Genomic DNA, 71,732 nt, shown 5'->3' on the forward strand with positions numbered 1-71,732 from the left:
TATGCACTTAAAAAAATCTAATAAAAAATAACCAAATTCAACAAAAATAATTCAATTATTCTTAATTAAAAAAAGTAAAAAAAAAATTAATATTATCATGCCCCATGATCTTATGTTCATATCAACTCTTATAAAATAAATCAGTAATGCTTTTACTAATCTAAGCATCTATATTTAATTTAAATTTGAAATGCTTTAATCTTTTAAAAATAATAAAAAATATATAGATATCATAGATTCAACAATAATAATTATATTAGAATCAATTGGAGAATAGCATTACCAAAATGATCATCTAATATTCCAACTTGACCGAGTCATGATCTTTTGACTTATCGATCCAACTAAATCATAAAAGACTTAGCAAGTTTCAACTGAATTTTGATATTTTTTTAATAGATTTTCTTTGAATATATAGCCTTCTAAATATGAGAAAATGCATAAATATCTTTATAAAATTGCTACTTGCATATATACCTTTATAATTTTTTTTTGTATATCTATTTTATTAGAATATTTCAGTCATTTTAATTTTATGTTGTTTATTTTTTAATGACGTTAGATGATATAGGTACATATGCAAATAAAAAAAAGCATATACATGCAAATAATAATTTTACAAAAATATTTATATAGTTTTATATATTTAGAAGAGTATACATGCAAATATATATTTTATTAGTCAGCTCCCAAAAAAAAAAAAGCTTTTCACCCTTCCAAAATCAATCCCAAACAAGACCTAAAAGGCCCTTCCCAAATGATTACTCCAGCAACCACACCGAAATGCTTTTACCCCAACGGCCCGCTGCAAGGATCCTCCAAAGTTTCTCCCAAGGAATGATAGTAACCAAATACTAAATATTAGGCACTTACCATCCTTAATCCAGGTTAGGGCCCCAGGAGACAAAAGGAAATTAATAAATCAAAGGGTACAATAATCACCAAATGGTTAAACCAAAGCCCAAAGCTGTCGGGGAAACCACAAGAGCAGCCACTTCAAACTCATAAACGTAGTGGGGTATGCTTTTCACTTACAGACTAGTTGAAACAACAGTTAAGAGAAAAACCTAATATAATACAATGGGATATGAAATTTCTCACATTGTATTTGCAACTTAAGATTGTAATGCCTAATGTGAGAATTTTGCAATACCAAAACGGTTTCCTTGTCAAAATGTATGTGCCTGGTTCTCTTTGGATGTGTTAAAAGTCACAAAGAGCTAGGGCATCACCACTTCACTAATGCAAGCATAACTTTTCTATTTTTGCTCATGGTTGGGGATTCAGAGTGCCAACAGCCATCCAACAACAGATTAAAATGACTAGGCATAACTTAAAAACTCAACACGAACAAATAGATACCACATGGTCGTACAACTAATAATGCAGTAACAGAAATGAAGTCTCCCTAACTCATTGAAGGCAGCAATCAGCATTGGCATCTTCATACCTGTCACCTTAAGCCGTAGAGATGTAGAGAAGCACTGGGACAACCACCCCGCTGGAAAAGAACAGAGGTCTTATATACAGAGAAAGTTTGATACAGCACTGGAACATGCTCGGACCAGCTACTACTGTAAATTTGTAATCAACTGAACATGACTTTTCATGTCTGCACCTCAACTCTCTGAGCTGGATCTGTAGGATTCAAACGGTGTTTTATTTCAGACTTTGGTGTATCTCTGATGGCTTTCTTAGAAGTGGCCGGCTGGTAAGCTGCAATTTTGGTGGCAGGGTGCTTTCCTGCTGACACACCTGCTTGTTGTTGATAATATGGCCGTCAGCAACTTTCGCAGCAGTGGAAAAATGTTTTTGTATATGCAAGTTTCAACCAGGTATCGAAATGTTCAAAGCAAATGGAATGGGCGAGGATGACCAAGTGATGATGAACAATGACGAATTAGGCAGTCTATAAGCATGCAAGCATGAACATGAGTTTCATGCTTGCAGGTTGCCACCCTACTCACGCCATATTTATGTGTTTGAGGAAAAACACTACTAATACAAAAATATCTCACATATACACAAGAAAACCAAGACTATAGCTATCTAAATATCTAGACTTACATGTATGCATGGTCAAAAGATGGTGTAATTATGTCTGCTACATTATCAATTCCATACAAATTTATGTTATGCAATATAACTTGCAGTAGCGAAAGAAGAGGAAAGCAGATCCTTAAGCATATGGAACAAGCCAAAATGCATTTGTTACAAGATGGTACACTATTAGCATTAGATTATATCCTGCGAGTCAAGGAATGATGTACCATCATGAACTGCCCAGTTCGAGATGTACCGAACTGTACCAAGGGCGGACCGGTATGATTCTGCCATTTGGTTTGAAAAATCCAGCAAAACAAGAGGGAGGAGGAGAGAGAGGGAGGGAGGGAGAGGGAGGAGGAGAGAGAGAGAGAGGAGAGAGAGGGCTTTCGTGCAGCCGGAGGAGAGGGGGCTTCCCTCCCTCTCTCTCTCTCCCTCTCTTTCTCCCTCGCGGGCACTGGGTGTGTCGGTATAGGCCCGAAATGGAACGGCATAGTACCATACCACCAGGCAACTAGTATGGGTCCTAATACCGGCATAGTATACCTTGCTGCAAATAATTTTGCAACAAAAAATGCCATAGCTTTAAGAAGATAAAAAGCCATATTCTGAGAGTATAAAGAGGACTCACCACTGCTTGGAAGAGAGAGCCGCTTCTTAGCTTGAGAATCCAGTTGTGATGGCCTCTCCTTTGGATTGCTATATGACCGAGTACCAAGTCCAGAAGGCTGGGAGATGGCTTCTCCAGAAACCTCCTCAGATGATGGCTTTGATTTTCCCTTAACTGATGGCACAGCAGAAGAGGTTAGCTGGCTCACAGATCGGTTTGATGAAGAGCCACTTCCCTCAGAATGTGATGGGCCTGTTTTCTGGTTTAGGACATTGGAATGAAGATTTGAAATAGGCTTCTTCCCAGGAGGTTTGTTTTGAGCTCTAGTTCCATACTTTCCGTCAGGTGGTCCATTTTCATCAACCATCACCCCATTCTTGAGATTAATGTCAAGGAACCGGTTCTCCCATGGGCGAACAGCCATCCATCGCTCTAACCAGTTCCACCCCCAGTTGTTTTTATCTGGCTCAAATCCTGAAGGAGCTACAGTCTGCCTGGAACCTGCCTGCCACTACAATATAACCAAATTTGAAAGATATGCTTTGGTTAATAGACTGAATGAGAAATAAAGTGTTATACAATCAATTATACAGAACCAAATAACATCTGCTCAAAAATGATTACTTGCTTGAATTAACAAATGCTTCCGAAAGACCTGCTACTGCACAAAAAGAAAAGGAAAAGGAAAAAAAAGTAGGCCTTAAAACCCAAAAAACTAATTAGCCTTAAGGGTTGATATAATTACGCAGCTCTAGATGCTGCTTTTCATCTACTAATTGATCGCACTCTTATATCATACATCAAATAAATTAGAAGAGAAGAGAGAGTAAAGAAGTTTAAGCTAAAAAATAAAGTGCATACTAAATACCTGCCTGGTCATGCCCGATTTCCCTTTGTTGAGGACAATGAGAAGGGAATAAATGGTTAAGATATATTAGAGAAGATAGTGCGGGTTGAAAGGATAGTAAAAAGCAACTCCTATTTCTAATGCCAAATATGTAGTTGATTGCTAATGACTACTCAGCACTTTCGAATAACGTGTCAGAGTGCCTCCTCAAACGTGCCTGTTTTCAGGTAGATATGGACAAAACTGACAGAATTATACAATTTTTGGCAAATATTACACATTGATAAAATCTAACAGAAAAAGTCATATCCCCCATTTGCTAACCCATAAGATAGAATAAACACTGTACTTTTGTTTTCGGAGAATTAGTAGAAGTAAAAGAATTTTTCATTTCTACTGTAACGATACTAAAATATCCGAAAAATATAAAGATATACATATTAAATTTCAGTTGCTACTTCCTCTGAAAGGTAGAAAATAATGCATAAAGGCTATACCACAACAAAAGATAAAATTAAAAATGTTTTAACCAATCTACAAGACAAAGGCTTAGTGGGTAAGCGGTGCATTTCTTCTTTTTCTTTTACCTGCGGGGTGCGGGCAGAGGTGTGGGTGGATGGGGGGGTTCGGGGGGAGTGGGGTTGATGCAGATTATTAGACATCTTGAAAGGTCAGGCAACTCAAAGGTAATACAAAACCCAAACTCCTACTGAGTATGTGAATTTAGCAGTGAAGACACCTACTTCGAGAACACTCAGTATTTCAATGAGAGAAAGGCCCAAACTTTTTTTTTTTTTGAGAGAAAGGGTAGGAGACCCACTCGCATTATAATTATACAAGTCCAAATTTTTGGAGATGCACCCCCTAAGAAACAAACCCAGAACCTCTAGTTGCTAAACAGAGGGGTGGGTCACCACTGAGGCAAGCCATACTTAAGAAAAAGGCCAGACTTTAAATGCTATACTTCACAAATACATGACAGTGTATATTTACAGAAAGGAGTTAGGGTTAAATCCTCGCAGCAGCCTCGAACTGGGGTATTTGAAAGCAAGGATTTAAGTCCCTGTGGGATGGTGGGGCATCCCACCATCCCAAGTGTCTGGACAAGACTGGGATAGGACAGGACATCCACCACCCGAGTGTCAGGATGCAGTGTCATGGAAAAATCAGGACACCGCTGAATTTAAATCCTTATTTGAAAGATAACCACACATCCTTTGACCCATATGTTTCACTCTGCTCCAAATGAATTTTCAAAACCAGATATATTCTCTGGCAACAGATCTGCAGCTGGAAACTACCTCGTCCAAGAAACTAACCTCCACTAATAGGAAAATGCTCAAAAAGATAGGAAAAAGCAGTATACAGTATTATTCATATCGAGAGACAAGTCTACCTAAAGGAAATCATATATAACATGCATCCACCTCTGTCCCAAGCCCGGATAGAAAAAGAACATAGATGATAACGAGGTGGCCATGAACACGAAACTGATGGATGAGGGTTTTGACTATGAATGTAGAAGAAAAACTGGAGCGCTGTTTCTTAGGTCACTTTGTTCAATTGGCATAGACTATATTTGCCTCAATATTCTTTTTCCTTTTAACAGGAAGAGAGTTGCAATTCAGCATTATCAAATAATCTAAGCATATAACACAAGAAGAAACCATCACACTATGAAGTTCCATGTCAGCCAAACTCTCAACAGCTATTTTGTCATGAGGATTCTCATGCTCCACTGCAACATGGCTCTGCATCATGTCGAGCATTTGAAATTCATCATACTACAAATTAGATGCATTACATGGTGTTGTGTTTTTATTAAGGGTCACCTGATGAGTGAGAGCATATGCCATGGCCCTCTCACGCTTGGCTGCTGCTTCTTGCCTCTTTAACAACTTGGCTTGAATTTCTTCCACAGAACCAACACTGTCACACCAGCCTTCCTGCAGTCAAATCATATGACTGAGTTTCTTTTTATCAATTTTAGTCCGTGATATAACAAAAAAGATCAATGGGATTTAACTACGTTAAGTAATACATCTGATCTACTGAAAACTGATACAAAAGGTAGTGTCAATTTATGCTTTACGCGCATTCAAGTAGTCTACTAAATGGTGGGAGAACAAGTGGTAGAAAACAAGGGATCGACAACACCAAGGAGCAAGCATTGGAAAAAGCCTATAGACAAACAGAAGAAAAAGAGTGAAATAAAGAACAACCATTTTGTTTCAACAATGATATTTCACAACTCAGCTGCTAGTAATAATTTATTTGTTAAAAGGTCAATATTTTGTTGATGCATATCTAGAAAGAACCATAGTGTGATCTGTTGATAGAAATAGGAGATAAAAATAAATGAGGAATGTGAAACAAAAAATCTTTGCCCTGTCATGTACTATTTAGAAAGAAAATAATCCATTCTTTTAAAGCTCAGGCTCATATGCTCAAATTCAAGGCCGTCACCAATTAATTGTTAATTTCAAAGAGAGCATAAAAGATATTCCCACAATTGCATTTGAAATGACTCTCCACAATTATAATTCCTCCATTGGAGCAAGAGCCATCACGAAGACAGCTATATCCCAGCATACTATATTTCAAAAAGTCAGATTCAAATCATTTCTCCAATTTTAAAAAAGGAAACTTCGCCTCTTTTGACCAGTCAAATACACTCAAGACGAGAATTATACTCAAATCACATTCTCACAACTCCAGTTCTCCAGCATTCACTTCCCAAACAAACCAAATGTCTGAAGTCTCACTTCAGAGAATATGACTTTTCAGAACTCACTCCTCTCGAAGTGGCCACTTCCCACTTTGGCTACTTCGGGGCAACCAGGCCCTAAACACTTGCATGCTTATTGTATATACACTATATTAGGCAAGAAAATTATTGTTTAATATTTTGCCAATAGTACCAAACACAATTCCTTATCCACATGAGAATCATAGAGGTTTGACACGGGCAATCGTTTGTTGAAAGGGATGAGTTAAATAGCTAACAAAAGCAAGATTTAAGCTCTACCAACATCTGTATCTTTAACATGTAAGTTGGGATTTTTTGTGGCCATTAAAGAGCTTAAACCAGGTACTTGAGTGACTTTATGGGAAACGATTTTACCCGATTTTTTATCAGTATAATATATGGCTGATAATAAAAGGACATCAAGTATAAGTCGAGCAATAAAAAATAAAGCTCTAATCAGGTTTCTCCTATTTGTTTGCATTAACCGTGTAGGAGAAAAACTGAAACAAAAAAAAAAAAGCTTTCTAATGTCATGGTATTTTAGAAGATAAAAAGGTAGTCAATATCCGACAAAAGGTGATATGTAAGTCAATAGAAAATACGTTGTGATGGTAGCAAATCAGTCAGCAGGTATTAGGTAGCTTTACCTCTGTTTCTCGAACACGAGCCTCATGTACTTGTTGTTGCTGAACCTTTTGCTGCCCCAACTGATTCTCTAATGCTATGCGAACACGCCTGGCTCTGACACGAGCCTGAACTCTTACCAAAGCTTGCATGCAGCGAAGAGTTATTGCAGCTTGCTTTCTGACAGCATGACCCCTAACCAGGGCCTGAAGTCTAACCAGTCCTTTTAGAGCTCGTAATGCTCGTCTAGCCTGAAACGATGAAATAAAGCATCCAATCATCAGAAATAACTCAAAATACAGCAACCACATACATATTATATTCCAAACAAAGTGCATGAGGTTAAAGTTCTTAAGTGGTGGTTTTGTTAGTCTGATCAGAATGTTTTTGACTGGGAGCACCAACTCCAAATGCTGACATGAAAGGGGCACCAATGATGTTTGTTCTTCTCAGTGCTGATACAACATTTTCAAAATCATAATAAAGATAGGTGTTTCTCTAAAGTATAGCTCACATCCTGGAACAACTTGTGAGGAGCTCATGCTAGTTACTTTTCTTAGAAGTACTTGTGACAGAACTTTACTACAAAAATCTCATATTCTATAGCATGAATGACTATATATTCACCGCCCATGTTAGGTCAGGTAAAATTTGGGTGGCATCCAGTCAAAATGTACACAAATATTTTCACAATCTAATTGCTAGAACTAACTTTAATTGAACAGAAATAATTTAATAGGACTTCCTAGAATAGATTAAAGTGCTGATCAGCATGCATAATACACCAAGGTACACATGATACCAATGCCGTAACTGGCATCTCATACCTCAATCCATGCCTCATAGTAAACAACCTTCCACGGTTAACGATTTCATAAGCATAATGTTGTAGCTATGCTAATAAAATGTACAAAGTATCATAAATAAAGGATCGGTTTTACCCGCACACAGAAACTCTCTGATTTTCTACTGTATCCATACCCAGACATGACACGACCATGAGGATATGAAACTGAAAGATGGCCTTGCATTCATTTGTAGAATCCCACAACTAAAATTTTCTGATAACAATGCGTCTATAATAAATAAATGCAGGTGCAAAAAATAAAAACATAAAGAGTAAGAGAGTATTCATGGTAGTATGATTAGAGATGCTGTGGTACCCATTGAGAATTGAGAGATCAAATGTCTGGAAACTCATGACTTCATGCCCTCACCACTGATATTCATCAGGGAAAACAAAAATGATGGAGACAGGAGGCAAATTGGGGTTGTACATATCAAGTCCATGCGTACTCTCCTAAATAATTAAACCTCAGTTATGGGGGATAAGAAATAAATGAAAACAGGAAGTTCTAAGGCCTCACACAACCTAAGGTTGCTCCATTGTGGCATGGATGTCATCGGTTCAAAACATGGAAACAACCTCTCCACTTGCAGGGGCAAGACTGCACATATCTTACCCATCCTAGACCCCCTAGTGTCGGGAGCCTCGTGCACCCGGGCCGCCTTTTTTAGGAAGTTTTAAGGCTTCATATAAATGGTTCATGCGGAAATCTCCTACCTGCCACAATCTATGAAGTATTGATGGATACATGAGTATAACTATGTCCTACGGAATGGTACGTACTCCTTTATCAACTGATTAATGCAGGAACTAAGGTCCTCATGGGTGCCCTCTATAACACCTTCACTCTTACCTAGCAAGCTTTAAAAAAGGCAACAAAAACTGAATTCTACAATGAAGACAGTTAAAATATTGTTTGCAGTTCATAGTCTTGTTCATGTTTATCATAAAATTATTTCTAGTAGTGTAGTTATATGTTATAATATTGTTTCAGCAGATTACTTAATACAAATACAAAACTCCCACCTGGTATTTTCTAATTTGTTAATAATGTGATGTTTTATCAGCAACACAAAATATAGGCACCAACATGCACATAATGAAAGAGACAGGATCCAGTACCAGGAAAGCTCGAAAAGCAGTTTGAATAACTGTGGCAGCCCAGTCCTCTCTTGCATTCAGTTCTGGTTGACAAGATGCCTGTACTTGAAGTGAGGTGTTGGCTGAAGAAGATGTGGAATGTGGGCTTGATTGGATATTAACATCTGCTGTCAATGGAGCAGTTCCAACAGGAAATTCATTATCCATAATAGCACCATCAGGATCAATAAAATGTTTCCGCCGGTGCCAAAACCTATTAGCAGCGACCCTTTTCTGCAATGCTCATGAGTTATAAAGCATGTAAGAATGAGAAAAAATTCACCCCAATCTATGGAATGAAGCTTACTCTATATACTTATATATCTCATATTACAAGTGGAGCACATGGATTTTGTAAGTATCCAGAAAAGAATGTAGAAACATGCTGTTGTTATAATAGAATTTGAATAGGAACATATATAATGTTAGCTCAAAAATCACTTACATATTATTAAAATTGGGATACCCTAAAATTATAGTTCATTTTCCGTCTTCTTCCCATTGTTCAGATTTCTAGTTATAATTGCCATTCCAAATAAGTAGTATTTCATTTAAGTTGTTATCTACTAGGAAAACAGCTTTTAGGATTTGGTGAAATCAAGGTTCGTTGTTTCAGTACCGGACCCCATACCAGTACCATCCAATTATAATGTCGGTATACGGTACGGTATGCGATGACGAGACATACCGAGTGTCGGTATGGTACGAGACTGCATACTTGTACGTCCAGTATGGTATAGTACTGACCGATACGGCAAACCTTAGGTGAAATCTTCATACATGCTACTAGGTCAGCTTCAAAACTTCACTAGGTGTTCAATCAGATTGCATAAGGCCTAGAAGATTGATGATTTAAGGAAACTTATATAAAGTCTTGGACCTCATAAGCTGATAAAGAGTCCTATAAGGATTATGACTTTATTTTCATTTTGTGTTGGTGTCTCATGATAATGGGCCACTATATAATGAAAGAGATAGATGGACTTAAGAATTCATATACTGCTATTCCATAACTGGCTATTGCTGGAGTTCTAACAGCAACCAAATATCAGATGAAAAAAAGGACCACCAAACAGAAAAATGGATGTACGTTTACAATCTTAAGAAACTTAGTTTGAGGAGCCCAGGCTCTTCTTTCAATAGAATTTGAAGTAGAGGATTCCACTTTAGAAGTTGGCCTTTAATTGGACTTCTTGTCCATGAAGAAACCTAAGTAAGAGAATGGAGCTTTAAGAATTAACCTCCTTTTTTATACTTCAATATTTTGTCAGAGTTGCAAATGAAATGGTGGAGTTATGTAAACATGTGATAGATGATTGTAATTCTAAAAGATATTTTTAGAGATAAAGACAAATGGTAATTTTCCCAAGATTGTGGTAGATCCTTTTGTTGTTGGTAACCTCAACTGATTTTATATGAGTAATCAGCTTGCTGCTTAAAAGTATGTTACATATTAAGAATTAGTCAAGTCAATGGCAAGCTTCATATTTTTGTGGGTAAAAAACAATTGGCATTTCCTTTTTTTTTAAAGCTTTGATAAGTTCTGAAACAACTCCAAAAGGACCAGAGTTCTGCAAATTAAACAAATTGACTGAATTGGTTTCCCAGTGCCAACGCTGATGCAGAGTATTGATTAAGCAGAATCACATTGCAATATCACAATGCCAATCAAGACGTGCATATAAAATCCGTTTAGATTCAATATCAAAACAAGCCATGAAAAGACAGTCTAACATTTTCGTCCTTATCTGAATGTTGTGACTTCTCTGGATTTCTTAGCCCGACCCATGATTTAAGCCACTTTGCAGAAATACCCATTATTCTGACACTTCAGTTCTCAGATAACTAGGACCTGTTAATGCAAATACAGCAATGATCAGTATTAACTTTCAGTAATCATTTCCTCCCTTCTAGGGCAGACAACATATAGAAACAAGGATGACTAAATATAGTCATATATATGTAAGAATAACATTGACATCAGTAAGAATATGGCTGGAATCTGAGTTACTTGAGGATACATGAAAATGTCTGGACAAAATTGAAAAGCAAGGGCGGCATTACAATCCAAGGTAAAATAGATATATTAAAAAAAAACAAAGATGATTAAACTTGTACGAAAATTGTCACAGTTGATTGCAGACTATCCACAGGAATGATTTGAAACTTTTTAAGCAAACTGTCATCTAATCTTGTATTATGCTTGATAAATAAGAAATCAATCTTTTAATGAATGGGTTGCCACATGCTGCCTCAAGACAAATTTCAAAGTTCACCAATAAATTCTACAATGATAACCTAAAAGCATTTCCAAGCCAAAAAACTTGCTACTCAATATATAGCATTGATGTATCAATAAATCATTAAGTTTTGCCAAACAGATTTAGGCAAAATGTAATTAGTTTCTCCACTATCATGTGCACTCTTCAGCCATACTAGTATGAACATTCACACAAGCACACTGAAATGCATGCACATATAGACACGCACACACAAAAAAAAGCTACATTATGAGGACCAATAATATCATATGCTGCCAATAGAGAGAAGCATAGAAGTGCCATAAATTATGGTGATGAAATTCAAGATTTTGATTTAGAACTATATAATTTGTCAAATTTCTCTCATGCTGACACTGAATATTCATGCCATGCACAGAAGGGTAAGTAGAAAAGAGGGTAAGGGAAAACTAACAAAAAACTATATCTGCTTGACTAATTTATCAAAGTTCACCAAAAATATTACAGCATATGGGCTTATTTATAAATTGTTGGCCTTTCCTTGAGGAAATAGGGTTTTACAAATCTCCTAGAAATCCCTCTATTGGCTAATAACAATGAGGTGGGGCACATTACTTATTGTTTAAAGAAAAATAATCTGAAATGGGTGCCAAGTTGCCAGTTGACCAACTACTTAATGTTTTCCTGGTTCTTCTCTTTCTCCCTCCCAATTTTCCCTCCCATTTCAGCATTTCCTCATATCTTCCTTCCTTTATCCTCCTTTCTTTTATTTTCCTTTATTTTTTCCCCTGTTTTTCTCCTCTCTTTTTTTTCCTCTCAACCTCCTTGTCATCTCCTATCTTACCCCTAATTCTAGTTCTAGCCCCTAAAATGGGTGCTGCATCTTTTCCTCAATACAACTTGCTGCACCCCCCACTTTTCTCACTTCTTATATTTCTTCTTGGGTGAGAGAGCCCACAAATATAAACAGCCAATCACTCACATGGTTCGACATATTATAGTAAGCTGCCTAACCTCTGCAGAATTTTAAATTAACAAAAGTTAAAAAGAAACAAAATCCTCTAATCACAACAGTACATTATTCTAAGACCAATCGAATTGTATTTCAGATCATACCAGCAAAGAGAAGCTTTTAGACATAGTCCTTTTTCTAGGATTGATATAGAACCATGCACCAGTGGAAAACTTCAAGGTTGCAATGCAAATGATATGGTCGCTAAACCAAGGTCCGCCGTACCGGTACCGGTCGGCGTACCGGTGGCCGGCCGGACCGGTACGGTACCGGTCCGGTCCGGTCCGTACCGGCCGGTACCGGTGGTTTCAAAAACCACAGCGCGCGGCGCTGTGGTTCTAAAAAAAAAAAAAAATCATAGTTCGCACCGGTACGGGCGCCGGTACCGGCCGGTACGGGCGCCGGTACCGGCCGGTACGGGCGCCGGTACCGGCCGGTACGGGCGCCGGTACCGGCCGGTACGGGCGCCGAACCGGCCGGTACGGGCGCCGAACCGGCCGGTACGGGCGCCGAACCGGCCGGTACGCCCCCGTACCGGCCGGTTCGGATAAAAAACCGGGAAATACCGGTTTTTTATCCGTTCCGGTACCGGTCCACGGCCGGACCGGTACGTACCGGCCCGTACCGGCCGGTATGGACCGGTACGGCATTCCATGCGCTAAACACTATCAGACTAGATGTTGAAATCTCTTGTTTGTCCATGCTTCCACTAGGAAATCTTTCACTGAAGCTTCGTCTAAAGGTCAGGACCATAGCAATGATGGAAATAATTTATGAAAGATCTTAGGAGCAGGCATGGTGTAGGCTTATATTCACCCTTGACCTGTGTAGCACACTCATCCTCCCGCCCAACCCCCAACCTAGAAAGTCAAATTCAGTTCCAAGATTATATTTTGTGTGAGAAGAGGGGCTGTCATGTACCTCTTCTAGGTTAAGTAGACTCCAAGGATGACGACACCCTTACTCAGATGCCAGAATCAGGGAGCAAGTGTAGATTAAGGTGCAGGGAAGTGGATGTTTTGGTATAAAAAAATGCCTAAGAAGCGGGTGTGGGTTCAAGATTCCAAGGACATTTTGAAGCACGTACATCACCCTAGTTTAGAAAACACCAACTATCAAGGGCTCAAAGGCTTTCTCATGACTCTCCTCTTCAATGAAGAGGCCTCCTGTGGAAACCTGGTCTAGATATTGGGAAAGTGCTGCTCATATAGGATGGTCTCCATCTTCATGCTTAGATCATTCAAATTAGAATAAAAGCAAGAACCCTCAACAACAAACGAACCAAAATTATGAGGGAGACTCAGTTTAAGTTTTGTTTTTTTTTTCTTCTTTCATATTTTCCTCAACTTTCCTCAATTCCTAGCTATTGCATCTGTTGTATTGTCTTTCTACTTGATGTCTTGCCTCTTATATTATTGTTAGTAAATATGCATTTGCTACCCAGACTTTTTGGACTCATGCAACTGCATACTTTTAGTACTTATGGACATGTTCTCGATGGAAAATCTAGCATAAGTAGGTGTAAGGAACCTTTTGTAAGCTATCTTTATATAATAAGTAGTTTGCATATTTTATTGCATGAGTGACTATAGCCCATTGAAATTGTAAATATAGCAATAATAGCCTAGTCAATGGCACTCATTGCATTTCTTTTTCCATCCACCATGTTCCTCAAATTTCAAGTTGCATTGCACCTTTTTTAAATAGGATAAAGTTAAGATTGTTTAAATCTGTAACCAATTTTTGTACTCATGATACTTGCATACTATGACCAAACTTATGTACTGCATGAGAGGGATATACCCATTAAAAATGATATTAAGGTGTTTTTGCCTAAAATTCGTTTGTAATTCTTGCCATGTTTCTAAGGTTCTTAATTCATGATAATTTTGTAGTATATAATATTCATGAAAATGGTTTAAAGCCATCTCAATTCATCAATTGTAGTCAATTTATTGCATTTATGGTACTTGATCATGTTAATAAGTACTCATATTATGTCAGTAGATAACACAGTCATATTTGTAAATAATCTTATAGGTACATGCAGTGTCTCATATATTTATCTACATGTGCAAATTTCTGACCAACATAACTGTTCATAAGGCTTTGCTCTTATTAATTGTAATTCTAGGATAGTTGCAGATCTGACGTTATTTCCAAACTTATAATATGCATGACCTCAATAAGAAATAGACTGAAAAATTGATGCAGTCCTTATTTTTTCTACATTGCACCTATCAAACCTGTAGATCATTTCTAGATGATAATACATAATGAGCTTTGTACCAAAAATGTCTAATCTTTACATGCTTCATCTTTTAAGATTTTGGCCAAAATGACGAGTCTAACAGGGATTCATACATGTAACAAGCTGAAAAAAATCCCCTCTCTCCTGCATGTTTTTGCACATCCATCACTTGGAGAAGCAAAAGTTACTAATTCTATCACACCTGAGCTAACATCGGCGCATGGAAAAGATTATACCATGAGACTGCTTTTAAATTGTCAAAGGGTTTCTCTCATCAAAAGAGATGCAAATTTATTGTAGTTAAGCTAGAAAACGATAATGCAAGTTGGGAGAAAACTTGCACTAACAAATCTATTCCTTTTCTTTTATTATCTCCAGGACTTTGTTTATAAAGTAGTTCTTTAACATGTTTTATCAGAAGCATTATGAATCTATTGTCCTTTCATGTGACTGATTTATTATTGTTATGAAGCATTTCCAACAACCAAAGTAGGTGTTATTCAGAGTAGGATGCTCAAGCACACCAAATAATAAAGCAATAGCTAAGAACAAGACCTACTAATTCATATATATGATATTAAAGTTTGTTTAAGAAAGCCAGAGATGAAATAACTACACAGGTTGCTCGGAAGCAACCTGAAATTACAAATTGACACCACAATGTTTCAGAAAGCTCCATTTCGCATGGGTCCTGCAAAGACTTCTCAGCAACCGAGAGCAAAACAACCAGGAGGTGATTAGACGGGAATAGGTGAGGCAGTTAGTCCATGGTCAAAACTGCCAAGTAATTATTTGATTCAAGTATTACGACATGAGCAGATCATACTGATAAAGCATCAAGCAAATGGACAACAAATGCATCCAACTGCATTCTTAACACATACTATACATCATGTCCCCCTAAATAAACACCAAAATAAAAATTTATCCAAATCAGATTGGTGCATATCTAGATTCTAGAGCCACATGCTAAAGTTCCCGTACAAAACTCTACAGAGGCATAGAACAATTTGCAACTTGGCAAGCATAAAACAGATACAAGAGTTCCGAAGAGGCTTCTTACTCTAGATGAAAGTGAGAAGAATGGCGCATGTCCCATGACCAATTTTCGGCCCTAAACTCAAAAGATTCAATTTTGAGCCCTAAACAGCACTCAGACCTCACCAAACTTGCATCTAAATGTTGAGAACGATGAATCGACGACGAATCTAAGGATTCCGCAGGAAATGCATCGAGAAATCACAACTCCAAACCTTATTACCCGAAACACCCAGACCCAAATCCCAGGTAGACCTCATAGAAGACCAGATAAACAAAGAAGAAAAGCTCACATTACCAAAAGATCCCACACGATCCAAACAAACTCCACTGGCTAGAAGAATTCAACGAAACGGAGAAACGGAGCAAGGAAGGTGAAGAGAAAGCACGGATCTGCGCAAAATGGAGGTCAAATTACATCAGGCAAGAGAGGGAGAATGCGGGAAAACAAATCTGAATCCGGATTTACCTGAGAGAGCAAGTGATGTTACATTGCTCCCTTTTCCTTTGACTTTTTTTTATCTTTTCCCGTGACTTTTTTCTCTTTTCCCCTTTTAATTGGCTGGCAATCAGCTTCTCACTCTCTCTCAACAGTTTCTCTCGCTGTCGGATTCTGAGAAAAAGAAATCCTCACTCGATCCTCTCTTTCTCCTGCTGTCGGGGAGTGGGATTGTGGGAAGGATCCCCGAAAGGAGCCCAACTTTCTTTCCTGCGGCTCTGCTGCCCCTCCTAATCCTCGACTCATTAATCCTCTCGCTTAAACTCCAGTTGTTGGAGGCGTGGCGACATTTCATTGGTTCGAGTTGAAGTCTGTCGACGGCTTTGGGGTGTGGGGTCGGTGATCGCCTGCCACGCGTCCCCTTTGGAGGTAGTTTAGTTTGCTTCCGATCCGGAGGAGGCGACCTTATCTCCGGCTGTTAGTTGAGTTATTGAGTAGCATACGTGGTTTGGTTAATAAAGCTCGGAATGTCCACAGAGCGGCGGTCTGGTCGTGGCTATAATGCGCCGAGAGTTTATGGGAAAGGTTGCGCACATACAACCACGATAGCCTCCATTGAAGGATGTACAGCGATCAAATAAAGTGCATCATGTGTGACATAGGATGTAGATTATTTTATTTAATGATCATCCATAATTGTACAATACTCTACGGCCCAAAGTTTCATGCTTGCGTATGCGAGCTTTGAAATAATGGCTACTTGTGGTGGGTATACTATTCGATGTTTATAATTTCTTTTTTTTAAGGAAAACGATATTTTAATCCAAATTTGAGACAGAATTTTAGGGAAAATGTATGACAAGATGAGTTGGCGGCCATCTAAAATAAATTAAAAATATAATATTAAAAGCTTTGAATAATTAAAAATATCTTAAAAAAATTTGTCGTTGTTCTATCGGTTGATCAGGTCAATTAGAGCAATACCAGAGGAAGACATTAATTGTTGTCAAAAAAAGGCGGTAATTAATTACTGATCCTATTGACCAAAACTTTTATTTCCGATCAATAGTATATGCGTCTTATAATTTTTGGTCCCTAATAATCATTTTATTATTTAAAAATCTCAAAGATACCTTCACGACCCCCACCAGTTTGGTTACAGTACGTTGATGATTCTTGATTTTATGAGGTTCCCCACGTGAATGCATTCTGTTAAGAAAATTTTTCAAACATGTCCACCCAAAATTTCTTCTTTCTTCACGTACGCATTGCCCTCAATCTCTTGTTCCCCATTTAGCTACTTCCTTGCTTCAAACAATCAACTCTAAAAAATCCCTCTTCTTATTCTATTAATGCATAAAAGATGTTCGTAAAGAAGAATCATCTCCACACGCACGTCCACCCCAAACCTCATCTTTCTTCACACACACCTGTCCCAAATCTTTTATTCCCCGTTTGCCAAGTCTCTTCTTCTCCTTTTGGTTACATCCTTTCTTCAAACGTTCAACTGAAAGCAATCCTTCTTTTTAGTCCACTGATGCATACAAGAGGTCCCTAAAGAAGAATCATCCCCACATGCCCGTCGACCCCAAATCTCATCTTTCTTCACGTATGCCTGCCCCAAATTTTTTCTTCCCCATTTGCAAAAGTCTCTCCTTTCCAAATTTTTTCTTCCCCACATTATATAGGTCAATTGATATAGTAAAATATACACATTGAGAATATGGCGTGGAATTGATGTATCATCAAGCTTGGCATGGGAAGGAGGTGGCTATAAAGGAGCTTTATGGTCAGGTCACTATCTTATGACCAGATATGTTGGTGTTACGATGCCATTTTTTAGGCCAACCCCGACAGTATAGCAGAGTATGAAACAAATGTAGGTCGATTCACACTCCTTTTCATTTTATTTCATACTTTTTATCACGGGTTTCATCAAAGGACGTAGACCTTTGATTTTCATGGATAGAATATTTATAAAACATAAAGATAGAGGTGTACTACGTGGCGCCACTTGCAAAGATACAAATGATGATATATTCTTGTAGCTTATGGTGTGGTGGATACAGAGATTGATGATGATTGGGAGTAGTTTTGTTTGTTTTTGGCTAAATCATTATGCATTAATCATTGATCTTCATAACTCTAATAGACAATATTAACTAGCAGTGTATAAGAACAATCAAACAAAAAGGGTTATGAATTATAATGAGAAGAATATAAAACCATTTCATGACTTGTAGATAATAACATAGATTCAATCATGACAAAGAGTTTTGTTATGCATGGACAAGAAGTTTGGAAGAGATTTCATGCTGTAATTTGATATATTTTTGGCTCTTGTAAGTACCATCAACATATTATGTAAAAGAGACTATACTTCACTATTGATAAATAATTTTGGTATTTCCGCATGCTAGCTAATTCCAAATTGACATCCCATCCAGTTGTTTTAATTTTTTGAAATCCTTGAACCCGGTAGGCAAAACCTTGGGAACGTATTTATTGTCCTACATCAAAGTAAGGACAAATACCAAAATATAGGAGACATCCCAAAATTATTTTGTGAGCTCCACCAACTTTACTGGCAAGGTGATGATAAGCTTCACTCATCCAAAAGTGTCCATTATTATTAGAGACATAAAATCCTCCACAGCTTCCCGTAAAATCATACTCTAAGACTTGAAACATGTAAGGAACACTACTCGTTGTTATAAAGAAGGCCTTTACAAATCAATGATTTCATGACTTGTAGATATGCACATATTTGTTCTATTCTAAGTACTATAAGCATTCAAATCAAGACCCTCTCTACTGGATAGATTCAATTATTCTAAACAAACATTTGTAAGCTAGTAGATAATAACAATAATGTGAGTAAAAATTGGGTTTGAAAAATATGCAACTAACATAGAATCAAAGATGAGGCTGGAATGATTGATTCACCAAGCTGGAGAGATGAGAGAGTCAAGGAAGGCAAGAGAGACGACAAACGTCCTTGCACATCGGAGATACAATAGGGTACATTCACGCACACTAAAGAGAGGGTGAGAGGGTGAACGGAGGGGAGAGGTGAGGGAGTTGTCGCAGGATGGAATTTAGCACATCAAGGCTAGAGAGATTGGGTATTCATGGATTTTGAGCAGTCGGGAGAGTGGAGAAGTCAGGAGGGTTAGGCAAGAAGGGTTAGAAAAATATGGAGGGCATTTTTGTCTTCGAGTGATCAAAAATTAAAAAGAATTTAACCTATGTACTGGGTGCTATAAAAATAGTCCACAGGGGTTAAATATTAAGGCGCGGTCCACTAATGGATTGGCTATTAATTTCTTCAAAAAAAAATGACAGTTCTGGTGAAGTCTTCCAACCTCTGTGAAGAAAGAAAAATGTGGTGACTTGAGAGAGGGAAAAGGGTGGGAGGAGATACTAAGTGTGAGAATCGGGCCGAACTGGAACTGGTTTGGATCAAAGTCGGCAGGGCAAGCCATTTGATTCATAAATTCAAAAAAAAAAGAGATAAAGCTTTGGAAACAGAGGATGTGATCATGATCCACTGCTAAAGAGATGGTGGTTGTATGGATGACCACGAACACACCACGATGACTCGAGAGGACTCTTTGGAGTTGGCACAAATGACGGCCGACTGTTAGGTCCGCCACCAATGAATGAATGGCTGAGTTTATCTTTCATTGAACCAACCTTATCTCTTTCCGAAAATTTTCTTTAAATCTCCCTTCAATCGTTGTGTTTGAACACCACTGAGTCTTTCTTCCTTTCTTCTTCACTTCCGGTGACCGTCATGTCGCCATAATCGAGCTTTGCTATCCCCAAAACTCCTTCTCTCTCTCTCTAAATCTGATTACCCTGTTTCGAGATCCATCACCTCTCTTTTCGTCGGAAAACGTCAGCACCGCAAGATCCATTGCCACCGCAGCTCGCTAGTGAGTGCTCACTCTCCCATTGCCCATTTTGGTTGAGTAGATATCACACGAGGTAGCTAAGGGGCACTGCCCCATTCATCTTTTTCTCAACTTTTTCTGATCACCCAGCCGTCGCCGCCATCCAACCTTAAACCAAAAATATCATCATGTTTTGTTGGTAAATTTTTATTGCTTATTATTAGGTTAAATTACAACCTTCTTATATATTCAAGGCTTCTTCTAGTAGTTGCAGGCTAATGAGACACATCTAAAGTAATGTGAAGGGAGAAAAAGTTAGATACTTTATGAGTAGCTTTTCTTCATGGTAAAATTGAAAATAAAATTATGAAGCCTTATTAGTTTGTTTCATTTAAGCTTCACAATAAGGTCACATATTTTGTGTATGCTTGCAATTTATGTCCTCCGTATCTTATCATCAAAATCTTCCAACATTAATATCAAATTCTTCTAATATTCCCCCTATAGATATAGAAAAATAAACTATTTTAAATAAACTAGCAATAGTTTTATTATAATATTTCCAATATGTGTGAGAACCCCTATTATTTCTTTGTAGCTGAAGTTTGCTAATTTTATGATATTTGTTCTTGCAGATTTAGGAGTTTTTCATAAAAACATTTCAGCACATACATCATGATATGAATATTCCTTTGAGTGAAGATAATTAATCTTTCTTATTATGAAAGTTAAAAAAATGATAATAATAAGATAAGCATCTATCATTTAATTATCTCACAAAGCAATAAGGTGAAACAATGTAATCAAAGGCAAAGTTTACCTAATGATGTCTCTAAAGCACATTAAAAATTCCCCATATTGACCTTCTACTTACGAAAGAAATCCTGATCATATCTGAGTATAATATTAAATATCATGTAAACATTGGGAGTTCTATTTGGTCCTCAAATGTGCGGATATTCTAATCAGATCTAGAAGCATATATTAATTTTTGATGTGTCATTCTCCTTATGGCAATGGATAAATCTTTTTCAATAATAGCTTTTTCATATTAACATATGGTTGACCCAAGTCAAGTCAGATTTCTTTTAATTAGTCAAAATTTCTTTTAATTAATAAATTCGATCTAACTCAGAAGCCTTAATTTGATCAGGTGGAAATCCAGGTCCAGATAGCGTGGAGGCATGATCGAGACTGGATCTGTTGCATTCAAGTAACCGCGAACCTCACCTCCGGATGAAATTCATATTTTGATCCAAGGGATGATTGAGATCTCTAAATGTTAGATTAGTTTTGGTATTTAATAAGGTATTTAATTCTTTTAGAATTTTGGACGATTTTCCAAATTGGTGGATTTTGAGAGAGTTAGTGCAAAATTAGTAGGTTACCTTTACTCTTGGTATATTTAATCACAACATGATATGATATATATTATTTGAAAATTAATCTATTTCAATTATGTTTAAATTAAGTCTTGTATATATGCTGCATGAAATTTAATATTGGATTAAGTATGATATAAAATACTTGGGCATAATTTATTACATGGATAAATGTGTTGATACCGTATATAGATAAATGGGAACATGCACATGGATAAATACTTATGCTATTATTGGAAGAACTAGATATAAAAAAAGTGTCGTATGTTGCTTTAGCTTTACTTTCCACTAAACACTCAACTGAAGCATGCTAATATGCTAATGGAAGCAGCTTGAGAGCTACAGTCCCTTGCACCCCTGCAAGTTATGGAGGATTTGATAGACCCATCTATCTCATATTCAAATTGTAAACCTTGTGGGAGATATTGTAAAGTTTGCTGCGCTGAAACGAATTCGGGGACAACCTCCAAATATATTAATGTCAATATGACAGAAACCTTATTTCCTAAGAAGGAAAATTAGCACATTCTTCTATAATAAATTACTGTGAAGATAATTAGTTGGAACAATCATAGTCTTAGGAGACCACATACTATAATATATTCTTAGCATCTCATTAACTTCCAAAGGGTTTCAGACTGTTTTAGAATTCAAACCACGAGAGAAGTCCACCTAGGAGACGTGTCCCACTCCGATTCAGATTAGGATTCACTATCAGGCTAGGATTTGCTAAAATAAGAACCCCGAAACCTCTACTTATAATCCCGACCGCACTCCTCTCCTCTCCCACAGGAAGCTTCATTGCTTGGCTACATTACGGAAAGAGATGACGAGAATTTTACAGAAAGCAACAGCGATCGGCTCTCCCAAATGACGTCATGAACAGAGCTTTCAATTTCGGCGACACTACCATGTATGTCAGTGCTTTGCTCAAGGGGAGAGGTTTGGAAGCATCGGCAAGGTTTGTGGCTCCCATTAGTGTCCACCTTCACGTCTACGAGTTCTGTGATGGAGGTCTAAGCTTGGCTCGCCCCCCAGAGTCCACCAATTTTTCCGCATATCTCCGCAACCTGGTGTATCCGCAATATCTCAATAATATGGTTCCTAAAATCCTTTCCAATACGCGCTACAACGATCTTGATGCCCAGCACTTCTAGCAGGAGAGCTCAACGTATACGTTTTCGGTGTTAGCCTGGATGCCTTACTTGCTGGAGTTGAAGAGCTGGAGATAAACGTCGAGATATGTATCCACGAGGCTTTCGTCAAGGCGCTGGAGGTAGTGAAGTACAATGGTGTTGGAACTAAGTTTCAAGAGAACGGGTTCTCGATATGCTTGGAGGAGTTTGAGTTTGAGATGGAAGTGACTCAAATGCCTTGCAAGCACGTCTTCCATGGTGGCCGCCTCACTCAGTGGCTGGAGAGAAGTCATCTTTGCCAACTCTGCCATTATGAGATGGCCATCTAATGCGAGGGGAATGGGAAGGAGCTGGCCTAAATTTTTTGGCATCTATTGCTGTATGTTCGTTTTGAGAGGCTATAAATTCTTTTCCACTTATTGACTTGCCAGGATGGCCTAAGTTCACATTTATGATGGCTGTTGCATTAGACTATTTCTGATATGCGGTTTGGTTATTTTAAAATTTATTTATTATTTTTTTCTTTTTTTGAGTAAAAACTGGCTTATAGTTTATTTCTTTGCATGCCATCTAAATTCAATATTAAAAAAAATCTTTTTTTCAAACCCTTTTTTTTTTGGTGTACTGACGTCTCACTACATCAGCCATGAGTAAATTCAGAATAATCACAAAGCAAAACATGCTCTAGTGCCACCAACACTCGCTCCATACCTTTCCATAGGACGACCCTAGAGTGGTGTGCTACAAATGAGGTGACCCAGTCCGCCGCACTGTTCGCCTTCCGAAAGACATGCATGGCTCAGAAGGAGTCCAGCTCACCTAGAAGATGGCAGATATCATAGACAAGAGGGTGTGGATCTAACTTGACATGCCCGCTCCGAATCCAGTCGACCACTGTCGTCGAGTCTCTCTCAAGTAGGACCCGTCGAGCACCCAAGTGCACTCTGGCTTGCACGGGGCCCTCCTATGCTGCTCGCAACTCCGCCACCGGGACAGACTCATCAAAGGTACGTTGTCCTCTAGCTGCAATCAGCTTGAAGTCGTAGTCTCTTATCATAAAATCCACACCGCATCTGCTACTGCTCTCTGAGATGCTACCGTCAAAATTCACCTTGAAGAAATCAGGAGTGGGGGCTCCCAGGATACCATTGGTATCATCGCATACCTAGACGTTGTTGGAAATCCACCCATGCTGCAGAAATTTCAAAAAAAAATTCAGATCGCAGCGGAAGGCATGCGCGGGATCCCGTTCATCGCATGAACGTATTTCAAAATCATCGTTCATAGTTAGATTAGGATTAATTACTTTTCATACAAGATTAGAAAGATCAGATCTTCACCTTGTGCGGGTAGATGATTACCACAAACTGATGATCGTGGTATCTGATGAAGGTTCGCTTGAAGCCGCATACGCATCCGGCCTCTACGGGTATCCACACGAAGCAGAGGACCGATCAAAGCTTTCTTGTCTCCCCGAGGTGCTAGCTCCCTTGCAGAGACAAATTTTGATGGCTGATATCCTCTCTTTGAATCAACCTTTGATTGTGCTTGGGAGGAGGAAGAAGAAGGATGGTTCTAGGAAGAAGAACAAAGGCTACTCGCAGCCTTTTCTTTCTTCTTCGCGTTGGAGCCTTAGAAGAGAGGAAGGAAGGGAACACGCCTCTTCTTATTTTCCCTTTGCTGATGGTGGCTGAAAACCCAAGAGAGGAAGGGTGGCTCATGGCTGGAAGAGGCGGAAAAAGATTACCCTAGGGGTTGGCCCTTTACCTCCTTATAAAGACATATGGAGCTCCTACATTTTAGGAGCTTCATGTTTTTCCTTTTGGAGCCAAGAGGAGGGGCGCACGCCCCTCTTCTCTTCTCTTTGATTTCGGCCAAGGGAGGGGTGTACGCCCCTCCCTCCTCATCCTCCATCACGCATGCCCCAAGCTTGATCTAATCAAGTGGGGCGTGGGGCCTAATCCTAGGTGGTTTTAATCCTTTTCCAAAAAGGACTAGGTGCACCTATTTGTATCCCTTCAAATTCTAATCCAATTACGATTCAATTGAACCATGACTCAATTGAACTCTTCAATCCTAATCCAATTAGAAGTCATTTAATTAATTAGACTAAAATTAATCAGGACTTAAGAAATCCTAATCTAATTAGGACTTGTTCAATTTTAGTCCTAATCCAATTAGGACTCTAATTTGAATCCGAAGTCCTAATCTAATTAGGACTCTAGGAATTCTACTCTAAGTAGGATTCTAATTTAAATTCCAAATCCTAATTCAATTAGGACTCTAGAAATCCTACTCCAAGTAGGACTCGTGTTTAAGTTCAATTAATCAAATTCCATTATTTCTTCTTCAACTAATTATCAATCGAATTGATTATTCATGATTCATAATCACAATTCAACCATTGGATCAGTCAGTGCTTCTAATGTGTGTGACCCTATAGATTCTATTCTGTCTGGTAGTGAGATATATTGCAATCTCTATCACAATATCATTGAAAACTTCTTTTAGTGGGTTGGAACAATTCCAACTCAACTCATTAGAGATCATCGACCATCGAGATAGTCCCTGTGAGTCTCACCATCCACCAGTGACACCTAGCAGCATGTAGTTGCTACCCAGCAGAATGAAATGATGAACCTCTAGGTGCAATTATCGTATGATACAGCCCTTCTATCGTGGATCCCTACAGGACAGAGGTCATGGATAACTCGTCAAACCCTATCGTCTGTCATATGTCTAGATTTATTCGACTTAAGTTCGAGAGTGGAAAACTCTTTCTCCACTGTATATGTTGCCCCAGCCGAGGTCTTACGAACTCAGTCTTATAAATCACATAGGATCTCTCCTTATCTACCAAGATCGATAGATTTCTTGTAGGTGCATACTCTACTCCTACAGTGAACCTACTGCAGTCAATCTACACTACAAGGATCCGTATATCTAGAGACCATGTATACGTGCAGTCAAACTATAATAACCTCACTGTGAGTAGCCGAAGCACCGCAGGTCATAGGACCAGTCACACTACTGCAACATCAAGCAAGTCACTGACGAGTGGATAGACATCCAAGTGACTTATTGTCTTGGTCACACTCAGTATCCTTGTTCTCTAACAAGCACCTGCACTATCACTTCAGTATGCCTACACTATGGACTCGAGTCTCATCCATCCATAAGGAAAGCGACCCGTGCACTGATCTCATCGGATCGATCACCGTCCTCGTGATAATCCATTGATCAGGAGTATTTTAGAAAATAATCACCAATGATACATCGCTCAAATTCTCAACTCTTGAGAATATGCATCATCATCTTATTAATTCCTTGGATGATTCGTAGATACATAAACAATATGAATGAAAAAGATGCCCATTTATTATTTAATAATAATAAAGTTAAGTACAAAACTATGTTTCAGAATTAATAATGTATCAGCTATATTGGCTTCTAGGGCATATATCTAATAGACGTTGTAGTCCGAATCCTTCTCTAGCAGCTAGACAAGCACTTAGGCGTTAAAATGAGGGAACTCTTTGCTGAGGAAGAAATCTCATATGAAATATAAAATGATGAAGAAAAAAATTCTCGCCCTAAATATAATTTTTCGTGGCTTGTTGGTCAAACAACATATATCTGATATTTAACACGAGTTCACAACCATGCAATCAGCATGAATTCAAGACTCAGATTTTGAAAGCCTCAAAGCCTCTAACATTGTAGCAACTCGGGACCTCATCCAAGAAGGCTAGCTAGAAAGTATCATTTGGGTTCCTTGATCCTGTATAAGTATCCAAGATCTACAAAGTAAATAATCGATATGGGACTAAACACACATCCGAATGAGTCCTCACATACTTTTTCCATTTATTTGTGTTGTTGTTGCCCATATATGCAGCCCAAGAGGGGGGTGAATTGGGTTTTAAAACTTTTTAACTAAATGCAGCGGATAAACTATAGTTTTAATTTGAAAGCTAAAGGTGATGAAGCAAAGAATGAATGATGACAGAAGCAGAAACATAAAGATATAAGCACACACACAAACACAGAAAATTTATAGTAGTTTGGTACAATCCACACCTACATCCACTCCCTAAGATTCTTGAAAATTTATACTGTAATCTCCTTGATTACAGTGCGGTCATTTTGCGAGCTCACAACCCAACTCGTTGTTTTTCTGGGATCACAACAAACCCAACTGGTTTTCATAGGCTCACCAACCAAAACCTTAACCTATTTGTTTTTCGGGATCACAAACAACCTAACTAATTTTCACAAGCTCACCAACTAAAATCTTAACCCTTGTTGAATCCTCCGATTCAACAACTTCCAATTCAGGTTTGGAAGAATATTTAGCAGTTTCAGAACCATTGAAACTGTTACAGCAGAATAAAAGCTAAGTAATAAATACTGTAACAATGTAAGTAAAGCTTCAAAATAAATGAAACAATAAATGTAAATCTAAAGCTATGAAGATGGTCGTTGGTTGTAGTTGAATGTTTTGATTGTACAACAGCAGCTTGTTGAATATCCTAGCTGATTTCCTCGCAGAATGGATTTTTTCTTTTACGGCTCTCTTGTGAGGATTTGATCTTTGGAAGCTTGAATATTGGGTTTTGGATTTTCCTCTTGTTCCTTTCCCTCGTCTTCTACCTTTTCTCTTGGTGTTCCTTTGAATTTATAGGCTACATATTGAACAGAAAGTACCAAATAGCCGTTGCATCAAGAAACTATCCGTTGGCGCCAGCAAAAATACTGTTGAAAGTAGCCGTTGGAGTTGTCAGGATAATAGGGGTCGTCCCTCCAAGTTCAGGGATCATCTCATGTGCTTAAGGGGACGGCCCACCAAGCATAGGAGTCGGCTCCTTTATTTGGATCATACAAATTTCCTACGCTAGCCTCAAAGGGTCGACTCATCAATGTCGGGAGTCAATTTATGTAGATAATGGGTCACCTCCTTAAGTAAAAGGGTCGGCTCATTCCTTCAGTTCATATAAAGTTCTTGCGCTTGCCTCAAGGGTCGACTCTTCAATGTCGGGGGTTGACTCGTGTAGATATTGGGTCGACTCCTTAAACACAAGGATCGGCTCATCTAGTTCCTCTCAAGTGATGATTCTTCTCTATTTCTCTTGAACTACATGCGGGTCGACTTTTTAAACAAAAGGGTCAGGCTCACTCAGTTTTCAGATAGAATTTTCAGGATTTTTGATTTTGTTTTTCTCGATTCTTTAGAGTTTGTAGGTGCAATTTTCATCTTGAAATTTAAACCTTCACATTTAAGCCAACTTCATTAGAGTACATATTTAACTCAATTATTTTTGTGATCATCAAAATTCATCTTTTAGGATTAACAATCTCTTCCTTTTTGATGATGACAAAAATATTGAGTCTAAAAGAATTTTGCAATAATATTCAGAGCAATTTTGCAATTAGGTTCAGAGCAAAACACAGAGCATTCGGAGTATACAACAAAATTTAGTATGAGAATACTTTTGTAATAAGGTTCAGAGCACGGAAAAAAATATTTAGAGATTTTAGGATGTGCATTTTTGAATCTTAAAACTTTCAATATGTGAATTTTATATGTTTATGAGAAAATCTCCTCCTTTCTAATATGATCAGGTAATTATGCTTCTCCCCCTTTTTATTATAAGAGTTTAAGTTGAGCAGGGGTTTTTAAAATTCTTGATACCCCTATTTCTCAAAACAAATTATTTTTTTCTTCCCTCTTTTTTGAAATTCTTTTACTCTTTTACTTCTCCCTCTTTTGAAATTCTTTTACTCTTACTTCTAATTCTTTTTCTCTTTCCCTTTTTTGAAATTCTTTTACTTCTCCCCCTTTGTGTTATCAACAAAAGGGTGAGATGTTAGAAATCTTTTTACTTTTAGTTCATTAATGAAGCATTAAGAGTTAAAGAGAATAATTAAATAGAAGGTTTAGATTTGATGGTAATGCTATCAGGGCAGTAATTAGGGCAAGTAATTGATGAATCTTAAGCAGTTTGGCCAAAGTTTAAGAAGATTATTATCATAGAGTTGATTATGCATGAGAGCATTTTAATTTATAAATGGATCAGAGCTCATAAAATGTATTAGAGTCTCTTTTAATCGAGTCTTCTTCTAGTAGTTGTAGGCTAATCAGACACATCTAAAGTAAGGTGAAGGGAGAAAAAGTTAGATATTTTATGATTAGCTTTTCTTCATGGTAAAATTGAAAATAAAATTTAGTTTGTTTTTTTTAGCTTCACAATAAGGTCACATATTTTGTGTATGCTTGCAATTTATGTCCTCCATATCTTATCTCAAAATCTTCCAACATTAATATTGAATTCTTCTACTATTCACCTTGTAGATCTAGAAAAATAAACTATTTTAATAAAATAGCAATAGTTTTATGATAGTATTTCCAATATGTGTGAGCATCCCTGTTATTTCTTTGTAGCTAAAGTTTGCTAATTTTATGATATTTGTTCTTGCAGATTTAGGAGTTTTTCATAAAAATATTTTAGCACATAAAAACATTGCAGGTGGAAATCTAGGTCCAGAAGAAGGGTTAGAATGGCAGATTCGGCTCCTTGGGAAGTACCAAATAAATGACTACTCGAATCAGAGTTTTGAGCATAAAGATTCCACTGACCCGCAAAAAGTGGTTCCAACCCTTGAGGATACGGTAATACTAATCGAGACCGGATCCGTTGCATTCAAGTAATTGCGAACCTCACCTCCGGGTGAAATTTATATTTTGATCCAAGGGATGATCGGGATCTCCGAATGAAAGATTAGTTTCGGTGGTTTGGACCTAGACGAGACTCTACCCAAGGATATTTCAAGTGGTTAACAATGCCTTATATAAATTTAATAAAGTATTTAATTATTTTAGAATTTTGGATGATTTTCCAAATTGGTGGATTTTGAGAGAGTTAGAGCAAAATTAGTAAGTTACCTTTACTCTTGGTATATTTAATCACAACATGATCTGATATATATTATTTGGAAATTAATCTATTTCTATTATGTTTAAATTAAGCGTTGTATATATGCTGCATGAAATTTAATATTGAATTAAGTATGATATGAAATACTTGGGCATGATTTATTACATGGATAAATGTGTTAATACTATATATGGATAAATGGGAACATGCATATGGATAAATACTTATGCTATTATTGGAAGAACCGGATATAAGAAGTGTCGAACGTTGCACTAGCTTTACTTTCCACTAAACACTTAGCCGAGGCTAATATGACTATGGAAGCAGCTTTAGAACTACAGTCCCATGCACCCATGCAAGTTTTGGAGGATTTGATAGACCCATCAATCTCATATTCAAAATATAAACCCGGCACAAGATATTGTAAAGTTTGCTGCTCTGAAATGAATTCGAGAACAACCTCCAAATATATTAATGTCAATATGACGGACACCTTATTTCCTAAGAAAGAAAATTAGCACATTCTTCTATAATAAATTGCGGTGAAGATAATTAGTTGGAACAATCATAGTCTTCGGAGACCAGATGCTAGAATATATTTTTAGCATCTCATTAACTTCCAAAGGGTTTCAGACTGTTTTAGAATTTAAACTACCAGAGGAGTCTGCCTAGGAGACGTGTCCCGCTTCGATTCAGATCAGGATTCACTAGGATTCGCTAAAATAAGATCCCCAACACCTCTACTTATAATCCCGGCCGCACTCCTCGCCTCTCCTGTAGGAAGCTTCGTTGCTCGGCTGCATAACGGGAAGAGACGACGAGAATTTTACAGAAAGCAACAGCGATCGGCTCTCCCAAATGATGTCATGAACACAACTTTCAATTTTGGCGACGCTACCATGTATGTCAGTGATTGGCTCAAGGGGAGAGGTTTGGAAGCATCGACAAGGTTTGTGGCTCCTGTGAGCATCCACCTTCACGTCTACGAGTTCTGTGATGGAGGTCTAAGCTTGGCCCGCCCCTCCGAGTCCACCAATTTTTCCGCGTATCTCCGCAACCTGGTGGATCCACGATATCTCAATAATATGGTTCCTGAAATCCTTTCCAATACACGCTACAACGATCTTGACACCCAGCGCTTCTGGCAGGAGAAACTCAATGATGAGAGCACAAAAGTGCAATCGTCAGACCATTTTAATTAGCATTTTAGCTAATCATTTAAAATAAAATTAACTAATTAATGTTTTATTTGTGCAAGCATCCCACATTCCATGTCCAGGTTCAACCGAGCCCAACTGCATCGGACTTCTCTTAATTCCCACGGCCATCATCCTGATGAAGTTGAGTCACTACCGGCTGCCATCCCACCGTTGTCTCAGCCCAACTTTGATTCCAGCTCCCAATCGCGTGCATCAGCGTATCATTGATTCTGGTATGGCACCAACTTGACCCATGCACGTCACTGCCAGCACCCCATTCGGAACTCTAGCCTCCCAAATTAGCAGCCATCAAGGAGCCACCTCACAGAAGGAACCCCACATCATCCCGTCCGGGCTCCTCCGCATCCAAGCGTCCGTGCCAGCTCTTCTGAATCCCATCTCATCCCGTGATCCCAGCATGGCCCGAAGAAGCAAGCCGTGATCGTTTCCTCCTCTTCTCCCGTCGCTGCTAGCTCTCCCATGCCATGAACGCCCCAATCCGACACCCAAAGAAGGAAACACATCATCCAGATCCCAGCACCCGGATCCACGTCTCCTCCTCTTCCAAAGCTTCCGGATTAGCACTCCATCCTAGCTGCTCGTGAAGCCCCGTTGATCGCATCTGCCTTCTTCTTCCATCCTGTCGATCCCGCGGCCAGCCTTCCGGATTCGAAGCGTCATTCACGTCCAGCCGTTCGTCCTCCTCCTGCTTCCAATCCGGCACCCAAAGAAGGGAAGAGCAACGATCCCGCGTCCGTGAAGGAAACCCCAGCATCCCGGATGACACGCAACCCTTCCATTTCTAGCACCCCAGTGATTTTTGTGGCATCTCCTCTTCCGCGTGCGATCCCGGACGATTCGCCTCCTCCCAGCAAAGATCCCAACTCCAGGGGGGTTAATCTATAAAGGGAGGGGCCATCGGCAGAGGAAAGAGGGAGGTCGGCTGGTTCAAGAAAGAACAGAGGAGGGAGGAGCTTAGGAGGTGAGCTCGGTTGGAGGAAAAAGAATCAAGAACAGAGTGCTCTGTTCTTGGAAAGAAAGAAAGAAAAAAAGAAGAGTAGTTTATGTTGAAGTCGCACTGTGGGAGAGGAAGGGATTTTCTCAATTTTATTTTATTTTTTTTATTTGCAGAAGACAGGAGCATTAGGCTTCATCTTCAAATCTTTTTTACTTTTTGTAATCATTTTTTTTATGAAATCAATCAATTTTCTTCCATGCAATCCTTGTTCTAAGTTTAGTTCAATTTTTCTTTTTTTTTAATGCAATCTTTTAATTTTTCTTTCATGCAATATATAAAATTTTCTCTTATGCAATTTATGTTCCAGGTTTCAATCTTCTTAGCACTATTTTCATCTATTTTAATTCATGCCAAAGTTTTTCTTTGAATAGTAAAATATTTTATTAAATTTATAAATGCTCTTCTACTCCAAGTATTTGTCTTTTCGTTATTTTCAAATGAAAAACCTTCTCTGGTAGACTAGAGAATCATTTAACATCCTCAAAGTAATGTTTTTCTTTTATCATTCGAAAATCAATTTCAAATCCGAGTGAATATTTTTATTTTTAAGCAACTCCAATCGCCTCCCTGTGGATCGACCTCTTACAACCACTATTCTTCGAGTAGAACAGACAAGAGTAAAATTAATTTGAACTTTGTTTGTCGGTTCTAACAACGATCTGTTTAGCATATTTTTAGGTAAACAGGAATCGGACAACAGAATTTGGCGTCGTTGCCGGGGAGGCAAATCGAGAAGCAAGAACGATCACGAAGATCAAATCAAATTTTGGATGCCCGGAGTGAACGCACTCCGGTAGTAAGTTTTTATTTTTATTTTTATTAATTTTTCTTATTTTGATAATTTCTAGTTAATAATTTCGTAGTTGTTAAATTCTGAAATTTGAAATTCGAAATTTAAAATTCAAAAAAAAATTAAAATTTAAAAAAAAAACAATTCCAAAATTCTAAAATTCAAAAAAAATTTAAATTCAAAATTTGAATTCTAAGATTCGAAATTTGAAATTTAAATTAAAAAAATAATTAATTAAATCAAAAAAATAAAAAAAAATTATTATTTTTGCTAGTAATTGATAGGGTGAAATCCTCCGAGGTTATCATACCTCTATTGGGGCTCCTCACGGCGTAATCTCCAGAGCTTATTCAACGGGCATTCGGAGATTGATTGACACATAAGGATTGTGTTTAGTTTACATTCAAGTTATTGCTATATAAAAATTAAAAAAAATTTAAAAAAATAGTAAATTAAAAAAAATTGCTTGCTCATTTAATCAGTACAACCTAATGACATTGCATAAACTTTAAAAAAATTATTGAATATTTGCTGCATTTAATATTAAGCATTTGCATAAAAGAATTTAAGGGCAAAACCCATTAAAAAGATAAGGTCGGGAAGTCATTTCCTGTCCTTAGCCCAAAAATCACCACCTTACATCCATATCCTAAGCCAAATTAAATTAAAATCAAATTAGACGTTGGCCTTAGGATTTTCGAGCTCAATTAGGCTCTTGGAAAGAAGCGGCTGAAAGCCACTCCAGTGAGGATTTAGTAATTGGTGATGTCTAGAAAAGTTTTACAACAGTGAGAACTATTACGGGTATTATGGTATCGGTGTATCCCTTCTGGTACCACCACACACCTCGGGACTTTCCTGGTCACTGGTTACTGGATCGCTTAACTGGTAAGCTCAAGCTTAATCTGAAAGGGAGATTAGGAGCTGTCTAATCTAGAGAGAATTTTAGAAACTTTTTAACTTGATAAATTTCTGTGCAACTAGATTTAAGAAGCTACTAAACCTCACTTAATTCTAAGACTAATAGGGTCAAATTGTTGTGTGGTGTTGGTTGTGGTCATCTGTATCTAGCCCTTCTCTTTTTTTAGGATTTCGTTCATTTTAGGAGTCAAATCTAATGAATTGTTGATAATGTATGCATGGTAGAAGGTCATTAAGAGATAAGTTAACCCCATTTGATCCTGAGATTGACAGAACTTTTCATCACATGCGAACTGTAAACCAATCATCGATCTCTACAATGGGTGAACATATTAGAACTTTGAATGAGTTGTTTGCACCCGCATCCGTTAGTCCCCCTACTTGCATAGTATTACCAATTAATAATGCAGCCCAATTCGAGATTCGGGCTGCAACAGTAAACATGTTACCCAAGTTTTATGGGTTCGAGAGTGAACAACCCTATTTCATCTAAACAAATTTTTGACAATCTGTCAAACATTTAGAAATCAAAACTTAGATGAAGAGGGTATTAAATTAAAGTTGTTTCCCATGACTTTAGAGGATTGTGCTGCTGCATGGCTGTATTCCCTTGCTTCAAATTCCATCACATCATGGGAACAATTATCTAGGAAGTTCATGGCTAAGTTCTATCCCATGGTAAAAACTGAAAAAATTAAGGATGCCATCAGAACTTTTAGAGAAAAATCCGAGGAGGAATTTTTCCAACTTTGGAAAAGATTTCATGATCTTTTGGTCAAGTGCCCGCACCATGGGCTTGATAAGAATGCCAATTAAAAGCATTAATCTAGCATATAACCATGAGGAAGGAACCTTACTTAGACAAGGGGATACTAATATATTAAATGGACTTTATCAAGGGATCAATGGTGAAAAGGCTATTATTGAATTGTTTTATAAGGACATGGAATTTTGTTGGATCTAGTCCACTTCTTTTATAAAGGACTAACTCCGGCACATAGAAACATGATTAAGTCCATGCACAAGGGTAGGTTCATGAACCAAACCCCGGATCAAGCCTATGAATTTCTTGTTGACTTAGCCGAGAACGCCCAAAATTGGAGTAGCTATGGTGAGGAAGTAAATAGAGATGAGTTCGGATCTAGAAAATCAGGTAATTATGAAATGAAAGCAGACCCAGAACTCAAAAATATCATGTCCAATCTGGTGACTGGAATGAACAACTTAAGCAAAAAGTTTGATGCTTTCACTGTTTCCACTAGCTCGAGTTCATATAAAGAGTTAAATCCCATCATGAAAGTGGATCACGAGTCACATAGTTTATGTATCTTGTGTAACAGTTCTGAGCATCTAGTGGAGTGTTGTCCTAGTTTACCCAACATTAAGGCTGAGCAGGCAAATGCTCTAAACTCATATAGTGCCTTCAAGAAGTCCACTCCTAATTCATTTAGCCCGGTCTACCACCCTGATAATAGGTTCCACCCAAATTTCTCATACAAGCAAAACGAACCTTTTCAGCATCAAGATGGTCCACCAGGTTTTCAGAAGAATTTTTTCAGGATAGGTCCCTCACAAATAAATCAATCATTGGCTCCACCTATTCCTACTTATAGTGCCCCTATCCCTCAGCAAACTACATCATTGGAAGCCATGATGGCTAACATGATGAAGCAGCAACAAGACCTCATCCAACATCAATAATAGACCCACATGGCTCAAACCCAGAATAACCAATTCCATGCGCAAGCGATTGCAAAACTTAAGGTTAGTCTAAGCCAAATAGCAAACTCTCTAGGGGATAGAAAGAAAGGTAAACTACCTAGTCAGCCAGTGCCTAACCCTAGTAGGCAACAGAATCAAGGGCCGAGAGGCCAGTTTCAGATTGATTCTAATGGAAACCCTATCCATGAAGTCCAGAAAATTATCACTTTAGGGTCTGACAAGCAAGTGGACAATACGGTTCAACTTTCTGTACAAGAAAAAGAAGAAAAGCATGAACCGAACCCTACTCAGAAAAAGGCACAAGAACAGGGAACACAAGGAATAGAGGAGAAACCAATAGAGACGTACACACCTAAGGCTTCCTTTCCTAGTAGACTACAAGACTCAAAGAAAAAATCTCAGTACGATAAAATCATGGAAGTCTTTAAAAATGTCCAAATAAATTTACCCTTCCTAGATGCCATCAGACAGATCCCCTCCTATACAAAATTCTTAAAAGACTTAACCACGGTGAAAAGGAAAACCAGTATTCCTAGGCAAGCTGTGATGGCGGCACAAGCCTCATCTCTTATTCAACAATAGATTGCCCCAAAATACAAGGACCCTAGTTGCCCCACTGTTGAAATTAAAATAGGAGAAACCATCATTCGGAGAGCCCTATTAGACTTAGGAGCAAGTGTAAACCTATTACCCTATTTTGTCTACACCGAACTAGGTTTGGGGGAATTAAAGCCCACAAACATTACTTTGTCATTAGTAGATAGGACTGTGAAGTATCCTAAGGGAATTGTAGAGGATGTAATTGTAAAGGTAAATGAGTTTTACTACCCTGTGGATTTTGTAGTCTTCGAAACTGGACCAGTGAAAAATTCAGGTAGTCACATCCCGATAATCCTTGGTAGACCATTTTTGGCCACTTCAAATGCTGTGATCAGTTGCCGAAATGGGATAATGACCTTAGTATTTGGAAACTTGACCGTCCAACTCAATGTCTTTCACAGTAGTAATCAACCATCTGAGATGGATGATTTAGAAGAAATTCATATGATTGAAAACATAATCAGCAAGTCCTTCGAGGAATCAAGTTATTCTGATCCACTAGAAAAATGTTTGGCCCAATTCAGTCAAGATTGTGAGGAAGGAGAGACGAATTAGGAGGTTAATGCATTGCTAGATTCCATTCCTGTAATGGATACTAGCAGATGGGCTACTAAATTTGAATCATTACCTATACCTGAATCCCAGCTAGTACCTTCAAGTGTCAAACCTCCCCAGCTTGAACTTAAAGATCTGCCTGAAAACCTAAAATATGCATTTCTAGGGGACAACAACACCTTACCTGTTATTATTGCATCAAATTTAACTGAAGAACAGGAAGAGAAGTTGTTAAATATCCTTCAGAAAAATCAAGAAGCGATCGGATGGTCTATAGCTGATATTAAGGGGATTAGCCCTTCTGTGGTCCAACATAAAATTCATCTAGAAGAGGATGCAAAAACCTCTAGAGAACCACAAAGGCGACTTAACCCAGTCATGAAGGATGTGGTTCTAGCTAAAATCATTAAACTCTTAGATGCAGGGATTATATATCCTATTTCTGATAGCCAACGGGTGAGCCCAGTTCAAGTCGTACCCAAGAAATCTAAAATTACTGTGATCAAGAATGACCAAAATGAGTTAGTCCCAACTCGAATCCAAACTGGATGGCGAGTGTGCATCGACTACAGAAAGCTAAATGCCATAACTAGGAAAGACCACTTCCCACTACCCTTTATTGACCAAATGTTAGAACGTCTAGCTGGCCACTCTCATTACTGTTTCCTTGATGGTTATTCTGGATATAACCAAGTTCCAATTGCACGTGAGGATCTAGAGAAAACCATATTCACCTGTCCTTATGGCACTTTTGCCTATCGTCGCATGCCTTTTGGGTTATGCAATGCACCGGCTACATTCCAGCGGTGTATGATGAGCATTTTCTCCGACATGGTGGAGAAATTTTTAGAAGTTTTTATAGATGACTTTTCTGTATTCGGATCTAATTTTAATGAATGTCTCCATCACTTGACCCTTGTTGTAGAACGATGTAAAGAGAAAAATTTAGTTCTTAACTGGGAAAAATGTCATTTTACGGTCCAATCAGATATTGTTTTGGGACACATTGTGTCACAAAGGGAAATCGAGGTGGATAAAGTCAAAGTAGAACTAATTGCCAAGTTACCACCTCCCAAAATTGTTAGGGAAGTCAGATCCTTTTTAGGGCATGCGGGTTTTTACCACCGCTTTATCAAGGATTTCAGTAAATTATCGAAACCCTTATGCGATCTGTTGGCGAAAGATGCTATTTTTAATTTTTCGCCAATTTGTATAACTGCTTTCGAAAGACTAAAGTCTGAACTAACCTTAGCACCCATCATAAGGTCCCCTGATTGGAATCTACCATTTGAAATCATGTGTGATGCATCTGATTATGCCATAGGTGCCGCCCTAGGTCAGCGAGTGAGGAAGCTTCCCCATGTGATTCATTATGCGAGCAAAACTCTGAATGATGCCCAACTCAACTATTCTACCACTGAAAAAGAGTTGTTGGCTGTTATCTTTGCTCTTGATAAATTTCGTCCCTATCTAATAGGATCCAAGGTCTTTATTTATTCTAATCATAACGCCCTTAAGTACCTTCTCACAAAGAAGGATGCCAAGGCAAGACTCATTCGTTGGATCCTATTGCTTCAAGAATTTGATCTTGAAATACGAGATAAAAAGGAACTTGAAAATGTTGTAGCTGACCACTTATCCAGATTAATTGTTGAATCATCTGGAGAATCCATGCCTGTGTCCGAGACCTTCCCTGATGAACAATTAATGATGATTTTCCATACCAATGTTCCATGGTATGCTGATGTAGTCAACTATCTAGTTACTGAACGAATGCCCAGTTCATGGACCAAACAAGAAAAATTCCGCTTTCTAGCTCGTGTAAAATGATATTTTTGGGATGAACCATACTTGTTCAAATACTGTCCTGATCAAATCATCAGACGATGCATCCCTGAACACGATCAAAGAAATGTCCTTTTCTTTTGTCATGACCATGCTTGTGGTGGTCATTTTAGTGGGAAGAAAACTGCTGCAAAAGTTTTGCAGTGCGGATTTTATTGGCCCACACTTTTTCGAGATGCGCATGACTATTGTAAATCTTGCGATCGATGTCAACGATTAGGAAAACTTTCGAGAAAGAATGAGATTCCCCTAAACCCTATCTTAGTTATAGAATCTTCGATGTTTGGGGTATTGATTTTATGGGTCCTTTTCCTATATCGTTTGGGCATCAGTACATTCTTGTGGCAGTTGACTATGTATCAAAATGGATTGAGGCTTTCGCGTGTAAGACCAATGATCACAAAGTGGTGATCAAGTTTCTTAAAGAATCTATCTTTGCTCGTTTTGGCACCCCTCGTGCTATCATTGGTAATGGGGGGAAACATTTTTGTAATAAAATCTTTAAAGCCCTTATGAGAAAGTACAACATTAATCACAAGGTCAGTATACCATATCATCCACAAACAGGTGGACAAGTCAAAATTTACAATCGGGAGATCAAGACCATCCTTGAAAAAACTGTTCATACATGTCGGAAGGATTGGTCTCTTAGGCTAACAGATGCACTGTGGGCATATCGAACGGCTTACAAAACACCAATTGGAATGTCTCCATAGAACTGTCTATGGCAAGGCCTGCTATTTACCTGTCGAGTTAGAGCACAAGGCCTATTGGGCGATTAAAAATTTCAATTTCGATCTTGACAAAGCGGGAGAACATAGGAAGCTTCAACTCGATGAGCTTGAAGAAATTAGAAACAATGCCTACGAGTGTGCCAAGAAGTACAAAGATCGCATGAAGGTCATGCATGATAAAATGATCATTCGTAAGGAATTTCACCAAGGACAAAAAGTCCTTCTATATGATTCTCGATAACATCTATTTCCTGAAAAACTTAAATCTCGCTGAACTGGCCCATACACAGTAGAGAAAGTGCACCCGCATGGTGCAGTAATAATATGTAATACCAAGGATGGTAAGTCCTTTCAAGTTAATGGACATCGTTTAAAACCATATCTTGAGTATCTGAGTCCAGAAGTCGAGGAGACACTTCTGATCGATCCTGTTTATCATGAAGGAATTAGAATTGTCTGGCTGAAGACATAAAACTTAGCGCTCTTTGGGAGGCAACCCAACATGTAAATATCTTCTATTTAAAAAAAAATCAATAAATTACTAACATGCGGTTTGGGAATTTTGCCCCAATTTTCAATTTACCCACCTATATCAGGTAACTTCTCCTCTGTCCTCTTACTGCTTTAAATTTTCTTTAATATTGAGGACAATGTTAGATTTAGGTTTGGGGGTATTCTTAAGCATTTGGAATTTTATTAAAAAAAGTTTTTAGTGAAAATTCTTGGAATAAAAAAAAATTCTAATTTCTTTACAACACACAAGGTATATAAAATCTAAGAGCCCAATGACTAGATCGGAAGTAGTGCAAAGTGAGTTCTTTTTATTAAGTTCCTTTTAGTGAGTTGTAAGCTAATTAGTGCTTTGAATTTCACAACACATCTGGCCTGCATTTTCTAAGGTATAGGGTCGACATTGTGTTGAGAATATGGTAGCAACCTCGAATCCTGATGAACCATCTTTTTCTTATCCAAAAAAAAGAAATCATATTTGGTAGATTTAGTCAGGTACATCGAAAAGGGCTACCTATTGTCAAAGGTCAGCAGGTTTGTGATGAGGAACCCAAGCATAGGTCCGTAGGGGAGTCTTAATGCCCGACAGCTCATTCCAACTGGTGTGAGAATTGTCGACTAATTGCTCGCTACATAGAGGAATCATCACAGGAGTAAAAGTGCACAATATATACATTATCATTTCTCTTTCATGCAAAAAAAAAGAAAAAAAATATGTATATTGACCTTAAGAAAGACAATAGTGTGAAAGCCGTCGTTGAAAAAATTCGAGTAAACTAAAATATTACATATAAAGCCCATGAGGTATTAAAGTAAACATCCACAGCTTTCAAAATCCTGCAGATAAGATGATTTTGAATCAGCAAATAGGTCTTGTCCGACCAATTCTTGGAAACTACTAGCATTAGCGATATTTTGGAGATCCAAAACCTTAGCTTGTGCATGGTCCAAGCATCACTGAGCACTCAAGTATAAATAAATCTTACAACTTCCTAACGAAAAACTTAATGACTTCAACTTAAATTGCATACTAACCTAGAATTTGGGCTACTTAGTAATTAAAACCTTGTGTGCTTTTTCTTATCAGTTATGTACTTGAAATTAGACTTTCATTTCATAAAACAAATTTTATTTTGGGATTGAAGTTTGTGGGTAACTTCACTGCAAACCCTCACGAGAAAACACTCGTCCACTAGAGAAACCTAGGGGTTTAACGGCTTGTTGCACGTGCTAAGTGCAATCGTAATGCTCTACGAAAGTGAGTATTTATTTTAGTTCATGTATATTTATATATATATAATAAATAAAACTTTTGCACTCTCATTTTATCATTGTCGTACTAAATTGCTAGAGACTAGCAATAAGCTGGTTGTGGGGTGTGATGAGAGCACAAAAGTGCAATCATCAGACCATTTTAATTAGCATTTTAGCTAATCATTTAAAATAAAATTAACTAATTAATGTTTTATTTGTGCAAGCATCCCACATTCCATGTCCAGGTTCAACCAAGCCCAACTGCATCGGACTTCTCCTAATTCCCACGACCATCATCCTGATGAAGTTGAGTCACTACCGGCTGCCATCCCACCGTTGTCTCAGCCCAACTTTGATTCCAGCTCCCAATCGCGCGCATCAGCGTATCATTGATTCTGGTATGGCACCAACTTGACCCATGCACGTCACTGCCAGCACCCCATCCGGAACTCCAGCCTCCCAAATTAGAAGCCATCAAGGAGCCACCTCACAGAAGGAACCCCACATCATCCCGTCCGGGCTCCTCCGCATCCAAGCGTCCGTGCCAGCTCTTCCGAATCCCATCTCATCCCGTGATCCCAGCATGGCCCGAAGAAGCAAGCCGTGATCGTTTCCTCCTCTTCTCCCGTCGCTGCCAGCTCTCCCATGCCATGAACGCCCCAATCCGGCACCCAAAGAAGGAAACCCATCATCCAGATCCCAGCACCCGGATCCACGTCTCCTCCTCTTCCAAAGCTTCCGGATTAGCACTCCATCCCAGCTGCTCGTGAAGCCCCGTTGATCGCATTTGCCTTCTTCTTCCATCCTGTCGATCCCGCTGCCAGCCTTCCGGATTCGAAGCGTCATTCACGTCCAGCCGTTCGTCCTCCTCCCGCTTCCAATCCGGCACCCAAAGAAGGGAAGAGCAACGATCCCGCGTCCGTGAAGGAAACCCCAGCATCCCGGATGACACGCAGCCCTTCCATTTCTAGCACCCCAGTGATTTTCGTGGCATCTCCTCTTCCACGTGCGATCCCGGACGATTCGCCTCCTCCCAGCAAAGATCCCAACTCCAGGGGGGTTAATCTATAAAGGGAGGGGCCATCGGCAGAGGAAAGAGAGAGGTCGGCTGGTTCAAGAAAGAACAGAGGAGGGAGGAGCTTAGGAGGTGAGCTCGGTTGGAGGAAAAAGAACCAAGAACAGAGTGCTTTGTTCTTGGAAAGAAAGAAAAAAAAAAGAAGAAGAGTAGTTTATGTTGAAGTCCCACTGTGGGAGAGGAAGGGATTTTCTCATTTTTATTTTATTTTTTTTATTTGCAGAAGACAGGAGCATTAGGCTTCATCTTCAAATCTTTTTTACTTTTTGTAATCATTTTTTTTTATGAAATCAATTAATTTTCTTCCATGCAATCCTTGTTCTAGGTTTAGTTCAATTTCTCTTTTTTTTATGCAATCTTTTAATTTTTCTTTCATGCAATATATAAAATTTTTACTTATGCAATTTATGTTCCAGGTTTCAATCTTCTTAGCACTGTTTTCATCCATTTTAATTCATGCCAAAGTTTTCCTTTGAATAGTAAAATATTTTATTAAATTTATAAATGCTCTTCTATTCCAAGTATTTATCTTTTCGTTATTTTCAAATGAAAAAACTTCTCTAGTAGACTAGAGAATCATTTAACATCCTCAAAGTAATGTTTTTCTTTTATCATTCGAAAATCGATTTCAAATCCGAGTGAATGTTTTTATTTTTAAGCAACTCCAATCGCCTCCCTGTGGATCGACCTCTTACAACCACTATTCTTCGAGTAGAACAGGTAAGAGTAAAATTAATTTAAACTTTGTTTGTCGGTTCTAACAACGATCTGTTTAGCATATTTTTAGGTAAACAGGAATCGGACAACACTCAACGTATACATTTTCGGTGTTAGCCTGGATGCCTTACTTATTGGAGTTGAAGAGTTGGAGATAAACGTCGAGATACGTATCCACGAGGCTTTCATCAAGGCGCTAGAGGTGGTGAAGTACAATGATGTTGGAACTAAGTTTCAAGAGAACGGGTGCTCGATATGCTTGGAGGAGTTTGAGTTTGAGATGGAAGTGACTCGAATGCCTTGCAAGCATGTCTTCCATGGTGGCTGCCTCACTCGGTGGCTGGAGAGAGGTTATCTTTGCCCACTCTGCCGTTATGAGATGCCCATCTAGTGCGAGGGGAATAGGAAGGAGATGGCCTAAATTTTTTGGCATCTATTGCTGTGTGTTTGTTTTCAGAGGCTATAAATTCTTTTCCACTTATTGCCTTGCCAAGATGGCCTAAGTTTACGTTTATGATGGCTGTGACATTGGATTATTTCTGATATGCAATTTGGTTATTTTAAAATTCATTTATTATTTTTTTCTTTTTTATGAGTAAAAACTGCTTTATAGTTTATTTCTTTGCATACCATGTAAATTCAATGTTAAAAAAAAAATCTTGTTTCCAAACCCTTCTCTAGGAGTCAGACAAGCACTTAGGCATTAAAATGAGGGAACTATTTGCTGAGGAAGAACTCTCATATAAAATATAAAATAATGATAAAAAAAAAAATTTCGTCTGGAATGTAATTTTCTATGGCTTGTTGGTCCAGCAGCATATATCTGATATTTAACAAGGGTCCACAACCATGCAATCAGCATGAATTCAAGACTGAGATATTGAAAGCCTCAAAGCCTCTAATGTTGTAGTAACTCAGGACCTAATCCAAGAAAGCTAGCCAGAAGATATTATTTAGGTTCCTTAATCCTGTATAAGTATCCAAGATCTACCAAGTAAATAACCGATATGGGACTAAATATACATCCGCATAAGTCCTCCCATACTCTTTCCATTTATTTGTGTTGTCACGCCCCAGATCCGGAACATGATTTGTCGCACCTATGGCCGTGCTATCGAGGGATACAACCCACGATAACACAAAGCCAACATTACATTTAACTTTCAGATCCATCTCAAAAAAATAATAGAATCAATAGAAATCTAATTTCATCATCTATTAAATAAAACCAATATTGGTTCCACGCATCTAGATTCAAACATAAAAAACCAAATCTATAATCTTTACTATTCTGAAAATTACTAACTATTCTGGAAACAAAGGATGTGATAATGATCCACTGCCAAAGAGATGGTGGTTGTGGATGACCACGAACGCACCACCATGACTCGATCGAGAGGACTCTTTGGAGTTGGCATAAATGACATCCGACCATTAGGGCCGCAACCAATGAATGAATGGCTGAGTTTATCTTTCGTTGAATCAACCTTATCTCTTTCCGAAAATTTTCTTTAAATATTTCTTCAACTATTTTGTTTGAACACCATTGAGTCTTTCTTCCTTTCTTCTTCACTTACGGCGACCGTCGTGTCGCCATAACCGAGCTTTGCCCTCGCCAAAACTCCTTCTCTCTCTTTAAACCAAACTGCCCTATTTCTTCCTGTTTCGAGATCCATCACCTCTCTTTCCACCGGAAGCCGTCATCACCGCGAGATCCATTACCACCGCAGCTCACCGGTGAGTGCTCACCCTCCGGTTGCCCATTTTGGCCGAGTAGATATCACACAAGGTAGCTAGGGGGCACTACCCCATTCCTCCTTTTCTCTACTTCTTCTATTCACCCGACCGTCGGCGCCATCCATCCTTAAAACCAAAATATCATCATGTTTTGTCCCTAAATTTTTATTGCTTATTATTAGGTCAAATTACAACCTTTTTATATATTTGAGTCTTCTTCTAGTAGTTGCAGGCTAATCAGATACATCTAAAGTAATGTGAAGGGAGAAAAAGTTAGATACTTTATGAGTAGCTTTTCTTCATGGTAAAATTGAAAATAAAATTATGAAGCCTTATTAGTTTGTTTCATTTAAGCTTCACAATAAGGTCACATATTTTGTGTATGCTTGCAATTTATGTCCTCCATATCTTACCATCAAAATCTTCCAACATTAATATCAGATTCTTCTAATATTCACCTTGTAGATCTAGAAAAATAAACTATTTTAATAAAATAGCAATAGTTTTATTATACTATTTTCGATATGTGTGAGCACCCATGTTATTTCTTTGTAGCTGAAGTTTGTTAATTTTATGATATTTTATGTGTAGCTTTAAAAAATGCCGGAAAAAACTATTTTTTTGTAGTGCATCTATCTCATATTCAAATTATAAATCCTGTGCAAGATATTGTAAAATTCGCTGCGCTGAAACAAATTCGGGACAACCTCCAAATATATTAATGTCAATATGATGACAGAAACCTTATTTCCTAAGAAGGAAAATTAGCACATTCTTCTATAATAAATTATGGTGAAGATAATTAGTTGGAACAATCATAGTCTTAGGAGACCAGATACTAGAATATATTCTTAGCATCTCATTAACTTCCAAAAGGTTTTGGACTATTTTAAAATTTAAACCACGAGAGGAGTCCGCCTAGGAGACGTATCCCACTCCGATTCAGATCAGGATTCACTATCAGGCTAGGATTCGCTAAAATAAGAACCCCGACACCTCTACTTATAATCTCGGCTGCACTCCTCACCTCTCCCACAGGAAGCTTCGTTGCTCGGCTGCATCACGGGAAGAGACGACGAGAATTTTACAGAAAGCAACAGCGATCCGCTCTCCCAAACAACGTCATGAACAGAGCTTTCAATTTCGGTGACACTACCATGTATGTCAGTGCTTTGCTCAAGGGGAGAGGTTTGGAAGCATCAGCAAGGCTTGTATCTCCTGTGAGCGTCCACCTTTGCATCTACGAGTTCTGTGATGGAGGTCTCAGCTTGGCCCGCCCCTCCGAGTCCACCGATTTTTCCTTGTATCTCCGTGACCTGGTGGATCCGCGATATCGCAACAATATGGTTCCTGAAATCCTTTCCAATACGCGCTACAACGATCTTGATGCCCAGCGCTTCTGGCAGGAGAAGCTCAACGTATACATTTTCGATGTTGGCCTGGATGCCTTACATGCTGGAGTTGAAGAGCTGGAGATAAACGTCAAGATACATATCCACGACATGTTTTCGAGGTTGCACGAGGTGGAGGATGAGACTGCGGAGCTGATGGGATATATTGCCGATGAAGGAATTGGAGGGGACTTTAGTGGCGTGCCGGCATCAAAGGCTTCCATCAGGGCGCTGGAGGTGGTGAAGTACAATGGTGTTGGAGCTGAGTTTCAAGAGAACGAGTGCTCGATATGCTTGGAGGAGTTTGAGTTTGAGATGGAAGTGACTCGAATGCCTTGCAAGCACGTCTTCCATGGTGGTTGCCTCACTCGGTGGCTAGAGAGAAGTCATATTTGCCCACTTTGCCGTTATGAGATGCCTATCTAGTGCGAGGGGAATAGGAAGGAGCTGGCCTAAATTTTTTGGCATCTATTGCTGTGTGTTTGTTTTCAGAGACTATAAATTCTTTTCCACTTATTGCCTTGCCAGGTTGGTCTAAGTTCATGTTTATGATGGCTGTGGCATTGGATTATTTCAGATATGCAGTTTGGTTATTTTAAAATTCATTTTTTTCTTTTTTATGAGTAAAAACTATTTTATAGTTTATTTCTTTGTATATCATCTAAATTTAATGTTAATTTTTTTTTTCTGAACCTTTCTCAAGCAGGTAGATAGGCACCTAGGAGTTAAAATGAAGGGACTATTTGCTGAGGAAGAAATCTCAATTGAAATATAAAATGATGAAGAAAAAAATTTCACGCCCGAACTACAAGTTCATGATGTTATACTAGACTCATATATCTACGAGTTTATGTTTTGCAAACCTTTTAGGTCTAAGTTCTAGTAGGTGAAATAAGAGCTGCAAATGGAGTAATTGCAACAGACAGCTTTTCAGAACTAGCTTTGGTATTTTGACTACATCTCCCTAACTACATGGAAAAAAACTCTAAAAAAATTATAGCAAGTAGACAACTCATAGATCTACTTTTTATCCTTTTGTGGCCTATGCAAAAAAATCATTTGAAGGGCAAAACAGAAGCTCCAATCTATCATATCAAATCAATAAGTTGAAACAAAGAATTTTCAAATTTAAAATTCAAATTTTGAGCCCAATTCAAGGGTATTTTGGATCCCTGTTCTATTGTGGCCGCCACCCACCGAGAACTTCATCGGGCACTCCATCCAGAAATTGCCCCCCTTCATGCCCATAGCCCGCAGGGTCTCCTCTCCTTGGGCATAATTTGATGGCTTCCTTGTACACACCATCTTCAATAGGGACTCGACGGTCAAAGGCCGCACCTCCAACATGAAGCCTGCGGTCGAAGGCCTCATGCCTATTCCTTTGTGGACGTTGCCCACCGATTCCTTCATCAGCCGTCCCCCATTTGGAAAGCGTCGCTCTCCTGGTCCGTTCGCCCCCATCGAAGCCATGCTCACCTGGGTTTGAAGGCGGTCCACCAAACATCCCGTAGACTGCTTCATCTTCTTCCTCGTCGGACGATTCCGGAAGAACTTGTTGTCGATGCCGGTGGGGTGGATCCCGTGCTGGTACCGATGGACCATGAGGGAGATCCTCATGGGCCGGCACACGTTCCCGGTTGAGGTCGATCCGTATGCCTTGGAGCACCTGTTGGATGTCACGGATGGCTCCTTCCAAGCCGCGAACGGCTACCCACAAGGATGGTATCCCCTGTTCACCATCACCGGGATGGACACTCGCAGCACTTATCATTTGCCATCAAAGCCAGAGGACCTCGCTCTGATACCAAATAATGCGGGAGCGTGGGAAAGAAACACTTCCCTATTGTCCTGCGGCTGGTTTCAAACGACCAAACAAGGAAATAGGGGAGTTCTTGGGCTCAAACAGAGCTTTTGCAGTTTTTTTTCTCCTTCAACAACGGCGGCTAAAAGAAACAATAACATGAAGAAGAAGGGCGCAACCCCTCCAAACGATCCTTATATAGGATCACAACTCACCCTAAGACCTCATAACCGGACCAATAGAAACAAACCAAACCCTAATTTAACATGGACTCCTATTTCCCAACTTATTTCAGACCCCTCCATGCTGGATTTTATTCCGATTCTACATCAGTCCCCTCCACTTGAATACAACTCGTCCTCGAGTTCTCATCTAGATATAAATGTTCCTCAGGCTATGGTATTCATAGATATCAGCGACATTAAAAGTCTTTGAAATTCTCATATCATCTTATAGGTCCGCTACGTAAGCATTGTTATTGATCCTTTTTAAAATTCTGTATGGGCCGTACTTCCTTAGCTTCCATTTGCTGTAAGTTCCCACGGAAAATCTTTCCTTGCGCAGGAAAACCATCACCATGTCGCCTTCTCAAAATTCTTTATGCCTTCAATGTTTATTCGCCTTAGTTTTGCACTTAGCATTTGTGTCCTCTAGGCGCTTCTTCACCTCCAACTATATAGCTTGAACTTTCTCTGCCAAATTTCTGCTGCCACACTCTTCCCAAAAATTTTTGGTAGGCATGCCAGATCCAATGCATGCTTTGGTGCCTTTGAATAAACAATGGAGAAAGGCGATCTTCCGGTTCCACTATGGACAACATTGTTGTAAGCAAACTCTGCTTAGGCCAAGGCATATCCCAATGTTTCGGGGTGCTCCCACAAATACAACGGATCAAATTACCAAGTGTCCTGTTAACCACTTCCGTCTGTCCATCAGTCTGTGGATGCGCGGTGCCGCTGAAATTTAATGAAGTGTCAAACATCCGCCATAAGATAAGCCAAAAATGACTCAAAAATTTAGAATCTCGATATGATATTATACATAGTGGTACTCCATGCAAACAAACAATCTTGGAAGAACAACCTTGCAATGTGGGATACATCTGATGTCTTCTTGCAAGGGATGAAATGCGCCATCTTGGAGAACCTGTCCACCACCACGAAGACTGAGTCTACACCTCTTTGTGTTCGGGGAAGACCCAACACAAAATCCTTTGACAGATCCTCCCAAATAGCATTTGGCACAGGTAGAGGCATATAGAGTCCAGTGTTTTGCAACTGCCCCTTCGCTGTTTGGCAAGTATGGCACCTCTGAATAAATTTTCCAACATCTCATCTCAGCTGCGGCAAATTTACCTTTTTGTAAGACTAAAAATGGTCTTGTCCCGACCCATATGCCCACTAAGATTGCCACCATAAAGGTCTCTAATCAGCTTCTCCCGCAATGATGATCTGGGAATACATAAGGAATTGCCCCGAAATAAGTAGCCATCCTGAATGTGGAAATCTTCCGTTGCTTGATGACTTGTGCACTTCGCCCATGCATCCTTGAAATCCTCATCCTCAGCATACAACTCTTTCAAATATTCAAACCCCACAACCTCTGTCCGCATGGTAAGCACTACGTTGTCTTAGAGCATCTACCACCCGATTCTATTGTCCGGATCGATGCTTCAACACAAAGAAAAATTTCTGCAAGAAGCTCACCCATCGAATATGCACTCGATTTAAATTGTCCTAGTTATTGATGTACTTCAAAGCTTAATGATCGTTATATAGAACAAACTCTTTCTGAATAAGGTAATGCTCCCAATGCTTCAACACACGGATGATAGCATAGAACTCTAGCTCGTAGGTCATCCACTTTTGTCATGCTTCACAAAGTTTTTCATTGAAGTACCCCACGAGCCGTCCTTCTTGGGTCAAAACAGCCCCTATGCCGACCACAGAAGCATCACATTCCACTTCAAATAACTTCTCAAAACTCGGTAATGCTAGTACTGGTGCAGAGGTTAGCTTCTTTTTTATTAACTCATAACTTGCTTGTTGCTGCTCCCCCTATTGAAATCGGCTGTTCTTCATGCATTCGGTGATGGGAGCGACGATGGTGCTGAAGTGCCGGATGAAACGCCGATAGAACATCGCTAACCCATGAAAGCTGCAGACTTGGCTAACATTTGTAGGAGTCGGCCACTCCCATATTGCCTTTATTTTCTCTTCATCAACATGTATGCCATCAGCCCCAACCACAAATTCCAGAAACACCAAGCGTGTTGTAGCAAAATGACATTTTTTAAGATTAACAAACAACAGATTCTCCCGTAAAGCAAGCAAAACCGCCCTCAAGTGCTCTTTATGCTCAATTTCATTGCGACTATAGGTCAGAATATGATCAAAGTAGACGACGACGAACTTTTCAATAAATGATTTTAGTACTTGGTTCATTATTGTCATGAAGGTGCTCGGTGCATTGGATAGGCCAAAAGGTATGACCATCCACTCGTATAGCCCATCCTTCATCTTGAACGCCGTCTTCCACTCATCACCAAGACGAATTCGGATTTGATGGTAGCCACTCCGTAGGTCAATTTTGGAGAAGACCTTGGCTCCTTCTAGCATGTCGAGCATATCATTCAAACGGGGCATGAAAAATGATACTGTACTGTTATCCTATTGATCACATGACTGTCCACACACATACGCCAACTCCTATCCTTCTTCGACGTCAATAGTGCAGGCACTGCGCACGGACTCATGCTCTCCCGAATCAGCCCCTTCTTGATCAAATCTTCAACTTGTTGCTGCAGAATTTTGCTCTCCTTAGGACTCATGCTGTAATGAGGCAGATTAGGGAGACTTGCACCAGGCACCAAATTAATATGGTGCTGAATATCTCGCATGGGAGGCAGTCCATCTGGTAATTCTGCAAGGGTGATGTCTTTGAACTCCAACAACTCTTGGAACTTCTCGGGCACCTGCTGCATGATAGGCGTCTCTAACCCCTTAACAACCAACACTATAACCTCTTCAGCCTCCTTGAGTTCCGCTATGAACTGCACACCAGAAATCGCAAGGAAGGACCTCCCCTCCACTTGAGAAGTTTTGGGGGTTGGCTTTTCTTTCATAGGCACCAACAAAATTTTTCTATCTTGCCATGGGAACAAGTATGTGATATCTCGGCCCCTGAATGTAACATCTGTGTCATGCTACCATAGATGCCCGAGTAGAATATGGCATGCATCCATATCCACCACATCGCACACCACTTCATTCTTGTAGTACCGCCCGATAGACAATGGCACCCTGCATATCCTTTCCACTCTTGTTTCAACCCCTTTCTTAATCCATCCAATCTTATAAGGAGATGGATACCTTTCTGTCTTCAATCCCATCGCATGAACTAATGCGGAAGAAACAATATTTTCACTGCTGCCGCTATCAATAATCACATTACACACAATTTTGTTGACAGTGCAGCAAGTTTTGAAGATGTTATGGCATTGCGATTCCTTTTCATTTCGCGGGGCAAACAGAATTCGCTAAACTACGAAGGAGGCCGGAACTCCCTGATCTTCGTCATCGGTCCGCTCCTCTTCATGCTGCTCCTCCTCATATGGCATCCCTTCTTCATCCTCAGCTTAAACCACATTGACTGATCGCCGCTTTGGACATTCGCTAGACCGATGCCTCACCTCTTGACACCTCTAACATGTTACAGGCATTGGTTTCTTATAGGGGTTGCCACTACTTTTTGGGGCCGCCTGCTGCTTGTTGAAATTTTCGGCTCCTCTTAACGAGGACGTCGGTGGTGGTTGACTCGAGGTGGCCGCCCCATCAACAGTCTTCTACTTTGCTATGGTGGAGCGCGAGGATGATGCTCGATTCATGGGCTGAAACTGGTGCGCCTTCCGTGCCGCCTGCGCCTCCAGTTTTAAGGCCAAACTTATAGCTTTAGATAGGCTTCACACCGGATGTAGATCCACCTGATCTCGGATCGCCGGCTTCAATCCTCCGATGTACCTTGCAACTTGCTGATTTTTCATCTCTGACAGATTGTTGCAGGCATTGAGACGGTTAAATTCATCCATGTACTCAGTCACAGTCCTAGGGCCATGTCTGCAATGTTGATACTGATGATACAGTGTCCGCTCGTAGTCAGATAGGAGGAATCGACTATGCAGATGCTGCTTCATCTTGCGCCAGGTGGTGAGTTGCATCTTCTTCTGCCGCAGGCGGTTATGTTGCAATTGTTCCCACCATGCAGATGCTCCACTCCTCAATTTGTACGCGACCAACTTCACCTTCTTCTGATCTGAGATCTCCATGTAATTGAAAAGTTTTTCTAATTCGGCCAACCAATCCAAAAATCTTTCAATGTGAAGATTGCCGCTGAAGGTAGGAAGATCCACCTTCAATCTAAAATCAGGGGAGCCCTTGTTTCGAGTGCCCCAATTGACCCCGTACGCCACAAGTTCTATGTTCCACCTAAAGCCCGCATGATCCCTGTTCCGTTGTGGTCTCCACCCACCGAGAACTTCGTCGGGCACTCCTCCATCTAGAAATCAACCCCCTTCATGCCCATAGCCCGCAGGGTCTCCTCTCCATGGGCTTAATTCGAAGGCTTCCTCGTACACACCATCTTCAATAGGGACTCGGCGGTCAAAGGCCGCACCTCCAACATGAAGCCTATGGTCGAACGCCTCAGGCCTATTCCTCCATTAACGTTGCCCACCGATTCCTTCGTCAGTCGCTCCCCCATCTAGAAAGCATCGCTCGAAGGCTCTCCTGGTTCGTTCGCCCCCATCGAAGCCATGGTCACCTGGGTTCGAACGTGGTCTTCCAAACGTCCCGTAGACTGCTTCATCTTCTTCCTCGTCGGATGACTCCATAAGAACTCATTGTCGACGTCAGTGGGGTAGATCTCGTGCCGGTACCGGTGGACCGTGAGGGAGATCCTCATGGGCCTGCACACGTTTCCAGTTGAGTTCGATCCGCATGCCTTGGAGCACCTGTTGGATGTCACGGATGGCTCCTTCCAAGCCGCGAACGGCTGCCCATAAGGCTGGTATCCCCTGTTCGCCATCACCGGGATGAACACTCGCAACGTTATCATTCACCATCGAAGCCAAAAGACCTCGCTCTGATATAAAATGATGCGGGAGCGTGGGAAAGAAACACTTCTCTGTTGTCCTACGGCTAGTTTCAAACGACCAAACAAGGAAACATGGGAGTTCTTGGGCTCAAACAGAGCTTCTACAGGTTTTTTTTCTCCTTCAACAATGGTAGTAAAAGAAACAATAACATGAAGAAGAAGGGCATAGCCCCTCCAAATGATCCTTATATAGGATCACAACTCACTCTAAGACCTCACAACCGGACCAATAGAAACAAACCAAACCCTAATTTAAAATGGACTCCTAATTCCCAACTTAATTCAGACCTAAAACAAGCTTGATTTGGAAATCAACGGGACTCAATAGAATTCTAAAACAAAGACTCTTAATCAAGGCCCCATGTTGGATTTTATTCCGGTTCTACATCAAAACCTTATTTCCTAAGAAGGAAAATTAGTACATTCTTCTATAATAAATTACGGTGAAGATAATTAGTTGGAACAATCATAGTCTTAGGAGATCAGATACTAGAATATATTCTTAGTCTCTCATTAACTTCCAAAGGGTTTCAGACTGTTTTAGAATTTAAACCACCAGAGGAGTCCGCCTAGAAGACGTGTCCCACTCCGATTCAGATCAGGATTCACTATCAGGCTAGGATTCGCTAAAATAAGAACCTCGGCACCTCTATTTATAATCCCGGCTACACTCCTCGCCTTTCCCACAGGAAGCTTCATTGCCTACTCAATTGATTAGCATAAAAAAAGGGAAGAGGATTTATCCCGGTAACCTAGCTCGCTTCGCCGCATTCGGAAGGAGAAAGGTTTGTTCTCTAATGTGATATATAAAAAAGTAATTAAAGCTTGCTTGAAAACCTCGTTATTACAGAGCGGTGGCTCTGGAACATTTTACAGAGATAAGATAACTGTCTTAGTACTGCTCTGGGGTAACATTCACAGGCCCCAAAATTGAAGCGGTGATTAGAAAGAATAAGGTCACTAAAACTAGGAAGATAGTAGTGACTCAGCTTCCCATCAAACCCGACGATTCAGAATCATCAGATGACAAAGGAGATGGCTGTGAAGGCAGGGAATCAATTACCTTGTAATAGCTCAGACTCCGCTATGAATTTATCTGACTTTGCTCCTGTTGTTGAGGAAGGTAGAGTGAGAGTAGCCCCTCCGTCAGGGGTAGCGAGGGGATGCAGGTGTGGGATTCTACTCTGGTAGGGTATTTTGTTGGCCCTAAACCGTCTTATTCGGCTGTGAATGCGACTGCCCACAGACTCTGGGATGGTTTAGGATTGGTGGAAGGAATAACAGAGGATCATTTTTTTTTCTTTTTCAAATTTAAGGAAACTGAGTAGCTACCTACTATGCTCCAGCTGCTGCCATCTTTGCTCCAACCTTTGCCTCTGTGGGATCCACTGGCATTGGTTCTCGAACTGCAACTGAAAATGTAACCAAAAACTCTGCCTTTGCCGCAGGCTCTGCTGCGAGCTCCGGTACTCGAATTGGCTCGGATGTTGGAACAAGCTTTTGAGCTCCAACTGAATCTGAGTAAACGAGGACAATTGGGTATGCATATCTGGATCAGAGCCAGTCCCAAGCATGATATCGGGACAATCAGGTATCGTATCATGTAAAAACTGAGTTAGACCCACCTTCTTTATGAACTTAACTTGTAGCGGAGATAGAACGTATAAACCAGAAACGATTTTTTGTTGAATAACAGCTAATCGGTAGCGAGACATACTAAATTGAAGATTATCCGTCAAATCTTTATAGATAAAGTCAGTTATTTCCTTGCTCAGCTTCATTAGCAACAGTATTGGTGCGACTTGCCAACGGACCCTGATTAGCACTGGGGAAAAACCATGATAACATCATCAGATACAGAACGCTGCAACTCAGGAGTGATATGAGTGGTCTCTGGGATAATCCTTGGTTCAGAACGGAGTCTCTCAGCCAAAAAGAAGTGCTGATCAGGCTCCTTTCTAGGGCAGTCTTCAAAGAAATGATCAATTCCTCCACAGTAGAAGCAACACTCAAAGAAAGATTCATAATTAAGGTAGATTGTGACACTCTCGTTAGCCCATTCCAGTTCAAGGCACCTCTTTAAGGGACGAGAGAGATCCAGCTGCACACAGGCCCGAGCGAAGACACAATGTGTCCCCTCCAAGGAAGCATGATCCACTTTAACAAACTGACCTACCACAGAAACTAGCTCAGCCAAGATTCTTGCATCCCACATCTGAAGGGGGAAGCCTAACCCACACAAGAACACTTGTTACTCGAGCTCTGGCCGGGGTCCCCCTCCGGAGGGAAAAAATCTGGCCCTTGATAAACCAAGGTCGGTTCTACAGCACATAAAGCAAGTCCTCCTCGCACGTAAACTCAACCTTATACCAGTCTCGCCCATAGTGGATGATGGAGACATCTCCTTGCAGACCGGACGAATTCAACAAACAATCTTTATTTGTTGCTCCCAGTTATGGTGAATTATTTGTTCAAAGTTCCAATGCATATTACAAAAGTCTTTTGTTGATTATCTGCAGTTGTTTTGCATTCATTTAGGTGTGGTAGTGGCTAGTCCCCTGGATCCGGAAATAGCGATATGAACTAAATGTCCTGCCCAAGCCAAGAAACTTACTTCGAAAAGTCCTGACAAATGATGATTGAGATGAGATTCGGCATTTTTAAACCACGAAACACTTGGTTTATTCTTCGGATTTCTTGCCAACAGAAGAGTCTGATGTTGATGTGTCTTCTTCATCAATCCAACCCGTGTTTGAACATTGTGCTGTTCCTATTGAAAGGACAGCTCTCTACAAGACTGGAGCTAGCTACTAGTCCCGCTACTACAGCTCTACTGAACTCTCAAAATAAGCCCCTGCGCGTATGCTTCTAACGGGAAAAGCAGATCAGATCGCTTATGGGCTTACAGTTCATCTGTTGTGATCATAACAGCTACCGAGCACTTCACTCCCGCATCTGCTTTCCCTGAAGAGCTACCTTCTGATGACCAATCTTGAGGAAGTCGAGTGTTGTGTATCACGGGAAGAGACGACGAGAATTTTACAGAAAGCTAAAGCGATCGGCTCTCCCAAATGACGTCATGAACAGTGCTTTCAATTTCGGCGACACTACCATGTATGTCAGTGCTTTGCTCAAGGGGAGAGGTTTGGAAGCATCGGCAAGGCTTGTGGCTCCTGTGAGCGTCCACCTTCACGTCTACGAGTTCTATGATGGAGGTCTGAACATGGCCTGCCCCCTCGAGTCCACCAATTTTTTCATGTATCTCGGAGACCTAGTGGATCCGCGACATCACAACAATATGGTTCCTGAAATCCTTTCCAATATGCGCTACAACGATCTTGACGCCCAGAGTTTTTGGCAGGAGAAGCTCAACGTATACGTTTTCGATGTTGGCCTGGACGCCTTGCATGCTGGAGTTGAAGAGCTGGAGATAAACGTCGAGATACTTATCCACGACATGTTTCAGGGGTTGCATGAGGTGGAGGATGAGACTGCGAAGCTGATGAGATATATTGCCGATGAAGGAATTGGAGGGGACTTTGGTGGCGTGTTGGCATCAGAGGCTTCCGTCAAGGCGCTAGAGGTGGTGAAGTACAATGGTGTTGGAGTTAAGTTTCAAGAGAATGGGTGCTCGACATGCTTGGAAGAGTTTGAGTTTGAGATAGAAGTGACTCGAATGCCTTGCAAGCACGTCTTCCATGGTGGCTGCCTCACTCGGTGGCTAGAGAGAAGTCATCTTTGTCCATTCTGCCGTTATGAGATGCCTATCTAGTGCAAGGGGAATAGAAAGAAGCTGGTCCAAATTTTTTGGCATCTATTGTTCTGCATTTGTTTTAGAGACTATATATATATATATTCTTTTCCACTTATTGTCTTGCTAGGATGACCTAAGTTCACGTTTATGATGGTTGTGGCATTGGACTATTTCTGATATGTAGTTTGATTATTTTAAAATTCATTTATTATTATTTTTTTTATGAGTAAAAACTGCTTTATAGTTTATTTCTTTGCATACCATCTAAATTCAACGTCAAAAAAATTCTTTTTTCTGAACCTTTCTCAAGCAGCCAGACACGCACTTAGGAGTTAAAATGAGGAACTGTTTTGCTGGGGAAGAAATCTCATTTGAAATATAAAATGACAAAAAAAAAATTCTCGCCCGAAATATAATTTTCTATGACTTGTTGGTCCAGTAGCATATATATCATATTTAACCAGAGTTCGCAACCATGCAATCAGCATGAATCCAAGACAAAGATATTGAAAGCCTCAAAGTCTCTAACATATTACCCAAAAAAGAAGCCTCGGCATGAATCCAAGACTAAGCTATTCAAAGCCTCCAAGCCTCTATGTATTACCCAAAAACAAAGCATCGACGGATATTGGGATCCTAAGCCAATTAGCAAACTCACAAGGATCCTACTAGGCCTATTGTCAATCTTATGCTGATCCACTAGAAAATTACTGGGAATGCTTGGTTGTTAAAACAAATTGTGTAAAACTATGATGCATTAATTAAGGGACATGAAAAATCATCTATTATCTATATAAAATAATGTATTAGAGAATGAAGATAGAATGAACATTAGATTGTTTATATTATTTTATTTGAGTTAGTGATGGATTCCACTTATTATCTCCCTCCTATTTCTTTCTCCTATTTTGCTTAACCTCCTATTATTTCTAGTGTTGCAAACCCTCAACGACAACCCCCTCTCCGCCCCACCAAAGAAAAAACTATAGTTAGCCTTAATATCTAGAATCAATTCTATTTGTTTTTTCTTTCAGTTCCACATGTTCAGGTATTAAATACACCAATTTAAGTCTAAAAATTGCCTTACCTATTAATCTTTTTTGGCAAGATTTTGACTCTGGGTCAAACAAACTCCAATCATGCCTAATCTTGCCCACATGTTCACTTACATATACACTTTATGCCTGCAAAATTTTAGTATTGAATCTATTCTTGTGTGTGGATGTAGCATTTAAATTGGGTTTAATTTTTTCTTTGGATTTAGATTCGACATTTGTACTTTGAGCTTGAGTTTGAATTTGGATATGGTTAAAACCAACAAGAATCTAACCTACTAACACCCCTCACAGGAGCTTTATAACTTTATCCTATACGTGGAGGGTTCCGAAGTTGAGATTTCAACTACCTCAACAAGTGGCCAAAATGGAAACTAATCAGCACATTAGTTTATCTTGGTTGCAATAGAAGCCTAGCAAGAATCCAAACAATCGTAGTATCTTGGTCATTACACAATGACCAAGAATCTATATTTTGACCAATATTGCAATGTTGAATCTAATTATCATTATAGATATCAAAATTATAATTGTGATAGGAATCAATATCTCATGAGATCCCCTTCCTCTCAAGGGCTCTCTATTCTCATCCTCTCTCTTCAACTTCCATTCTTGCCCACTCATCTATGCCATGGTTGCCCATCTGCGATTCATCACACCCAAGTGTCCCTCATATATTTCTCTCTTCTTAACTCTCTAATAATTGACAATCTTTGTTTGAGCTGGCAGGATTGTAGCCCACCCACCTCTCATAAATCCAATTTGGCCCATGTATCAATTAAAACATCCCTTTCCAATTAATTTTGTTCCTGATAAATTTTAATTGATTTAGTATTTGTTTACTGGAAATTTAGATTCTTATTTGCCTCCATCTAAACCTATCTTTAGCTTATGCTCCAAATTTTAAAATATATTGTAACAATTATTTTGTGGGATTTTCTAGTATTGGCCCATTAACCAAGTGACCACAAACAAATCCCCCCGCCGCAAAAAAGAAGCGGCTCTTCCCACGGCTACTACAAAATAAACTCCTAAACAGATGCATAACCATGTTTAGTTTTCTTTATATATATATATATATATTGAAAGAATATTTATGCAAAATTTAATATATTGGATTTTTTACTTTTGTTTTTTTCGCGCCTACTTGCTACTGCGGTAGCCGTAGACATGGGCATCGGACCGTGCTGGACCAGCCCGGCCCAGGCCCACCGAGCCACAGAATAAACGGGCCGTGCCTGGCCCGGCCCGCTTCGTAAACGGGCCGTGCTGGGCACGGCCCGCTTAGCCTAAAAGCTAAGCCCGGCCCGGTCCTAGGCCTGTGGGGTGGCGAGCCGTGCCGGGCCCTGGCACGAGATGGGCCCTGCCAGGCACGGCCCGTAACGGGTCCAAACGGGCCGTGCCAGGCACGAGACGTGGGGGGAGGTTGGGAACAGGGCGCGGGGTGGGGGGGTTGGCAGACGGGCGCGGTGGGAGGAGGGGGAGCCGGGCGCGGAGGGTGGGGGAGACGGGCGTGGGGGGTGTCGATGGGCGCAGTGGGAGGAGGGGGAACAGGGCGTGGGGTGGGGGGGGTTTGGCAGACGGGCGCGGTGGGAGGAGGGAGAGCCGGGCGCGGAGGGTGGGAAGACGGGGGGGGGGGTGCCGATGGGCGCGGTGGGAGGAGGGGGAACAGGGCACGGGGTGGGGGGGGGGGGGTTTGGTAGACGGGCGCGGTGGGAGGAGGGGGAGCCGGGCGCAGAGGGTGGGGAAGACGGGCGTGGGGGGGGGTGCCGATGGGCGCGATGGGAGGAGGGGGAACAGGGCGCGGGGTGGGGGGTTTGGCAGACGGGCGCGGTGGGAGGAGGGGGAGCCGGGCGCGGAGGGTGGGGAAGACGGGCGTGGGGGGGGTGCCGATGGGCGCGGTGGGAGGAGGGGGAACAGGGCGCGGGGTGGGGGGGGGTTTGGCAGACGGGCGCGGTGGGAGGAGGGGGAGCCCGGCGCGGAGGGTAGAGAAGACGGGCTGGCTCGCGGGCTGTGCCAGGCCCAGGCCCTTATGGGCCGTGCCGGGCTAGCTCGCGGGCCGTGCCGTGCTTGGCCCACGAGTCATGCCAGCCCAGGCCCTTATGGGCCGTGCCGGGATCGGCCCGCGGGCCAGGAATTGGTAACCCAGCTCGGCCCCCTTTTATGGGCCGTGCTAGGCACGGCCCGTTACTGTAGTAAGCGGGCCATGCCTGGTAGGCCTGTTAATGAGCCGAGCTGCTCGGGCTCGGCTCGGGCTCGGCCCGTTAAAAGCTCGGCTCGAGCTCAGCTCGTTAGTCAAACGAGCTCGAGCCCGAGCCTAAAATGAGGCTCGTTTAAATTCGAGCTCAAGCCCGAGCTCGAGCCCGAGCAGCTCACGAGCCCAAACGGGCTCGAGCCACAACAGTGAGACCAAGGAAATGGGCCTTATTTTAATGACGTAAGGGCCTCATTTGTGGTATTTAATGTGGATTTTTGTTATGGGGCTCAAGCCCGAGCTCGAAACGAGCTTTACGAGCCCAAGCCCGAGCTTTTCTTTTACCAAACAAGCCCGAGCTCGAGCTCAATACAGAGCTCGGTACCGAGCCCGAGCCCGAGCCCGAGCCCGAGTTCTGTGAAACGAGCCGAGCCCGAGCCTCCCCAAGCTCGGGCTCGGCTCGGCTCGTTAACAGGCCTAATGCCTGGCACGGCCCGCTTCGTGTCGGGCCATGCCGGGCCATGGGCGGCCCGGCCCAATGCCCATGTCTAGATAGCCGGAGACCGTGATATTCTATCTTGCGTAAAGTAGGAAAATAACGAAGAAAATGTTACCGGATAGGCACGGCCCGCTTCGTGTTGGGCCGTGCCGGGCCATGGGCAGCCCGGCCCAATGCCCATGTCTAGGTAGCCGGAGATCGTGATATTCTATCTTGTGTAAAGTAGGAAAATAACGAAGAAAATGTTACCGGATAGCAAGAGAGGAAAGCAGATCGAAGCTTCCTCGGTTGTCGTTTTCCGCCAGCTAACAGCCTTGTCTCGGCGAAAGGGCTCCCCCAACTGCCGAAACTGGGCGGAAAATTAGGTAAACATATCCTCTTGCAATAAGTAAACTTCTTTCTTATCTCCGATTCTGAGTGTAGGGTTAAAATTTCTTCTCTTTACGGTTGCTCTTCTGCGGCAGATCTGCGAAGAAAGAAAGCATAGAGGCGATGGCCGCTCGTTTCGGGCTCCTCCCCGCTCTCCTTCTGGCCTTCTGCCTCCTCTTCCCTTCCGCCACCCTGGCCTCCTCCTTCGAGTACTGCAGTGAGTTTTTCGGATCTCTCTCTATCGCTCTGTGATTCTGTCTTTTTGGGGGTTTCTTGGTATTTGTTGCCTTTGATTTGTTCTAAAGGGGTGCATGGGGTGGGATTCCAAGAACTCCTCCTGCGTACTTTGGCGCTGTTAACACTGGTTTTTGTTGGATGGATTGGAAATTTGGAATTTTTTTTTTTAAAAAAAATAATCCTATGAAGAATTGTTTATTGGACTCTCCGCTTTTATAATTTAGTTACCGAGTTATTATTGCTTTGCAAGATGGTACGAGATGGTCAGTTCGGTGGTTATTTTGAGATATATGTTTTGGGAAAAAATATTTTAACTTGAATTTGGTTGAAGGGGATCTATAACGTGCCACCTTAGGTGGGACTCTGGTTCGTTGATTATGCTGCTGTTTTTGCTTTTTTGCATACCGATGATGAGAAAGTTATGATGCGGTGATGCCTAGTGTTGTGCTGTTCATGTTGGTAAACGGAACTTTGATTTTCTTTCTATTAAAAGTTTTTCTGATAAAAACATTGTTTTTGTGAAAAGTTGTATTCAAGAATTCATGGTCTCCCTTGCTTAGGAGGAGTTCCTTGGGTTGTTGTTGGTGAATATCATGTGTGTTGGATAGCACTGGAAATTTGCCGTGTCCTCATCACCTCGCTCACCTTAATACAAAGCAAGGTGAAAGGCGTTTTAGGCCGAACTACTGATTTTATGATGCTTGAGAGACCAATGGTTGCATCCTACTACTTGTAGGATGGTCCCCGGACGGACCGTGTAGCACATGGATTTGATCATTCTCATAAGAGAATGTGGAATTGTAGTTGTGCGAATTTCACATATCACTTCTTGAACTTGACATTCTCTCTCGGTGAGAAACCCTACCTTTTGGGAGATTGAGGCAACAGTTCCTAGCGTATTTGAAACTTAGAAAAGAATTTAGCTAATTTTGTGGAGAATTTAGCAAAACTGAACTGTATCAAATTGTGCCCGTAATTGCTGACGTATTTACAGATCAAGGGAAGGAGATTTCTGTTCTTGTTAGAAATTTGATTAATTTCAACTAAATCAAATCTTCATTTTGTTACCTCCATCTCTTACCTTATTATCAGCAGATGAATATGGTTCTGAAGGCCCAAAACCACATTTCTGTACTTGATTTTATTGTCCAAAAAAAAATGCTCATGCGCAGGGCAAATAATTTCACCTACTCCCTCCATCTTCTTCACAACTTCAACCACTTCTAAATGCTTGCATTCTTCTCCCTTGTGCTAGCCTGGGGTTGAGCTTGAAATGATGTTAATTGTCAATTTAGTTGATTCACAGGGTCATCTGTTCATATGATCGAGTAATTCTTTTGATTTCTTGATTTTCATATTTTACAGTATATTTTTGTTGGTTTACTTTTTGATAAATATAATAGTTTGGCTTGTTTTGTTGTCAATTCTTTCCAAATCTCATTCCCATTTCATGTTTTCTTATTTATTTGTTTGATAATTGATGGATTTTGGGATTTTAAATGTTCAGTTGTATGTTGAGGAGTGAATTCTGTTCCTTTTATGTGTAGACAAGGGAGCTGACTATGCAGTTAATGTCAGTGGTGTTGACATATCTCCATATCCAATTGAACGGGGCGAGCTAACTACATTCACTATCTCAGCATATACTGGTACAAGCACAGTTTTCTTCTTTAGTTTGTTTGTTCATTCATTCCTCATTTTCTCTTGGCATGCCCATTGTAATCTTGCTTTGCTTGTAATTCATCTTCATCCCTGCAATAAACACATTTTGCAAGCTTAATTTGAAAGGAAAATTTATTCGTAACAATCAGGCATAATGCTTTTAATGCATGAATAAAAATTGACATCATTTTGATCAAAGATCTCCAATCGTGTCTTGTGAAGGAATTCTTATGTGATTGATGAGTTTTACATTTACTTCCCTCCACCCAACAGGTTAGTGAAGTCAGGCTGACTCATCAATCTTGGACTATTTCAGGCTGATCTTGAGTTATATATAACAGAGCTTTCAGTACTTAGAGTTTATTTGACCATTAGATTGACCCTGAAGCTTTTGGGAGTAGATATGTACCTATGGTGGCAACGCGTCATGTTGGGTTGAATCCAACTCAACCATCAAGACTAAATAGCATGACCTATTTCCAACTTGACCCACTAACAGGTCAGTCATGCTCAATTCAATTTTGCTAGTGAAACAAGAGAGCCTGACCATGACCAACCGAGTTTGATAGGGAAGAGTAGGAGAGGGAAGGGAGTAAAGGAGGGAGAAGAGGAAGATACGTGAGGAAGTGACTGAAAGTTAGTGGAGTGTGGTGATCTCAAGCTGGTGGAGATGAGAGGATGGTAAGGAGATGGCAAGCAAGGGAGAGGAGAAGTTGTGGAGTATTCAGAGTAGAGAAGGAGCCAGGTGGAAGAGTATTATATGCTTACAGGTATCATGATTTAACGAGTCAAAAACTTAAAGTTCAACTTGATTGAGCTAGCCCATGAACAAGCTAGGTTGCGTTCGGTGGATTGAAAGCAGGCTAGGAAGAGTTAGGTCTAAAATTGCCAGCTTTGTAATTAGGATCAAACATAGTAGGAAAGACAGAACTTGATTGTTGGATGGAGGACAAGGAATTATTTGGATTAAAGCTTTCAATGAGCATAGCGAGAAAGTTTCAAAACATTCTTAAATAGCAAGGCTTAGTCTTGCTGTTGACCTTGATATGGACATTTGTCTAGGCTGGGGTTAGCAAATATCATCCATCAAAAGCCTAGTTGGGCCTTAGATATTACGGGCCGAGATTGACTAGAGCTTGTCATATTATTCCCTACTATCCTGCTCCTTCTTTCTATCTAACTTGCAGCCTTCTTCTTTATTTCTCATGTAGCCTTCCCTTCTCAATGTGAGTATTAAAACTAATAGTTGGTCAAGCCTCACATAGGTGTGGCAATGATGATTTTTTACTGAAAGACTGTTGCTGGTGCAGGTAACTTGAGAAAGAAGTAAAGTTAAAGTACTGTTAAAAATGGTTTTTGAAATTACTTTTTTTTTCTTTTCTTTTGCAAGATATGCAAATTGTTCTTAAAAAGAAATCCTTTGTATTCTTGGAGACCCTTCTTAATGTGTTGGTCCAGGTAGTTTGAGTCCAAAAAGAAATCTTGACTTTCATAAGAATAGCCTCAAAACTTCTGTGGCTAGCCCCAGGTTTCCTCCTTAATGATCAGATACCGATCGAAGAGGGCTAGTTGACCATTCTAAAGATTATTAAAATTACGAATTGGCTAGATCCCCTATAAATACCTGTCAATGCCCTTAAAAAGCACCCAACTTATAAGCAACCTAAAGAGAGCTACTTTGATGGTAAACACATAGCCAAAACCTTTTAGTAGAAATGATGGCACAATGGACATCAATGTGACTTGTGCTAAAAGGTATGAACTTTAATTTAAAAAACCATGGTGCTAGTCAGCGAAAATGACCCTAATAGATGAAACCTTCACCTACGGGTATGTTTTGACAGGCTGGTTTATGATAATTAATCTGTTTCTCACTCTTTATGCTTGCATGTCTATCTATTTGTCATCATGTAACCATTGTAAATTATCATAATAGGGGTATGACATGGTCATGATAATTTCGAGGACAAACTAAATGTGGGGTAGTCAACAGGGGAGGGAGTGAGGGTGGGTGGAGGGAGGTGTTGTGATTATAAGAACCTAGAGATGTGGTATAGGTTTTTCAAATCATGCTGACATATAGAGGACAGCCTTATGCAGTGGTAAGGTTTGCTTAATTGTGACATGGTTATTACGGGTTCGAAACACAAAAATAGCCTTTCAGCACGTGGGGGTAACGTTGCATAAATTTGACCCTTGCCATACCTTATAGTTGTGGGAGCCTCGAGCATTGGAGGTCGCCCTTTTATGCCGACATATATGCTTTCCTGTAGTGAAGTTAGAGTACAATCAATGATATTTGGCACTCAATGGCATTGATAAAAAAATCAATGAAAATCCACACCATTGATCATAATCTACAATATCTAAATTTCTTTAAAACCATAAACCATGTTCTAGAGGTCGTTTGCGTGTATGCATGTTCTGGATGCAAAATGGACAGTTTTAGTGATATGATAGCATTATTTAATTTCATCTGTGGTTTAGAATTATCTAAATCAATAAAATTTTGTTAACATGTTTTTCAAAATGTGTATATCAGGATAAATGATTTGGATTCTCAAGTTGTATGATCTATAATGTACCTCATCTTACAAACTATATTGAGCCATCCATTTTTTGTTCACTTGATGCATAAGCAACCACATGATTTTTGGTTTCTAGAGAATTTAGACATTACAAATTATGGTTAAATGTATGGACCTCATTTTGACAACAACCACTGAATTTTCTTTGATAATACTTGGGCAGAAATAGTATCAATAGCGTTCTAGCTTTAATATATACATATGATGGAGGGAGAGTTCTGAGACAATTGCTGTCGTGGGTGACCAACTTGGCAGTGAGTAAGCCTCAGGATATGTAGGTGACCTTTGATTAAACCATCACATGCACATATATGTAAATGCATGGAATAGGCATAATATTTTACATGCGTCTAGATATATATTTTTGTATGAAATAATCACATACATGTCGATTATGTGTGCTTGTGAAGTGTCAACATGCACATGTTCATGCTTGTATTTAGTATTATATAAACAATAATGTTTATATGAAATACTATTTATAATTTTGTAAATTTATTTTATGAATGATGCATAAATATGAATGAGGGAGTGATATACATCAAATTGGACTCCAAGGGAAAATAAAACAAACTTACTTTAAATGTTTCATTTAAAACCCTAGACCTTAGTTCTAGCCTCCAGCAAGATGGACAATGGAAGCAGCTCAGAAATCACACTCTGTTGGACGGGTTACCTCCTTGATGCCTAGGCAATCACGTGGGTAATAAACTAGGTCCATTGCTTGGGGTCACCTAGGCTTTTTACTATGGTTAGGGTGTATCCATCAAATAGAACTGAAGTTTGTACCGATTTAAAGTCAGTATGGAAAATCTAAATATGAAATTCAGACTGTTAAGCAAGGTCTACAATATCTAAAAATGCCCCGAGAGCAAAACCAGAAATTCTTGATATCTTGCAATTATGCATTAAGTGGTATCAGAAATACATCAATTTAATGGCTTACTACAATACAATGATATATTTTGATTTAGAAGCATTCAAATCAGTCTAGGTTGTTTTATGTGTGTTTTAAATAGTCTATGTTAAGCTCAATGATTTTGATATTTTAGCTCTTGAAATCTGCTAACGTTGTCCATTTTATGTCCATTTCATGAGACCTCCAAAGTCCAGAGCACATGTATTTTTTTGCTTTATGTATTTTGATATCCTTGAGATGATCAATATTTCTGGATCTTCAATTTTGAAAACTTCCTATTGCATCAATGATATTCAGGTTTCAATGGTTTAGAAAGGATACCTTTTCCAATCTCTCTTCTTTCTCGCTTCTCTCTCTCTCACACACATGAATGCACACACACACAGGGGATATGTGACAAAAATGCAAAATATAGCGCTTTTTATATCAGGAATTTATCTGTTTTTTGAAAATATATCTCACATCCATTTAGGAATATATTTTTGAAAATGAGATAATTCTCTATTGCCTTATATAAAAGGCACTATATTTTGCTTTCTGTTACATCCCCTGTGTGTGCGTGCACATGTATATGACAATAAACTGTTCAGCTCTTTGCCTCGCCGGTTGATTTGAAACCCCAATTTTTGATTTATGGGTTTAATGATGTCGTTGATCAGACTTATGGCAATGGGTTGCTTGTGTTTTGCTTTGTTGTATTTCTTCTATGATACATTCATTGTAAACTAGCTGTTTAGCTATCACGTGCAGTAAAAAGTTAAGGGAAGTGATTGAAATATTAGAAGTCCTTGACCTAGCTATCTGTGGCGATAATGCAGTGACTACTGAAATGGACCCATGAAATCTTATAGTGTCTCAATTTATTGCATAGCTATGGACTTGTGTAGGCTCACTACTTGAATAATTTTCCATGCACAGGATGAGTAATCATTGTTGATGGTTTGATGCAGGGGATGTCATTTCTGAAGGAAAATTGGTGATTGATGTCAAGTATATATGGTTTCATGTTTACCAGGAAACTCATGACCTTTGCAGTGAGACATCATGCCCAGTCTCGGCCGGTGCATTCGAGCTATCCCATAAACAGACACTACCTATGGTTACACCACCAGTAAGATGCTGTAGCATTTTCGCACATATATTCACGTTCAATTAAAACCACTGAAATTTGCTTAAATTATTAAAATTTCTACGATTCAAAAGATCCTTGAGAGAAATGTGGTTTGGCTGTAAGTGTTCTTGAACCTTCTATATTTTTTGAAATATTCACGCATATTGATCTGTTTGAAGAAAAATATAGGAAACAATCTCTTATCATAACGATGCCACAGCTTTTGCGTATTGTTGTATAATGCTAATTGAGACCTCTTTGTTGGTTCATATGCAGCCCGATCACATATTTTAACAGTATATAGGGAATGTGGTGCAGTCAGGGGACTTCATCTACATAGTGGTTGCATAGCCACATATGCAGTCACAAAGACTGTTTTTTTAAACAACATTATGGCTTCTTGCTTGCTGAATGCTGACTGAAGTCCCTGATTTCATATAGACAAGGTTATCACGGCGACTAGGCAGTCCCTAGTTGATAGAATCAACTTCATTTTTCTTTCAACTCATGCAAACAAAAAGTCAAATACACTATTATAGCATGGTAGGAGTTGAGATTAATCAAAACAATTCACACATTAATCAGCAGTCAAATATAGGAGTAGTGTTAAAGATATTACCAAGGATTGAGATACTATACTGACTCTTGGGATGGTGGTGCGTACCAGTACTTTGCCGGTATGCAAACTTGAGGTTTCCTTTTTTGTGTTCTTTTTGATTTTTCCATTTTTCTGGGGTTTTCACGTGTATTATTATTATTCAGTCAATTTTTTTGATGTGTGATATGGATATTGATTGAATTGAAGTTCATCTAATTGCCTATTGTATTTATTTGATTGATGTTTTTTGTTTTGTAGCACAATCAACTATGCAGTGAAATACCTCTAGCATAAGGAATAAATTTTTTCCCTAGTCCCTATCATTCATGGTCAAAATTTATCCTATTTAAAGTTTTTAGACAGATGGATGTAAAACTTAGAGGATTCGCGGTCGGCAACTTTGGCAACTAAATATTTGGTTTTTGGTCAAAAGATCTATGGATTTTCTATTAGAGTCGACATGTGTTTTTACTAAGTGGATAAGAGGAAAAACATGTTATGGATATGCTCTAAGTCCTTACCTTTTTGTGCTAGTTATGGATAAGGTTAGCAGGTATATTCAAGATGATATTTCTTAGTGCGCGCTACTTGTGGATGGTAGTTGATGAAATTAAGGCGGGGTTAATTGTAAGTTGGAATTATGGATGAGTGAGTTCGTAGCTCAGAATTTTAGGTAGGATGAAGATGAACACATGGAATATAGTTTAGGAAAATTAGACATAGAGATAAAGATGGAGTGTAAATTGAGGATCATGAAGTTCGTAAGAATGATTTTTTTCGGTATTTAGGATCGGTTATTCATAGGGAAGAGAAAATGAAGATGATGTTATGTATAAGATTAAAGCAGGTTGGACAAAATGGAAAAGTGCAACTAGGATATTTTATGATTGTAGGATGCCTGTCAAGTTGATGGAAAGGACGATTTAGATGGTTTAGACATGCACAATGCCAGGTCAAAGAATCTACCAGTATGCATGAGTAACTCAATACATGTAGAAGAAAAGAGGGGAAGCGATAGACTAAAAATCACATGGGATAAAGTAGTAAGGAAGAATTTAATATATCTACATCTTCTAGATAGTAAGGTCCTAAATGGTGCAGAATGGAAGACAAGGATTCATGTTGCCAACTTTAACTAGTTTAGGGTTAAGGCTTAGTTGTGTTGAGATGAAATAAGTTTTCACTATATTTCCATATTTTTGTGATTGAATAATTTTAGCATGCTTCTTTGATTATTGAGTTGGATAATATTATTTCTAGTATAATTTTCTATTGGGTTTAATGCGTTTCATTTCTCTCTTAGACTTCACTTTGGGTTGGCCAACATGGTCTTCTTCCTTTTTGTAAAAAAAAAAAAAAGAATTGCCATCTTGATTCGGATGCGCTTGGTGTCGTCCTAACCAGTCTTTATACTAGCTCATATTGGTCTGGATTCATGCGGACATCCATGTGCCGACTTTAATGCCCGATTGATTTATCTTTTGTACTTTACTATAGGTTGGCCAATATGACCCATCTTTTTTTTTTATTAAAAAAAAGAAAAGCCATCTTAAATGGAGCGGGCTTGATACCAACTGAACCAACCTTGGCATTGGCTTGTACCTGTCAGAACTGATTAGGACGGTTGGTTCAACCGGTTCCCAAGCTTTGAAAAAATAAAAAATTGCTGTCCCAATCAGAATGGTTTCATATTGGTGGGCTATATTGGCTTTGGTACTGGTTGGTATAAATTAGATGGCCAATACATCCCGATTTTGCTTGTTTTGACAACCAAACACCCATCCTAGTGTCGTTCTGGTGATGGAAATGTGCACTAGTAGTGGTACTATTCCAGGCACTTAAATCCGTTGATATCACATTGTTAAAGTTAAATCTGCAAAGTAAAAAATTTGACTAGTCTTTGAAAAAAATCTAATGCTTATAAGTCATAATTGAATCGCGTATTTGCAATAAAAATTGCAACTAGGAGAAAAATGGGGAAAAATAGAAAATATAAAAAATATTGATGAAATAGTAGAAAAGAGGAAAAGGAGGAGAGAAAAAGATCTCCCTGGACGAGAAGAGAGAGGAAGAGTAATATGAGAAGCGAAGAGGAAAAGGAAAGGAAAAGAATAAGTATGTAATTGAAATAAAAAAATTTGGGTCCTCGAATAACAACAGTTATGGACTGCCTCCTGGAGGGTTGCTAAGCTCCATGAAAGCTTCCGGTCCATGGTGCATGGGAAAATTGTGTCAAAACGAATACTAAATTGTCTTAGTTGAACTTCTAGTATAACTAAAATAAATTTATTGCAATCACAATAGTGAAAAGAAAATAAAGCAATACAATACATAACAAAAAAAATGAAGTATATGTATCCTTTAGTGTAAGAGTGCCTAGTCGGTCATCTAGGCACTTTAGGCTCTCTAAGTGTCTAGGCGGACCACTGAAGTGCCTATGCGCACTTTTGACAACATAGCAGATAGAATTATGAAACTAAGTCATATAATGTTTAGTTTGCCAGGACTACTAAAATCTGATACCACGTAAAATAGAGGAAAGCAAAACATTGGAGGATAAACTATTCCTGGGTTGCTGTCTGTTTTTTCCAAAAACCTGAAAGCATATTCGACCTTTCATATTTATCATATCAGTGAATTATCTTCTAATAAATTACGTGAACTAGAAAATGTATAACCAGAATTTTTAACTTGTATCTTCTGTGGCCATTGTTCAAAAGCGGCAGTGTGGTTTCAAGGCTCTCATGAGTCGTATTTCTTGCTTGATGTACTAAAGATGCTTCTAAATGTTTGTGCATGCTCTCTGTTTGACTCTCGGTTAAAACCAGCATCTTTTAAATGATTTTCAAGTCTTCAGCATAAATTTTCTTTTCACACTGCTTTTATCTTAAAGTGGCATGTGTAATTATCTAAATTTATTTAATAGCACATCACTGTGGTGAGGTTCAAGTCTCTGTCTTCTCTTATTTTGCTTTATGTTTTTCTCCCGTCGTCCTTTATATCCATGTGGTTCTACGATATCCTAAGCACAGATGAAGAATTGGAAATGGAAGAGCAATAACTGGAGGATCATTTTTGCCCCCAGAGAATAAGATTGTGGGAATCATTTTAGAAATGCTATTTTAAACTTTCTGACAATGTGTTTTCATTGCAGGGTTGGTACACACTTACAATGACGATGATGGGAGAAGATGGGAAGCCACTGACATGTATCAACTTTGATTTCAGCATCGGATTCATGTCATCTGTCGCAGATAGCTGAATGGGGTCTAAATATAGTTTTCAATAGTATAATATGTCATGCTTAGCCTGTGGTTCTGACGTCACAGAACTGGATAGATTTTAAGAACCATATGATATCCATGTTGTATGAATGCAATCGACATTAGTATGAATGTTGCACATTACAAAGGGAATATGAATCAAACGGTTTAGATGTGAATAATTCTTCCATCAGTAGTTCTTCTGTTCAATGAAGGCACGCAAAGGTGTTGAAGAATTTGTGGTAAATACTTGCACTCGTTCATCCATACCGCAGAGCATGCTGTTATATGTGCCTACATCCAGTTATCTTGTTGAGTATAACTGGAGAATGTATAATATTTTTACATGGAGGCCTTTCTAATAAATGTCTTACAGGAAAGATCGCCTTGTGTACTCTTAAGTCTTCATTCTTCCATTGAAGGGAGCATGTTTAACAAATCTAGTTGGCAGAAATATGACTGCATTGCAGTTGGTTCACACAAACAGAAAGAACCTCAAATTAGATACCTGAAACTCAGTATGGATAAATAAATAAAGAGAGCAATCCATCGTTTAGTAGAATAATGCAGACTCTCTTATTAAGTGTGCACATCAAAAGACCTGAAAAAAATAGCCTCTTAAGTAAATTTTTCTTCTTCCTCCTGCATTCTTCCATTTCTCTAATAAGAGACCATTCCTTTCCTTACAGATTGCTCTTTTCAAATAAATCCAGAATTTCTCTTAGACCTGGTTGCTAGAGGAAAGTAAACATGTCGTTTCCTTTTCTTATGTCACAGCTGCTCCATCAGTCCAAACAGCTTATTTATTAGGAATGAACTATATTCCGTTTGGGTTTAAATAAGGCAGGCATCATCAAGCAGGCAGTGGCATGTTTAATTCTGGACAGAACATATTACTTCAGAAAAATGCTGATCACTATTTGATATACGAACTCCATTCAATCTCTAGCAATAATAAAACGGCAACTGAAAATCTCGTATCCATACTGTGTGCACCAACAAGATTTTAATCCAGATGTCTTCTTAACAGGCATGTTACCCTACCATCAATGACTGACAAACAGGCAATTAATTGGCTAGAAAGAATATTGATAAGTATTTCAGCATCAACTGATTTTTCTATTTTAGATTTCACTTCCTTCTCACCTTCCTCGAACACTGCTTTTCTATTAATTGGCTTCTTTCATTTTTTTCATCATATGCACATGTAGCATCTACGGTTGCATCCTCTGTTGCCGGAGCTTCATCCACAGCATTATTATCCTTGTTTTTCT

The 71,732-nt window shown here is 39.6% G+C and overlaps 5 protein-coding genes and 1 long non-coding RNA gene across 11 annotated transcripts in view; 4 read left to right on the forward strand and 2 right to left on the reverse strand.

Annotated features, from left to right (window-relative positions):
- Positions 1-1,235: 1,235 nt before the first annotated feature.
- On the reverse strand, positions 1,236-16,148 carry LOC103696695 (protein IQ-DOMAIN 1-like). 5 transcript variants are annotated; one of them, XM_008778388.4, is made up of 8 exons: positions 15,871-16,148; positions 15,700-15,794; positions 10,595-10,712; positions 8,843-9,094; positions 6,897-7,124; positions 5,333-5,446; positions 2,675-3,164; positions 1,236-1,755 (listed from the first exon to the last, which is right to left on the reverse strand). In XM_008778388.4, the coding sequence occupies exons 3-8, from the start codon at positions 10,676-10,678 to the stop codon at positions 1,607-1,609; spliced, it is 1,317 nt and encodes a 438-aa protein (XP_008776610.2). In that variant the 5' UTR covers positions 10,679-10,712; positions 15,700-15,794; positions 15,871-16,148; the 3' UTR covers positions 1,236-1,606. The 5 variants fall into 5 exon arrangements, with proteins under 5 accessions (XP_008776610.2, XP_008776611.2, XP_008776608.2 ...); XM_008778389.4 differs by having other exon boundaries at positions 15,695-15,794; positions 15,871-16,140; XM_008778386.4 differs by having other exon boundaries at positions 15,427-15,794; positions 15,871-16,140.
- A 5,848-nt stretch (positions 16,149-21,996) lies between these two features.
- LOC103696698 (E3 ubiquitin-protein ligase RING1-like) lies at positions 21,997-22,583 on the forward strand. Its single transcript, XM_039132149.1, has 2 exons — positions 21,997-22,132; positions 22,267-22,583. Exons 1-2 carry the CDS (start codon positions 21,997-21,999, stop codon positions 22,581-22,583), a joined length of 453 nt encoding a protein of 150 aa, XP_038988077.1.
- Positions 22,584-30,088: 7,505 nt separating this feature from the next.
- LOC120112568 (E3 ubiquitin-protein ligase RING1-like) lies at positions 30,089-42,520 on the forward strand. Its single transcript, XM_039132150.1, has 2 exons — positions 30,089-30,364; positions 42,200-42,520. The coding sequence occupies exons 1-2, from the start codon at positions 30,089-30,091 to the stop codon at positions 42,518-42,520; spliced, it is 597 nt and encodes a 198-aa protein (XP_038988078.1).
- A 2,470-nt stretch (positions 42,521-44,990) lies between these two features.
- On the forward strand, positions 44,991-45,683 carry LOC103718975 (E3 ubiquitin-protein ligase Praja-1-like). Its single transcript, XM_008808007.2, has one exon. The coding sequence runs from the start codon at positions 44,991-44,993 to the stop codon at positions 45,681-45,683; it is 693 nt and encodes a 230-aa protein (XP_008806229.2).
- Positions 45,684-60,102: 14,419 nt separating this feature from the next.
- LOC103724344 (phosphatidylglycerol/phosphatidylinositol transfer protein-like) lies at positions 60,103-70,691 on the forward strand. The gene is made up of 4 exons (XM_008815571.4): positions 60,103-60,297; positions 61,865-61,966; positions 66,437-66,597; positions 70,350-70,691. Exons 1-4 carry the CDS (start codon positions 60,204-60,206, stop codon positions 70,455-70,457), a joined length of 465 nt encoding a protein of 154 aa, XP_008813793.1. The 5' UTR covers positions 60,103-60,203; the 3' UTR covers positions 70,458-70,691.
- Positions 70,692-70,811: 120 nt separating this feature from the next.
- The window catches only part of LOC113461098, a 4,126-nt gene continuing 3,205 nt past the window's right edge, over positions 70,812-71,732 (reverse strand). For both annotated transcript variants that reach the window (XR_003383134.2, XR_005514113.1), the window contains one exon: positions 70,812-71,732. This exon is cut by the window's right edge and continues 116 nt beyond it. This is a non-coding gene — a long non-coding RNA (uncharacterized LOC113461098).

The sequence above is a fragment of the Phoenix dactylifera genome, chromosome 11 (assembly GCF_009389715.1).
Source record: "Phoenix dactylifera cultivar Barhee BC4 chromosome 11, palm_55x_up_171113_PBpolish2nd_filt_p, whole genome shotgun sequence".
NCBI lineage: Eukaryota > Viridiplantae > Streptophyta > Magnoliopsida > Arecales > Arecaceae > Phoenix > Phoenix dactylifera.

Bases quoted from the DNA above. Each gene is read 5' to 3' on its own strand.
- LOC103696695 (XM_008778388.4), bottom strand. From the start codon at position 10,678: ATGGGTATTTCTGCAAAGTGGCTTAAATCATGGGTCGGGCTAAGAAAT. The intron at 3,165-5,332 runs GTGACCCTTAAT...GTTATATTGTAG, and splicing joins CATATGCTCTCACTCATCAG to TGGCAGGCAGGTTCCAGGCA. The intron at 1,756-2,674 runs GTGAGTCCTCTT...AACAACAAGCAG, and splicing joins GCTCTCTCTTCCAAGCAGTG to GTGTGTCAGCAGGAAAGCAC.
- LOC103696698 (XM_039132149.1), top strand. From the start codon at position 21,997: ATGAACAGAGCTTTCAATTTCGGCGACACTACCATGTATGTCAGTGCT. The intron at 22,133-22,266 runs GTCTAAGCTTGG...CTTGATGCCCAG, and splicing joins CTACGAGTTCTGTGATGGAG to CACTTCTAGCAGGAGAGCTC.
- LOC120112568 (XM_039132150.1), top strand. From the start codon at position 30,089: ATGTATGTCAGTGATTGGCTCAAGGGGAGAGGTTTGGAAGCATCGACA. The intron at 30,365-42,199 runs GTGCAATCGTCA...GCATATTTTTAG, and splicing joins TCAATGATGAGAGCACAAAA to GTAAACAGGAATCGGACAAC.
- LOC103718975 (XM_008808007.2), top strand. From the start codon at position 44,991: ATGAACAGAGCTTTCAATTTCGGTGACACTACCATGTATGTCAGTGCT.
- LOC103724344 (XM_008815571.4), top strand. From the start codon at position 60,204: ATGGCCGCTCGTTTCGGGCTCCTCCCCGCTCTCCTTCTGGCCTTCTGC. The intron at 61,967-66,436 runs GTACAAGCACAG...GGTTTGATGCAG, and splicing joins CACTATCTCAGCATATACTG to GGGATGTCATTTCTGAAGGA. The intron at 66,598-70,349 runs GTAAGATGCTGT...TTTTCATTGCAG, and splicing joins TACCTATGGTTACACCACCA to GGTTGGTACACACTTACAAT.